Below are 72,089 nucleotides of genomic sequence, written 5' to 3'. Positions count from 1 at the left end.
TTCACACACACTTGTTGTAACAATGATTAAGCCTACACTTATTCAATTATCACTTTTTTATTGTAAAATATTTCTAAATAATTTTGAAAAGAAATTCACTTAACTCTTGCAACATCAGTTAATGAGGGAATCAGATCATCAGTATTGTCTTTTTTGTTTTATTTTTGTTTGCTTGTTTTTGTTTTGACAATGACCAGCACCAAGAGGTTGCTGGCTTTATTTTATTTTTTTAAATTAAAGTATAGTTGATTTACAATGTTGTGTTAATTTCAGCTGTACAGCACAGTGATTTAGTATATATATATTATTTTTCAGACTCCTTCCCATTATTGGTTATTACAAGAGATTGAAAATAGTTCCCTGTGCTATACCTTGTGCGTCTGTTGATCCCAGACTCCTAATTTATCCCTCCACTGCCTTTTCCCCTTTTGTAACCATAGTTTGTTTTCTATGTCTGTAAGTCTGGTTTAGTTTTGTAAATATGTCCATTTGTATCATTTTTAGATTCAGCATGTAAGTAATATGATATTTGATTTTCTCTGACTTCAGATAATATGATAATCTCTAGATCCAAAAATAATTAATAAAAAGCATTCTTAGTTTCTAATCAATTCTCTCATTTGGTGGACTCAACACTTGTAGATTTTAACTTTAAACTTTTAACTCTTCCCAAGGAACCCTACAAGTTCATAGTATGTAATATTTTGTATCTTAGTTATAGTGAAATTTAGATTCACAATTTCTCTTGCTGGGTTGAAGAAAAATGTATTTGAACTATAATAAATTCACATGACCATCTCATATAAGAATATCAGTGCTTTTTCTGGTTCTTAATTCCCTGTCAATGCATAAAACTTGAGAGGAGTGCTATGAATAATATTTCCTAAGGAACAAAAAATATTGTTTTTAAATTTTAAAACATTGAGTGAGAGAGAAAACTTCTGCCAGAAGTGAAAAGTTTTGCTATGTAGATATTTTCCCATGACATATCAAAATATAGTGACTTAAAATCACATCTACCTGTTATTTTTTTGCAAGGTTTTGACTCAGTTTGGAGGTCTTGCTAATCTGAATTGAGTTGGACTGACATTGCTGAAGGTTCTTTCTCCTGTATAATACACTTATGAGTCAGTAGTGAACTGACCAGACTTGGCTGGCTTCAGCTGGGGTGACTTAACCCAGCTTGATGGGGTCTCTTAGCTGCCAGGAAGCTAGTCTCAGCTCATTCTCAGGTTGATGGTGAGGATTCAAGAGAGAGTAGGTCATGTCATGAACAGGACAATCAAAAGTGCACTCTTCTATCTTCAATTAATTTTCAGCTTATATCACAATTGTTAACATTGCTTTGACCAGAGCTTGCAACGTAGAAAAGTCCATTGTCAAAGGGAAGAGCAGAAAATTACAAAGTAAATGACAGGATTTAGAAAAGAATTAATGAGACCATGAATGAAATTAGCCTACCACAAAAGGTGATTCACTTGTTAATAACACTGTTGAAGACCTGTCTTCTAAGACAGGGACTGATTCTCCATTGAAGGGTGAAGACAGTAATAATAATAATTAATAATATTAATAATAATATTAATAATAATATTAATAATAATATTATTAATAATAATAATAATAATAATGAAGAAGAAGAAGAAGAAGAAGAAGAAGAAGAAGAAGAAGAAGAAGAAGAAGAAGAAGAAGAAGAAGAAGAAGAAGAAGAAGAAGAATAGATATAGCAAAGCAGAAACAGACTCACAGATACAGAGAATGGACTGTTGGTTGTCAGGAGAGTGGGGTGTGGGGTGGGGCAAAGCTATTATAGAGGATTATGGAATACAAGCTACTATGCATAAAACAAGATACAAAAAGACCTAATGGATAGCACAAGGAAAATAGTCACTATTTTATAATAGCTTTGTATGCAGTATAATCTATAAAAATATAAAATTTCCATGCTGTACACCAGAACTAATATATTGTAAGTCAAAAATACTTCAGTTTAAAATAAAAGAACTTAGTGAATGAAATGAGGGTCAGTTGGTTTTTTACTATAAAATAATTACCATACAATAATTACTAGCTTACTGATGGCATTTATAATTACTATAACTTTCAGTTAGAGGCAAACTAGGAACCTCTAAGAAGTCAAAGAAAACACATATTTTGCATGATTGACAAGTCTTTCTTTCCAAAATACACTCATACTTCAATTTAAAAAAAAATCTTTATTGAGAGCCTGGAAATACAGTTATGTTCAATTCAGAGTCCTTGCAGTTGAATTGACAATTGAAATATAAAGAAATCCATGTGCCAATAGAGCTAAATACATGAATTCTATGGAGTGCTACATAATCAAAAACTAAACTTTGCCACATATATGCTTTACTCTAAAAGTCTTTATTGAAATATATAAATGATAAGACAAGTGCATAAAACTTAACTTTAAAGCTTGATGAGATTTCACAAATTGAAAACACTGACATAACCAGCTCTGGGATGCTTTTGAATGTTTTCCCTGTGTTGTCTCTTTCTTTCCCCTTATTATTGGCAAATACTTAGAATAGCAAGTGCGTGTAGTGAAAAATTTGTGGCTCAAACTAGACCAGATAGCTGACCATGCTTTTTTTCCAGATGCATTTTTCTTGAGAGACATTAAAATGTAATATATTTGTTATCAGTGCATTGCCTCTCTGCTGCAAACCACCCTTAAATGACTGCTCTGAAATAATATATTTGGACCCTGTAGATGTTTCTCCTGTGGCAGATGGCATGCTTTGTTAGTAGAGAGTACCAGAGAGACACTAGAGTAAGAAAGGGGTTTCTCTTCCAAGTCTGCTGTGTTTTCCTAGGCAGGCTCCTGCACCATGTCAACTTCCAAGCTCAGCAGAGGGCATAACTCCTCCAGTCCCTTGACTCCAGAAGTACCTGACTTATAAGCAGCTCAGGATATTCCTGGGGGGTAGATTTCTCCACCAACTCCACAGTGGCTTCTTAGTGGGGATTTTCCAGCAGGGTACCTCCTATTAAAAATTTCTTCCTGTACTCCCTGGGAGGCTTGTGGCCTCGGTGAACTTCTCCACTCTCTCATGAGCCATAGATATACCCACCCTCTAAAAAGAGGTCTGGGTGTTCTCCACACTTCAGGAAATGAGTCTCTCCCTGTGGTTCATGATCTCATCTCTAGGAGATCTGGTTGTTATTTTATTTGTTATTTCTAGATTTTCTATAGGACCCTTTACATTCTAGTAGATGTTTCCCTGTTATAGTTAATACTTTTAATTAAAATGTCCACATTCAATTTACCACATGGTTCCTGCCTCTGGATTAGTGCTTGACTGATGTGCTTGCTTTCTTCAGGGTCCCAGAGCTCTTCTGATTCAAGACATGATTCACAGTAGTAAAGTTGGGTGCATTTTGCATAGTATTATTTGTCAGTTGAATCTATGAAATTTAAAATATCTGTCAATGAATATTAAGCTCAACTTAGTAGAATATTAAAATCAACCTGAGATATTGGAAAGATAATTATTGAAATTACATTGAAAGAAAGAAGCAAATGTTATTGAAAAGCAAATCAAAAGGGAGTGGGAAGGAATAAATTGGGAGTTTGAGATTTGCTGACACTGCTATGTATAAGATAGATAAACAACAAGCTTATACTGTTTAGCACAGGGAAATATGTTCAGTATTTTTCAGTGACCTGTAATAAAGAATATGAAAAGGGATATATGTATGTATATGTCTGATTGAAATATTATGCTGTACACCAGAAATTGATACATTGTAAACTGACTATACTTACATTAAAAAAAATCATCAGAAATGTATATTATTTGAGTACAAATACTGAGACATATTTTGTTTTATCATTTGAATATATAATAGCATCAGAATATAATTTTAAATTGTCTTTATTAGTTATTTATATAGGTTCATACAGTTAATTAATTGATTCATTGATTGGTACACTATATATGACTGGGTGATCCAACTTCTAGCCAGGAAAAGCATACTTTACACGGGATAACTGACCTTGTTACCTCCCTTCTCTGATTTCTCTTAACCCCTTTGGCGGATCATTCACTCCTCTAAATTATACATCATTTTTTTAGGCACGTTGATAACTTTATTCTAGTTCCACCTGGTCTCAAACACCTGGGAGACACCCCATTTCCTAAAGATGATCATGTAATTTTCTCTGACAGAGTTTAATGCTTCCCTTCATCTTTGGCCTTTAGCAGTATGAATTTATTTCTAGGTTGTTTTTTAATTCATTATTTGTTGAAAATTCTTGACCATTCATTTTGCAATTTTTTTCCCTCATTCTTTTACTTTCATTTTCCTTCTGGGACTTCAATTAAATATATTTCAGATTGATTGGCCTACATCTCTTGGATACTCTGTTCTTTTAAATTTAAATTATTAAAATTTTCCAAGAATTTCCTCTTTTGTTTTCATTTGAGTAATGTCTGTTGACCTATATTCAAGTCCACCAACGCTTTCGTTGAATGTGTCAGGCCTACTGATGAGCCTGTCAAAGACATTCTTCATTCCCTTTGCTGGGCATGTGTTTAAATTTATTCCTAGCCTGCTCTTTGACATTTTCTTATTGTTTCCATTTCTCTGCTGAAATGACCCATCTATTCACGAATGTCTTCAAGTCTTTTCACTGGAGCGTGTGATGTATTAATCATAGTGATTTTATATTCCCTGTCTGATTTTCACTTCTATTATTTGTTTTATCTTTCAACAGTGGATTCTTTTTTCTTTCCATTTCATAGGTCTCATAACTTTTAGTTGAAATCTACATATTCCATGTAGGGGGTCAGAAGCCTAAGTAAATAATGTTTAAGTCTGGAAATAGGCACACCTCTTTTCCTGCTAGGCTTTCATTGAGGAACTGAGCTGTGTTTCTGTTTTGCTGGTAGTTTCAATTACCTGCCATGCATGGCCAACCTCAGGTTCCTTCAGTGTCACCTTGTGGTTAGGGCGGGAGCTAGACAGATAGACTATCTGGGTTTTATTCTGGAATGTGCTTGGTCCACCTTCAGTTGTAGATGTTCCCTGTGACCCTGCATCTTGGTCCCTGTGTGCTCTTATCCCTCTGCTGGGGGTTGGTCTGCTGTTGCTTGTTTCTTGGTCCTGGTTACTCCAGGTGGTGAGGAACAAAGAGGCTTTCCACATTTTCCTCATTTAGCATCAGTCTTAGGTAGCTCACGTGTCTCTGAGTCCTTGGAGCCAAGTTTCCTTGGTGATCCTGCACTGCCCTCCATGGTAAAAAGAAATCTTTAATTTTCTGAAACTAGGAGGATGTCTGCCTATCTCCATTAACCAAACTCTGAGTTTTCAACCCCCTGAAAGTGACAGGATTTACTGCCCTTTATTTTCAGCATCTTAAGACATTATTCCACTGGGGAAAGCATCCAGGTAAGAATTGTTTTCTCCCTCAGCAGTGCCATCCCAGGGCAACAGGAACACACCAACTGTGGGAGGCTTTCTCCACTCTTTCCTGCCCCCAGGCTTTTTCACAAGCAAACAGTGAGGTCCATGGAGAAGGGGCTGCGACCATCTGTGCTCCCAGGACTCCATACTCTCCCAACTGGGAGTGCTCAGCTTTGAGCAGTTCATTAAGGAGTTAGTTGATACTTTTGTATCTGTTTGCATCCCCACCTTGTCTCCTTCTGTTACCCTAAAAGGGGGAAGGAAAAGGCCCCAGTTCTTGACTTACTCAAAAGATAAGAATTCACATGGGAGATGAAAGCATTGTGCAGTGAAAGATTTTATTAGGAAAGGTGAAGTACCCCTCCAAAACAGGAGGCAGGCTGATCCAAGTGCAGACAGCTCCTTCCTCTTGTACCCTCACTTAGAGGTGGTCTTTTGATTGATTGATGGCTCTTGCCCCTGGAGTGCTCAGTCATGTTTGTCCCGTTTTGTGAATGCCCTTATCCATGATGAACACAGAAAAACCCATGGAGGGGCCAGAACCTCAATGCTAATTATATTACAATGAGCACTGTGTCATGTCCGGTTAGGTCCTTGTCACTACCATGAAGTTCCAGCCTTTTAGTTCTAACTGGTTTCTTGCTGGCACTCACTTAGAAGAAGTAAAGCCCCTTTATGCTGGAGGCAGGCATGCCACCATCATCCAGACCATCCTCTCTCTCCTCCACCTGTCTGCCTGGTGCCCCCACTTATCTAACTACCTAACACTTTCAGTGCTCTGGGGTAGGTGAGGGATTGCCAGTGTCTTGTCTGTCTGGATGCTCATGCCAGCGTTCCTCAAATTTTACCCTGATGGTAACCATTCAAAGTCAGCACTCTGATGGGTTCAGCAGCAGTGTGATTTTGCAGATTTCCCAGCTTCTTCTTATGGTTTGATAAGTATGACACTCTTTCCATGTGTTTATCCTTAGATGGAACCAGGTCTCTGTAATACATGTGATTAAATCACTAATTATTCATGGTTACCAAGATTCCAGGTATTTTTGGTTATTATGTTATTAATATTTCATGATGAAACCAAAATAAAGATGTGTTCTCCTTTGAAATATGCCAAAATATAGCTTAAAATCTAAATGTTTTATTTTTATTTCATTAAATTAAAAAATACAGTTCCTGTCTATTTAAAGCAATAAAAAGAGATGTGGGATTTTCTATGTATACTTAGGGGAACCTATGTACTTTGAAATATGTGACAATTTTTATTGAATTTTTTATACATATTGCACACATGAGGGTATCTATAAGCTACATACTACTTAAAGTAAAATAATACTCTGATAACTGTAGAATTAATAATCATTTAAAAATATACAATGGCAAAGACACTTGAAGCCCTTGGAGGCTCCTCCCCACTAAATTCTCCTTTTTCTCTAGAGGTAACTCCTACCATGAGTCCTATGTTAACCAGTTCTTTGCTAGTCTTTGTATTTTTACTGTAAATGTATGTATCTGTAAAACATGCCATTTATTTTTGCCTGTTTGGAATTTTACATAAATTGAGCCATACCTCATATATGTATGACAGAGTCTGGAGTTCCATCTGTGTTAATATCTATGTCTATAAGTGTGGACTTTCAGAACAGGGACTCAAGAGCCAGAAGGCCTTGTTTTGAATATTATATCATTAACTTAACAGCCTTCATATAGAATTTCCTTAATTTTCCTGTCCTGTTTCTTTGTGTGTAAAGCATATTGTCATATTAATTAAACAAATTAATGCAGTCGATTCATATAGCTAAATAATACAGCTCAAGGCTATATGACCCTTTAACTTTTAAAGCCCCTCCATTTTGAAGCGGCTCTATTTAAGAAATAGAAGACAAATTATAAATAACTATCAGTCACAAAATAAAATATTAATTACAATAAGAAAAAAATCACAATTATAAATATATTTCTAAATTTAACAAAGTAACTGACCATATAAACACATTCTAGGACTGTTTTCAGGTCCCTGGAAAGGTTTGTACAAATGAGGTGCTCGGAAACAAATTCCATCAGCTTCATGGCAAGTCTGACTCCGCATATGTAAAACACTGAATAATAGTTCTGTAAAAGTGACTGATATTTTTATGTATTTTTATTATGCATGTTAATAGAAATTTTTTACGGTATTGTTTCCTTAAGTGAAATAAAATTAATCTAACTAATTACATTTACCATCAAATAATATTGTCACATAGAATTTTCATACTTTTGGTTTTAGTTTTCTTTTGTTGTTGTTCTCAAAGTATATTGTTGCAGGGATTAAAAAGAAATTGAAACTAATGCTGTTATTCACTCGTGCAGTTAAATACCTTCAGGCACATATGAGACACGGAGTGAAAATTTGAAGCTTATCTTTCTGCAGTCAGGTGTGGGGGACGAGGGAGGGAAGCACGCTCCAGCTCCGGGGGAGGGGGCTGTTTACGAGTGTATGCGGGTGCGCGGTCCAGATCCGGGGATGCCCGCGGGCAGCGGGGTTCCCGAGGGGCGATCACGTCTCCCAGGTGCCCCCCTGGGGCTCTAGATCCCGCTCGCTTGGCACGAACAGCAGCGCGCCAGCCCCTCCCGCTCCAATTCGGACTCGCGGGTGGGCGGCAGAGGACGCACATCTGTCCCGCTGGAGACATTTTCTCTCTCTGACTTGGACACCAAGCTGGGCCCAGTCAGCCCAAAGCCCCAGCACCGGGAGCCCGGCTTTGACACCGGATACTCGCCAGCCCTGCACTGAGGCCAGCGTGCCAGGACCTGAGCCCCCAATCTGCCTGGAGAGGTTCTACCCGGGGCCGGGGCCGGGGCCGGCCACGTGGGCAGTCCCCTCTTCCACACCAGGCCTTGACGCTGGATGTCCCCGCTCCGCGTGTCCCGCCGCCCCTGCCCAGGTCCGAATCACGGCTGGGCGACTTTCTGGGCGTCGCAGCCACGTTAGGGACAGGGGTGAGCATCGATGAACGGTGGCGCCCGCGCCGGGCTTACGTTGGAGCGGGAGAGGCCGAGCGGTCTCGGGCGCAGCCACGCCGCCTGTGCCCGCGGCGCGAGACGCTCCGGCCTCGTCCTGGAGTTACTTTCTCTCTCGGTCCCAACCCTCCCCGCACCCCTCCCGGCCTGGCCCCAGCTTCGCGCGGCCCCTCCCCTCCCCTTACCGCCTCCTTGCCCTGCTCTCCGGCTGCCCTCCCGCCGCTACCACTCCCTGTCCTCCCTCCCCTCTCTCCAGCGGCCTTCCCCGATGGCCTGCGAGAAAACCAGCCCCCACCCCAGCCGGTAGCTGGCGCCCCACGGCGGCCAGCCCAGGCGCGAAGGGCAGCGGTCCGGCTCCCAGTCACCCAGCGCGGCGCGCTCGAGCGGGAGCGCGCCGCCACTCCTGGCTGGGGGCTCAGCTGCGCCGCCTGGTGGTAGCTTTTCTACCAGATAACGCAGTTGCTTCACTTTTTGTTTGCTACCAATTTGAAATAAGAATTTTAATTCCTGTACATTTCGTCATCTGCTGTGTTTCTTTGAATTGATACATGAAATTTTTTACTTTAGGAAAGAAAGTTGTTAAGAGTAATGTATCTATCAAATTCAATTTATATATTTAATTTATATTTCACTGTGCTATTTATTGATGAAAGATTAAATATCTAAGTAAATAGGCCAGTAAGAAATTGCCATAATTTTTAGAAAATCACATAAATTTTTAGATAATAGTATTTCTGTGACCTTCAATAATTAGAAGCTTGCCTAAATTACTTTTATTGCTATTTTATAAACATATATTGTGTGCACATTAAAAGCTAGGAAAATAGTTTTCACAATATTACAAAGTAAAAAGCATACTGACATAATCAAACTTAGAAAGGAAACGACTTTAATGTCACTGTATATGAAGGCAATGTATGTTACATAGAAAACTGCATTTAAAGTGTACTAATATGTGGAGACCATGTAATTTAGAACCGTGAGTACAAACCTAATATGAAATGGGAAAATAAACTTAAATTTACAATTGACCACATTGTAACAGACAGAATTTATCTTTTACATCGTAACAAACGCCTATGGTTAAATACAGGTCTGAAATTCAGCTGCTGGAGTCCGGTGTAATCACACCTGATGTTCACTGCCTTGTACATTCTGACTGAAAAGTGCTCGTCACCTACAGGTTGTCAAACCTTGTGATTATTATTCTCACACAATATATTACAGTCAATTAGCACTAGCCATACAATTTTCAAAATTTTAGAAATGTACTACAAATTTTCTTTCCCCCCCCACCAGTTCCCTTCTGTGTTGTCTTGAAAATAAAATTAGCAATCAACTCAGTATAATACATTATTTTAGGTATTTCCTATTGACTTTCCAGATATTAGCACCCTGAGGCAACTGTTTAATAGTGTTGAGGCCTATAAAGATTTAATCACTGAGAAAATATTTATGGAGTGTCTATTAGCAGCAAGACTATAGAGACGTACTAAGGGTTCTGAATAAGTCAAGATTTTGTCCCTGAATATAAGAAGTGTCAGTTCTAAGGCCGTAGCTCTCCCTGGTGACTAACCATCACAATCACACATTTGACTTCATCTGTTTAAGATTGGGAGAATGCTGAGAAAATCAAAGAGTAAAAGATCAGAAATGCTGAATCAGGATGGAGGTAAAGAGTAGAACTGATGTATCTGTGTTAAAGAAAAACTCAACAGATGATTTTGATGTTTCGCTAAAGTAGTGGAGAATTAGGAAAGAGGAAGATGGGTTAGTAATTGTAATATCACAAGAGCAGGTCAGTTCTAGAGTCTGACTGGTTGGATGCCAATCTTAGACCATTGTTTTGACGTATGTCTTATTCTGCTGGGCTGCTGTGACAAAATCCTACCACATTAGTGACATAAACAACAAAAATGTCTTTCTCACAGATCTGAGGCTAAGTCCAAGATCAAGGTATGAGCACGTTAATGTCCTGGGTGAGGGCCTCACCTTATGGCTCATAGCCAGTCTTCTCCTGTGTTCTCAAATGATGGAATGGGTGAGAGATCTCTGTGGGGTCTCTTTTCTAAGGGCACTGACCCATTCCTGGGGGCTTCACCCTCACAACCTAATCACCTCCCACAGGCACCAGGATTTCAACGGATGAACTGTGGGGTGGGGCACACATTCAGCCCATAGCGGTCGATGACCCACAAACTTAATTTAACATCATTATATTTCAGTTTTCTTGTATATAACATGGGGCTAATAGTAGTGCATTTTAAAAAGATAGTTTAAAGGATGAAGTTTATTTATTTAAATTCTTAATCACAGTGCCTGACATATTTAAGTGATCAATAAATATTTATCGAGTTTTACTTTAAGTGTAGTGAAAAGATCCATGCTTTATTCAAAGTTGGGAGGCAATATTAAAATATGACTTATTCAGAAATGCTGTCTGGAATGGTGATTGTAAAGTTGAGTCTGGAAGATTCTGCTTCCACTTAGAAGAAAGAGGAAAAAACATGGAAAGATATATAAGTTAGAAGTGATCACACAATATTCTGATTGAGACAATATCTAAATTAAAGGGATTTCCTGTTGCAGAATGACACAGATAGCAAATTAAGATACTTTAATAAACATTCTCAAGGTTATATTCTTGGATAATTTTCACTTTACTGGGTGAAGGGATCTTGATTATAGCAGATAGCGAAGGGCTGTGCTTTCTAGATAGCCATATAGGAAAAAGGTGGAAAACTTGTTTATTTCAGGTTTTAAGGGTTATTTTTAAAAGATTATTTGAAAATAGACTTTAAAAACATGTATGCAGTTTGGGATAAAAGAATATATAAATGTAATTACAAATATCAGGTATACTTTGTGTTTGGATGATCGTTTCCAGTTATTCTCATCCAGCAAAGGGGCTCATCTTTGTTCTGATGTGGTCCCCTGAGCTGTTCTGCTTGTGAAAAAGCTTTCTCATACTTGCATCCCTGTGTGCTTGTCTATCTTACACACACTGGTTATCTTACTGTTACACTTCAGGTCATCGAGAATTCTTTTTGGCTTGTGAGATTTTTCAAAATATTTTTAACTTGAATCATCCTGAATTGGTATCTGCAGAAGTTTGACCTCTTCCTTATGATACCCAGCCATGTGTCCACTACCTGTCTTGGTGTTAACTGGAGGGATGGCTCTGGCCTTTCTGTTTGGAATCTCTGTTCTACTGCCTAAGTGCTCACCCAGGAACCCTGTTTTTCATGATAGCCCACGGTGGTGTTGGGGGTGTTATCACACAGTAGTGTTACACGGCGATGTCTTTGTTAGGGTCTAAGCCCCAGATCTTCTCCCATTGTCCAGGTCATGAGGCTTTTCCTGTAAGTCCACAAAAGCTCCCCCTGGGAGCTGCAGAAACATGATATGCATAATCTTCTCTAATATGACACTGAGAAATTTTATTTTGTTTGATAGTTATTAAGAATGTATTCTTCTTGAGCTAAATAATATGGAAGCCAGAACACACAGGATGTTTCCCTTTCTCTTCAGCCCCTCCTCCTCTTCACCCTCTCTTTGACTTTCTTGATGGACAGAATATTTTCATCATTTGAGACCTAGATTCAACAGCCCCATAATAATTTTTTTCCTTGATTGCCATCAATCTGTGTCTATCAGTTGAAGGGAAGCCATTTTTAACAGAAATGCACATGTTGTGAATACAGGTAAATTCAGAAACACAATAGAGAAGATTTTTGGAGCCATGCTTTGTGGATATTGCTAAGTCCCTGAATACTACAATATTTTAAAGATACAGGGATAAAAAATAACAGATGAGGGAAAGTTTTCTTAAACAAATGATGCTGACACAATTAGTTACAGTTTAGAAAAAGAAGTAAAGATGGATACTTACTTCCTTAAAAAAAATTTGAAAGGAAATGTTAAAGGGTTTGATGGAATTGTTACAACAATAAGGGAATGAGTGAAATGTATTGGGAAATGTATTAAATTAGAATGAAAAAGGGTTTTCTAATCATAAAGTTGACATAAAGAATGAAAAAAATCCCAATCAAAAATGTTCTACACAAAAATTAAAAGATGAGTAATACATTAAAAGTAAAATTGAAGAACAAACATGAAAAATAGTAAACTCAATACTTAAAACCTGGAAAAGATAATAAAGAATTCTTAGAGGGTACATCCTAATCATTAACAAATATATGAACAAAAACCTTTAAATAACACCTATAGTAAGAGATTCTGAAAATGTGCAAATCACAGCTTAAGAAGACAGGTGCATCATCCCCTCCTGGTCATCCTCATTCTCTGCTGCTGAGACAGTGAAGACACCACTTTTGACTCTAGTTTACAGGTTGTTGTTTCCTGACCTCAGGAGATCTGTCAACTTTTCTTCCCTTTACCCATGCATTTCCACTGTATTTCTAGCCTCTCGTCTTCAGCCCTATCAGGATAGTTGACCTCCTTTGATTTGGGCATTTTTCTCTCTGCTTGCTTCTTTGTTCTCCTTTCCTGTCTTTATTCCTATTTCAGTTCATGATTGACAAGGTCAGCAGTGTGTGTAGGGGCTTAAAAGCCCGGCCTCTGGAGGAAACTTACTGGTGTCTGAGCCTAGCTCTGCTAACTAGGGGCCAAGTGAAACTAAGAAGATGACTTGACTTCTCAGTATCCCCCGCTCCAAAATGGGAGGATTGTAGTAGTCTCTTGTCATTGGTTTGTTATAAGATCAAATATGTCAATATGTATGGATTACTTAGATTAAGTATCTGGCATATAATAGCTGCTATGTAAGTAGGATTCAAATGCACTGATGATCTGTTTTTTCATTTTGCATACATAGTTTGGGTTATTATATTTCAAGCTTACAGTGTTTTGTAATTCAGTGTTTCTTCTTTAGAGAAACATATTGATCATTCTTTCTAGATTTCTAATTTTTTAAAATTCATAAAGATTCCAGTAGCCAAAGTGATATATGGCTTTATTTTAATAAACTTAATTTTTCATTTTTATGTACTCCATACATAACTTATTTTTAATAACAACTTTATTGAAATATAATTCTCATATGATAAAATTAACCCCCATAAATGTGCAATTTAGTGTTTCCTAGTATATTCCCAACATTATTCAGTCATGAAAGCTATTAAACTTTAGAATAATAGGATTCCATAGCTATTAGTGGTTATTTCTATCACCCCACCCCCTCAGCTCCTGGTAAGACTAACATATTTTCTGTCTCAATAGATTAGGCCATTCTGGACGTTTTCATATAAACTGACCCCTACAATTGGAGGCTGTTTTCATTATCATAATGTTTTCAAGATTCATTTATATTGTAGTATATATCAGTACTCTATTCCTTTTAATTGGTAAAAAAAAATTCTATTGTATATAGGTATTCAATTTTGCTTTTGCCCATTCATCAACTTGATAGCTTTTTGAGTTGTTTTCACTTTTGGTTACTATAAACATTCGTGTATAGTGTGTGTGTAGACATATGTTTTTATTCTTTTGGATATATGCCTAGGAATGCAATTGTTACACACAGAATAACTCTTTGTTTAAATTTTGAGGAACTGTCAAACTGTTATTTAGAGTGGGTACAACATTTAATATTCACACCAGCAAAGCTGAAGGTTCCAACTTTTCCACATCCTTCCAAAAGTTGTTATTGCCCGTTTTTTTTTTCATTTTAGCCATCCTAGCAGGTGTGAAGTTGCATTTCATAGTGATTTTTATTTTCATTTCCCTAATGACTAATGAGGCTGGACATTTTTTACTGTACTTATTTTTTATGTGCTCTCTGTAAATTTTATTTGAACAATATCTATTAAAATCATCCAAGATGTACTGCAGATAATGGTTATCGTGTCTCTTTTCATGCCAATACTTTTTTTTTTTTTTTTGCCTGGGGGCACTTGCTAGAACTTGGGAGTAGCAGGCCCTTTTGTATTTCTGACTTAAAAAATAATGATTTTAGTGTTTCACTGGTGATTACTATAGGTTTTTGTAGAAATGCTTTTTCAGGTTAATACAGTACCTTTGCATTCCTAGTTTACCAAGAGGTTTTTTTAAAAAAAAATTTATTATGAATAGATGTTGACATTTAAGGCTTTTTGTATATCTGCAAAGATGATTATATAGCTTTTATAATTAAGCTCCTAACATGGTGAATTAAATTGACACATTTTCAAATATTGAACAGTCTTTTATTTCATTCTTGAGGTAAACCCTAATTGGTTATGAAATATCAAGTACATGCTAAATTGTATTTGCATATATTTGGCATTTTTGTATCAATATTCAAAAGTGAGATAATTTTCCTTTCTTGTACTAGTTTATGAAATATCAAGTACATGCTAAATTGTATTTGCATATATTTGGCATTTTTGTATCAATACTCAAAAGTGAGATAATTTTCCTTTCTTGTACTAGTTTAATGCAGTTTGTATATCAGAATTTTACTGGCTTTGTAAAATTAATTTTTTAGCTTTCTTTTTCTATTCTTTGAAACAGTTTATATAAGATAAAAATTATTAATTCTGTAAAGGTTTAGTAAAATATATGACATTCTTTTGGGAAACATATTGGATATTTTTATTTTAAAAATTACTATTGTCAACTGCTGTAGCAGGTGTTCTTAAGATCCAGAATTTATATCTAAATCTTTAGATGAAATCTTCCTTAGATATATGGTCCCTAATAATCTTCTTTAGATTGCCCTCAGATGACTTTTTAGCACTTGGAGAATAGTATGTCTTTTCTGGTTACAAACATTCTATTTTTTTAAAAAAAATCTTCAAAATGTTTACATTGTTATTTATTGAGTTTAATCTCATTAGTTTTGATTCATCATTACAACTAACTGAGGTGTTTTAATTTTTAATTTGTTTAAATCATTTAAAACTATTTTTTGTCTTTAAAATATTTTATTTTGAAACAATTTTAGAGCCACAGGGAGTTGTAAAGGGAGTTTAGAAAGTTCTATTTACTCTTCTTTCTGTTTCCTCCAAAGGTTACATCTTACACAACTATAGTACAACATCATAACCAGAGGTTTGACATTGGTACAATGTAAGTGCAGTTCTCCGTTATTTCATCCCGTGTGTGGATTTCTGTAATCACCACTACAGTCAAGATACAGAACTGTCTCATAATCGCAAAGATCTTTCCTACGCTATTTCTTTATAATTACACACTCCCCCTCCCCTCCACCATTCCTGACCTCTGACAACCACTCATCTGTTTCCATCTCTCTAATTTTGTTATTTTGAGGATTCTTGGTATATACTAGATATGAGTCCTTTGTCAGATGTGTGTAATTTCTCCTATCACATAGCTTGCCTTTTCACCTTCTTCCCAGGGTCATTTGCTGAGTAAAAGTTTTAACTTTTGATGAATTGTCTTCTTGATTCATTGATTTTTCTCTATTTTTTGTTTTGCATTTCATTAATTTCCTCTTTTTATTTCCTTTCATTTACTTGCTTTGAGTTTACTTTTATCTTCTTCTAGGTTATTAAGGTGAGAACATAGATTATTGATTTGAGACTTTTTCTCTCTTCTAAAATTTTTCCTTTTGGCACTGCTTTAGTTATGTTCCACGTATTTTAATATTTTGTATTTTCTATTTTCATCCTGTTCATATAGTTTTTAGTTTCCCTGAGCCTTCCTCTTTGATCCATAGATTATTTAGAACCATGTTGTTAAGTTTCCAAGTGTTTGGGGGTATTTTCTCGTTACCCATCTCTTGCTGATTTCTGGGTTAATTCCATTGTAGTCAGAAAGCATTGTCTGTATGGTTTCAGTTCTTTTAAAGTTTTGAGGTTTGTATTATGATCAGTATTAAGTTTACTTTGGTCCCCTGTGCACTTGAAAACAATGTGCGTTCTGCTCCTGCTGGGTGGAGTACTCTCTTCGTGTTGGTTAGACCCTGCAGGTTGAGAGTATTGTTGAGTCCTGTATCCTTGCTGAATTCCCCTCTACTTGTGCCATCAGTTGCTGAGAGAAGGGATTGAAGTCTGCAGCTGTAACTGTGCACTCTTCTACTTCTCCTTTCGGTTTTTGCTTCATGTATCGTGCAGCACTCTTCTTTGGTACATGCACATTTAGAATTGCTATGTCTTCTTGATGGATTGACTTTTGATCATTATTTAGTATCCCTCTCTGTTAGTGGTAATTTTCTTTGCTATAAATTTTACTTTTTCTGATAGCAATGTGTCCACTCATACTTTCTTTGATTAATGTTTATGTGGAATATCTTTTTTCATCTGTCTAGTTTTAACCTACATATAGGCATACCTTGGAGATGTGGTGGTTTTGGTTCCAGACCACTGTAATAAAGCAAATATCACAAGAAAGCCAGTCATATGAAATTTTGGTTTCCCAGTCCATTTAAAAGTTATGTGTATACTGTGCTGTAGTCTGTTAAGTGTGCAATAGCATTATGTCTAAAACAACAATGTATGTACCTTAGTTTAAAAATATTTTATTGCTAAAAAATGCTAACCATCACCTGAGCCTTCAGTGAGTCGTGGTAGTTACATCAAAGATCTCTGATCACAGATCTCCATAAACAAATTAATAATAATAAAGCAGTTTGAAGTGGTGTGAGAATTACCAAATGGTGACCCAGAGACACAAAGTGAGCAAATGCTGTTGGAAAAGTGATGCTGATAGACTTGCTTGATTCTGAATTGCCACAAACCTTCAATTTGTAAAACTCAATAAACTGAAGTGTAGTAAAACAAGTATGTTTCTATACTGTTAAATTGAAGTGTTTCTTATAGACAACATAGAGCTCATTTTTTTTAAATTGACTGTTATTTAACTGGTGTGTTTAGACCACTTAGATTTATTGTGGTTATTGATTGGTCCTTTTTCTGTTTGTTCTGCTTTTCACTTCTCTGTTTTGCTTTACGTGACTTCTTGTGGATTACCTGAAAATGTTTTAGAACTTAATTTTGACTTATCTGTGGTGTTTTTGAGTGCTTCTCTTTGTGTATCATTTTTTTTTAAATTGAAGTTGAGTCAGATTACAATGTTGTGTCAGTTTCTGGTGAACAGCATAGTAGTTCAGTCATACAGATTTATTCATTTTCATATCCTTTTCATTATAGGCTACTACAAGATATTGAATACAGTTCCCTGTGCTACAGCTATTTGTGTATCTTTTTAAGTGGTTACTGTAACCATTACATCATATACACATAACTTTTCTTAGTCTGCTGGTGTCAACACTTACCAGTTTGTTATGATAGTCTTGTATGTTTCCTCTTCACACACTGAGAAGTGCATCAGCATTATAATTTTTGCTTCAACTACCAAACAAAATTTAGCAAACACAAAGGAGTAAGAAAGTGTAATTGTCCATATTTGTACTATTTTTATTGTTCTTCCTTCCTTCCTGATGTTCCAGGATTCCTTCTTTTTTCATTTTCTCTTTGTTTTGTTCATTCTTTTAGAGTAGATATGTTGGTTGACAAATTCTGTTAGTTTTGTTCATCTGAGAATGCCTTATTTTGCTATTTAAAAAGTGTTTTTTTAATTGACACAACATTGTAAGCTGACTATACTTCAGTTAAAAATACATACTTAAAGTAAAAACATTTTCTTTTGTTGAAGTACAGTCCATCTACAATGTTGTTACTTTCTGGTGTACCACAGAGTGATTCAACTTTATATATATAGGCCATTATGAGGTACTGAATTCCCATGCTGTACAGGAGGACCTTGTTGTTTATCTATTTTATAGATAATAGTTAGTTGATTTGCTCTTCATTTTTGAAGGTTATTTTTGCAGAATACAGAATTCTGAGTGGGCAGTTCTCTCAACACTTGAAAAATATGTAACTTCCTTTTGGGCTCCCTGATTTCTGATGAGAAATTTGCTGGAGGCATTCAGAATTTTTTCTTTGGTCTTTAGTTTTTAGGTGTTTAGCTATAATATGTCAGAGTGGATTTCTTTGGGTTAAGATCCTGTTTGGAATTTGTTCAGTCTTAAATATTTAGGTTTGTTTATTTATTTATATTTATTTATTTATTCATTCATTCATTCATAACAAATTTGGCAAAATTTTAGCCATTATTTCTTTGAATACTTTTCTAGCCCTACTGCTTTATCCTCTCTGGGACTCAGAATGCATAAATGTCATATTCATTGATATTGCGCCCATCTGTCCCTGAGGCCCTGTTCATTTTTCAGTCTATTTTCTCTTTGTTTTTCAGTTTGGGTAATTTCTATTGTCGTGTCTTCAAGTTCAGTGATTCATCTGTTCTTTTCTGCTGTTGAGTCCATGTATTGAGATTTTTATTTCAGGTATTAGGTTATTTGGTTTTAAATTTCCATGTGGCCTTTTACCTTTGCTGTGATTTTGTGTTTCTTTGCTGACTTTTTTGTTTGTTTGTTTGTCTTTCATTTGTTTCAGGTGTGTTTGTAGTTGCTCACTGAAGCATTCTGTGATGGCTTTTAAAGTCTTGTTTGGTAACTGTTACCTGTGTCATACCAGTGTTCTTATCTATTGATTATCTTTTCTCCTTTCACTTGAGATGTTCGTGGTTCTTGCTATGTTGAGAGAATTTTTGTTATTCAGTGCTGGACATTTTGGGTATTATATTACGAGGTTCCAGATCTTATTTAAATATTATGTTTTAGTAAGTCATTTCTGTTAATGCTCCAGCAGGGAGAAGGGGATAATGCCAGTTAGGATTTGAAGCTCAGATTTTAATCTTGGCCTTTGCTGACACTCATCTGGGGAGGGGCTCCATGTTACTGCTGATTGTGGACCAGAGTTCGGGCTTCCCCCCAAGGCCTCTGCAGGTACCTTCTTTCTGGGATGGCAAGTGGTGCCCTAATGTCATTGGTGGAATTCCTGATGTTCCACTGGGCCTCCTGTCATAACCCCAACATGGAGGCAGTGAGGGGGATGGAGGTCCTCGTTCCTCATGTGGTGTCTACATTGCAGGTGGGGGCTTGTCTTCCTGTAATGTTTGGCTGGAGTCAGGCAGTAACTGTGCAAGTTTTCTGTGTTTCCACTGTCCCTTCATCTCCTTTGGCTGGAGAGAGCAGGCTTTCTGGGGACATTTTTTATTTGCTCCCATTGGTGTTTCTGGGTTGTTGGCTTCCCTGGCACCTAGTGTGGGATGCATGAGACAAAAAGAAAACTCAGGAAGTCACCACTGTGTAGTTCCTCAGGTCCTGATCCCTGGCCAGACTGCCACATTCTCTTCACCTCTCAGCATGTTTTTGTTTCTTTCAAATATAAAGCCTAGGGAGTCTAGCCATGCTTAGTGGGAAGAGCAGGGAAAAGTATGTTTATCCATCTTTCCAGAAGCAGAAGTCCAAATTTAATTAACTTTGAATGGGTAATACATTCATGTGACATACAAGTTGAGTGATATAAAAAGAAGTTACAGTGAAATTAACTTTCTCCCACCCACTTCCCCTCTTAGTTGGCAACAGTGCTTCTGGTTACTGTGCTTCCTTCTGAGGTAACTTTACAGATACCAGCAGACATACACAGATGCGTTGTTACCCAGGTGGTGGCATACTGCATACACTTTATCCTGTTTTTTTTCTCATAACACTGCAATTTAGTGAACCTTCTGGATTCATACAAGAAGAACTTCTTTATCATTTTTCATGGCCTCATGCTGTTCCAGTGCATGGAGATGCCATGTGTATGTAACCACTTGCACTGTTTAGGTGTTGGTCCTGTTACCTGATATATTTATTTTCCCTTCCATCTTAGTGTCTTCTGCACATTTCTTGTGTTTTCTGTGTACACCTGAGTCAGGGTCCTGTGTAAGCTGAAGTGTGTTGGAGACAGCTGCTGGTGACTGAAGTCTTCATTTTATGATAAGTCATATGTATACTCCATAAGTATTTGGAGATACTTATTACAGCTGCTTTCCTAGACTTGGTTCTCCATCATGTTCACAAGGGCTCTTTGGTCCACAGCTTGCTTTTCATAGGTGTCAACAAAAGATTTTGGGTATAAGCTCTATATACCCTTATTCACTTTCATGGGTTTAGGTGCTTCCACATAACAGTTAACAGAATGTATGCACTTTGTTGTTATTTCTAAGGGGCATGAAAACACAGGTCTACTATGATTTGGGGTCAGAGTACTTGTATCTACCTTTTGGGAAAGATGAGATTGATTTTGTTATCATTTAAATTTTTGAGCATGGTAGTTTCATTCTCACTAAATTAGCACTTTTTCTTTAGGGTGGTGATTTTTTTCTTTTGAGTAGAAATATTACCCTCAAATTCTTGGTGAACTTGAGTAAAGTCATGAATTGAAGAACCTTTTTGCCTTTGTCTCTTGATAGTCTTTCATGTTCTCTTGGCAGTTTAATGCTAAATCCATGCATAATTAAGTTTGATCTTGCACAGAGGATGGAGTCTGGAACTTGCACTGATAGACTGGAACTTGCACTGACAGACTGTGTGAGGATTTTTTTTTTTTAATTTCAATTTTTTAATTTGATATTTCCAAATATATAAAACATCAAGATTCTTACACCAGTTATCTCAAATGAGACCATACAAAGCAATTTTAAAGTGTATACAACAATCATTCCCCCCTTCAGTTTTGCTACTTTATACACCTATGGGATATACAGAAAATTGAATGGCATGTGCCTAGTTGGAAAATTTCACCTGTTTACAAAAAAAAAAAAAAAAAGGAAGAAATTAAGAAAACTCAAAATCAAACATGTAGGATACTTGCTACTTTGTGTCTGCAAGTCAATTTACAAACTTTTTTTTTAATTTAGTAGGCACTTGGGACTGAAAATTTTAGCTGCCCAGTTTTATCCAACTACCCAACAGAAAGCAGCACAAATGAAAGTCCCAACACTCTGTAAACTTTGAGGGACTGAGAGAGTAGACACTATTTTTTATCTGTAGTAGATTCAATTGTTGAGCCTGCAAATGTAGGCTTTTTTCTCTTAACAGAAATAAATATCCTCAGGGCCTTTCCTCTAGCTTCAGTGAGCTGAGTTCAAGAATAGTGAAGAACCCCTCATGTGAAATTTAAAGTGTGACAACTCTGAAGTATTCTGATGCATTATACAAAATTTTGCTAGTTGCACAGACCAAAGACAGATGTTTTGCTAAATGGCACTGAAGAAAATCCTGACCCAAGTGGCACTACTTGGTCCAAATGTTACTGACCAAAGAAAATGATACAACAATATTTATAGGCTCACCTTTAAGAAATGGTTGACATTAATACTGTACATATTTTACACATCAAATACATAGTCCAAGAGTTTATAAAAGAAATTCATGCATTATTACCTTTAAGAATATCAATGTACAACATACCCAGGCCCCCCAGTAATTGTGACATTTCAGGTGGACACAGTGTTATGTACAAAAACAATCAATTTATCTTCTGTGTTAAGTATATAATTTAAAGAAACTTCAGAGATTACTGAGGAAAAAAGTCCACTGAAGATTGATAACAAGTGTCAATCTGTGGGATTTTTAAGTATTTCCTTAAAAAAAAAACACCCAGAAAACATAACCTCTGTACAAAGAAAAATATAAAAATTCTGGAAGATCATGTCTGATCACACTGCATAATTTAGAATGAAATGTCAGTGGTTTAAAGTTTTTCTGTCTTATTCCTTTGGCAGCCTTAATTTGTGAACTAATACTCGTATTTAGCTCAGCTGCTTTTATGGCACAAGAGCCCAGTTTCAAAATGGTGGCACTGATTTTCCTTATAACAGCACTATTTTCAGCAGCAATTATATTTTTAAAGGTTAACAATTTGTACAACAAATGTCTAACTATGCTTATTCCTACTTTTTACTTAACAGTTATGATCTTTACGAAAAGCTAATATCTACATAGAGAACCATCTTTTACTTGCCCCATCTCATCTCTGACTTGGTTGAGGAAGTACAGGCATTTCAGATTAGGTATTTATGTGTTTTAGATGGGATTCCTGGATTTATGTGAATATAAAAATAAGACAAAATAATTCTTAGGTACATTCCAGTGTCCCAGTAATTAGTTACATGATAAATAGTACCTACCTGCTGACCACCTATAAAAGATGAGACATTCCGAGGCACCCTAAAAACCTAGGTCTGTAACAGGTGAACAAGAAGGCCATTTTACTCAATTCTGATGCAGTCACCACTGACTGCTATTTAAGGTGTTTACTGGTAACCAGCAAGTTTAACTGAAGAGATGTCACTAAATTCAAACTGAAAATATATATTTAAAACAGCAATTTACATTGAGGGAAATATGGTTCTTGTGTGTTCTGTGTAAAGAGAGATTATGAATAAAGGGAACTGGCAACTGAGCACCCTAATTCAATTCCATGAATACAGGTTCCATGCTAAGATATCTACTACATGCATTTTGCTTACAGTAACTGCCTAAAACTCACCAGCTATATAGAGTTAAACTCTGTATTAAAGGACTATTGAGTTACAGGGGAATTGGCCATATCAGGTAGCTAGTGACATAGTACCAGTTGTGAAAATTTAGATAAATGAGTTGACAAATGGATTCATTGAATATGTTAATATTTTGAATGAGAAGACAATTCACCAGGATAATATACCCACATGTATGTTGATCTGACAAAAACCACAGACTGACATCAAATGGATAAAAAAATACTGGGGAAAAAGTGAAAATGCCAACCACAATAACAAGGTGGGTGGGCTGGGTGGGAGAGCACATTTAAGGCATCTAAAAAAAAAAATTCCACATGGCTTTGGCTTATTAAAATATTTTACACTATCTTTTTTCTTTTTAAAGAAGATTTGAAAGCACCTAAAAATCAAGCAGATTGTTAAAAAAATCCCGCATGGCAAATTCAGTTTGTAAGCGTCATTCAGATATTTGTCAAGGAAAATAAAGAAGCCTCTGCCCATGAGATTGCACATGGTGGAAGAGGTCCTTCCAACCCTGTCTATCTTATGCTGGATGGCAGCCCAGAGGTTCGCTGTGCAGCAGATACAATCAAGGTGTTACTCTCTGGAAGGGAAGGGACTGTGGAATTTCCACTGGTTGGCGAGCAACCCAGCTTTAATTTTTCCAGATACTCTGCATGTACAGGCTTATGACACTGGAGAACTTTGATGGCATCCTTTATTTTGAACCACTCTGTCTTCCTTCCTGTATTAACAGAATCTTCCCAGTCTTCTAATATTTCAGTGACATTAAGGACATAGACATATACCCTGTGCTTTCTGTCTTGGTTCTCAAATATGCCCAGGAATCTGCCTGACTTTCCTTTGACTCCAGCCTCTTGGTAAGCCTCCCTCACGGCAGCACCGGCAGGCTCCTCCTGGGGCTCCAGTCCTCCTCCTGGGCCAGTCCACTGGTCCGGGACCGAAGCCTTCCCACCTGCAGCACCTCGTCCTCCTGCTCGCTCCGGAAGCACAGGGACGCCGCCCGCTTCTTGAAGCCCTCGCGGTCCTAGGTCCGCGGCCTAGGGGGGCTTGGACCTCATCGCAGAGGCGGGCTCTCGCTGCCGCGGCCCCTGCGGAGGCCGCCACCCCGCCGGGGCGCGGGGGCGAGGGCGAGTCGGGGCCCAGGGCGACGCGGCCGGCCAGTCCCGGAGCCGGCGGCCGCTCCGACGCGGGGCGGGGCGCGAGGGCTGGTCCCTGCAGCCCGGGCGCCTCGGAGGGAGCGCGGCCTCCGCCCGGGCGTCTGTGGCTTTCCCCGGAGCCCGCCGCCCGCTCGCCCCGGTTCCCACAGCTGCCGCCGCCTCCCAGGGCTGAGCGGGGCGCGAGGTGCGGGGAGTCGGCTGCAGGGGCTCCCGCCGGCCCGGCAGCAGTGCCGCGGCAGCGCGAGGCGTTTGGTGTCGGCTGCGGGCCGTCCCGTCAGGGCCCTCTGACGTGCTGCGTGTGCACAGGTGGCTGCGCGGTGCCCGTCAGTGCGCCGCCCGTGGCGGGGTCTGTGTTCGGGAACGGGTGTGTTTGTGGCTGCAGTTGCCGCAGTTCGTCCCTGCCCTCCAGACCTCCCCAGCCCCACTCTCGGCCTCGTGGTCCTGGCATGCCCGCTGCTTCGGCCCCGGATGCTTCCTCTGGGCTCCGCCCCCAGCACGTCCACGTCACGCCTGCTGCCTTAGTCCTGCAGAAATCCTGCGCTTTGGGTTTGTGCCACCTTCTGTAAGTTGAAAGCTTCTGGACCAAGTGCGACAGTGAGATGGAGTCAGAAGAGGAGTTGAGCAAAGTGATTTCTGTCCTGTACCTCTTTTTTTTTTCCTACCTTTTCAAGCTATTATTTCAAGATGCCTTTCTGAGGGCAAGGTTTAAAATTCACTCCCTTAGCTTTGCTGTTATTCTTCATTTCTAATAAATTGGGAACTACAAATACTCTACTTTTAAAAATGGTTGTATACGTTTACTCATTTGTTTTGGAATAAATTTGATGAAGATGAGTTTATGGGAAAGCAAAGTGTGACCAGGGGTTAGGAATTTAAGTGGAAAATTGAATCTTCCTGAAGCTTTCCACATTTCATTAGATGTTAAATTCTACAGTGAAGTTTCATATGATTATTAACTATAAGTATATTCCTAAATATCGTGGTTAAACTGTTATTAAATCATATATCATAAAGCCATTAATATTTTTACATAATACAGTTGTTTGATTATTGAATTTTTCTTGTGAGATATTAGTCAGCAACCTCAGTTTTTTCTTTTAGTGATTTTGTAACAAGAATAAAAATATATTTTAAATCTGTGTGACACAGTTTTATTAAAATGACTTGAGAGTGTATGAGCATTTTTCAGTTTATTTTCTTCTTTCACATTATATTTTTAATTTTGTGTCCTTCTACATTGTATTCTAAAATTTGGAACCGATTGATATGTGCTTTTCACTTCACTATCATGAGGGATGTTTTTTCAAATGAAACTGAAAAATTTAGTAATTCATCTTTTGTCAGTATTAAAAGCAGACCAGCTAGGCTCCTTTGTGCCGCAGTAAAAATAATACCAGAACATAAGAAAGGTTTCTGTATTACTTTATGTGCTCTGTGATAGCGTCTTTTCTGTGAACACTCTCAATTCCAAATAAGACCCTGACATTGAAAATTTACTTGTACATACACAGGGGTTATATTATGCTTCCTTGACCCTTGAAATGAGTATGGATGCAGACAGAAATCTTTGCGTTGTTCTCCCTAAGGTATTGCCATCAGAGAGTCAGCAAAAGTGGTTGACCAAGCCCAAAGGAGGGTGCTGAGGGGAGTTGATGACCTGGGCTTTTTCATAGGGCATGAAGCCATAGATAAACCCACGTATGCCACAAAGGTAAACTCCCCACTGGGATTTGCTTCTGTAAGTGTATCACCAAGAACAGAGAGTAGGATGAATCATGCAAAATGGTAGATTTCATAGCAATTGTACTTGTGAGCTGTGTATTTTATTCTTGTGTTGGAAAAGAGGTTTTGTTGTTGTTGGTTTTGAATGGGGTATTTTTCAAAATTGAAGTATAGTTGATTTACAGTGTTGTGTTAGTTGAACAAGGTATTTTTCATGTGGGGAATCAAGTGAATTTAAGAAACCCCAGAATGCAGGATTGACTCTGGGAATGCTGGGCTTCATGTGAGAGCAAGATCTGCTTCTGTGGAAAATTGCAGGTTGACTCACTGACCTGTCAGATGTAGAAGAGCTGTAGACTGATTAATTAAAAAGAAGCACTAAAATTGTTTAACTAGGTATTTGTTCTCAAAACCTCCAAACTCCAAATGGAATGGTATGGCGGATTAGCTGTACTTTTGCATCTATTACTCCACTGTTAAGATGATACTTAGTACTTAGAGATGTGAAGTAGAATATAAATGATAATATAACAATATTTCTGGTAAAGTGCCTGTTATTTCTTTACATAAATTAACATTCACCCAGTGCAAAGGACCTGTTTTCTCTAATAACTCAGTCTCTTCTGGGCCAGTGTTTTTAAAACTGTTGCTCTTACTGACATGGACTGAAGCTTGACATAGTTTGATTTCTCTTCCTTTAGTGGCCAATAAGACATGGAATAATTGAAGACTGAGATCTAATGGAGAGGTTCATGGAACAAGTTATTTTTAATTTTCCCTGAGCTGAACCTTAGGGCCATCACTTTTTGATGGTGAGTAAATGGGACTGAGAGAAGAGCCCTGTGGATTCTTGGTTGCTTAGATTTTAAACCCAGGATATTCTTCCCTGGGGAGTTTTTAATTCCCACTAAAGCTCTTTGTATGAGTTGGAGTGCTTTTTGGGCAAATAACAGAAGGCTCAACCAAAATGTCCAAAACCAAAGAGGACTTATTATCCCACAAAACAGGATGCCAGTGTCAGGCCACTCAGGACTGGTTACTTGAGCAGCTCAGAGATGGAGGTGAGAACCCAGCCTAATTCACTTGTTGGCCTCTTGTGCTGGTTCCCCTCAGGCCCCAGGGTGGCTGCCCGAGTTCCTGTACTGACTTTTGGTGTATTTACTTTCAGAGTTTTAGAATTAAGACTCTCATCCTCAGAAACCTTCCTAGCAGATTTGCCCTGTCTGTCCGTGTCCAGTGTGGGCCCTAGAGGGGAACAAAATTACTTTGGTACATTTTGATGAGTCAAGATTCTCTCCTGTTGCTGGTGAGGGGACCACATCTCATCACCTGGCCCCAAGAGGTAAGTACCTAAACCGGCCTCCAGCAGCAAGGAATGAGGAGGGAGGAATGGGTTTGGGTAGGAAACCACCTGTGTAGTTAGGTGTCCTCCTGAAATAACTGTTTGGCTCTGACCTTTGCTTCTTACAGCAGAGGGAGCTGAGTCAAGGTGCTGTTTTGCCAAGGTTAAATCTCACACTAACACTGAGCTGAGTTACAGGCCCTGATATTGTGGATGTAATTGATCTTGTTCAGATGAAATAAAACAATACAGAGAAATGAAGAGAAGTGTCTCTTGGTTGTGGAGCCTGTTTTCATTGTTTTATGTTCTTTTTAAGTTAAAATTAATTACATGTATAAAACACTTACTTTAAGGAGAGCAATTGCATGTAACATAAGCTGCACATTAAAACCTACATAATTTAGCTTTGCATTTTTTCCATGCTAGTGCATTGTCAAATGGTCCCTGATCCAATTATATAATTCTTCCTAATGTTAAATATGGAATATTCTTTAGAATTATCTGGCTTAAAATATGTTAAGTACAAGGCTGTTATGGTAGTTAGTGGAATCTATATATTTTGTGTCTATTAAATCAAGTCCTTGAAAGTGCTCTAAGCTTTTTCCTGGCTGTATCTTCACAACTAGGAATTGCCACGTCCAAGTACTGTGTTTTACAGGCCACTGTGTATTTTCTCTCCTGTGTATCTACGATGGTTTATTTAAAATACATGGAGCCAGGAAACTGACAGTATGTCTGAGTGGCTTTGTCTTTACAGCCAAAACAAATTACAGACTCCCACCTGCCATGCTTGGCATGTTCCCTTCTCTCATACGTCACATAACTACCTGTTGATAGGACTCCAGGCATGGGCCTGGGGCCCAGCTTCTTCTCCCTGCCTGCCCCATCCCGCTCTGCTCAGAGGGAGTCTGAGTCTTAGGCCCGTGGAGCAAATGCAATCACCAGGACACAGCCCACAGGAAATTTTTCCTACCAGGAATTTTTCTGCTCTAGCTGGCATATACACCGCAGTACAATAAAACCAATTGCTGGGAACGAACTGGAGGTGTTTGGTATGAATATGGAAAAGCTTAAGTCCTTTGCCAAAAATGAGTATCTGAAGAGAATTTTCAAAAATAATTGTTTATTACATTAAACATAAGAAAATATTGTGTTACATTTATTGTACTTTGAAGTTAGGAGGTGTGTTTGCTGCATGATGTGACAGAGGAAGTTATGAGAAGGGTGGTTTTATCTCAGGCTTATGTCCTTCCTCATCAGTTAATGGAATAATTGAAGGGGAGTGAAGCAGGTACAGGGATTTGTGGCCATGTCCAGAAATTCATTGAAGACATTTACTGAACCACTACATCAGCTAATGGCTTCTTGGTGTAAAAGAGTCTAAAAGTTTTAAATTAAAGTTCCCTCAGTAGCCTATGAAATTGTCCCTTCTGACTGCTATGACAGACATCTGCAAATCCATGGTGGGAATGAGCTCAGTAGGGCTCATGTTTTTCAAGAAGTTTCAGAGACTCAACTCACGTTGGTCACGTGGACTAAACAGATAGCAAATGGGAACCACACTCTTTTCTCTAATACTGAATTGCCCAGAGTTCAAGACAGAATCATATATTCTAAAGAACTGCAGTGCTCTTGAAGGGAAATTGAATTGTAACTGTAGAGGAGATTTGCAAACCTTTTTGTATATGAATCAGGGGAGGAAGAGCAAGCAGAAGTGCTGCCCAAGGATGCTGGGAACCAGGAGCTCTGCCATCCACCTGAGAGCAGGAAAGATGTGTGTCCCAGCTCAGGGATGGAGGGTCACCCTTCCTTCATCCTTTTGTTCCAATCAAGTCCTCAGTAGCCTGTGTGCTGCCCACCCACATTGGCAAGGGCAGGTCTCCTTACTCAGTCTGCTGCATGCTAAGCTCTTCCAGAGACACCCTCTCAGACACATCCCAGAAAGAATGGTTTACCAGCTCTCGGGGTACCCCTTAGCCCAGTCAAGCTGACACATAATAATCACCATGACATGTGGCTTGTCCTGGCTTACCGCAGTAACTCCCTTCCTGGTTCATGAGGGTGGCTCAGACCTGCTCTGTCCTGTACACTAGTACTGGCCGGTGTGGAGCTGGACATCCTTGGCGCTACTGAGTCTGTTACTGCTGGCCCGTGTTCTTCCCATTTTCAGTATATTGTCATCTCCATTGCTACTTGCCCTTCCTTGAGGATTTATGCTTTTAAAAATGTTTCTTTACTGCAGTTATGGAGAGGTTTGGGACTGGAGCAATATTAGTTGCATGTGTTCAGCTTGCTTTCTTTATCCAGAAATATGGATTGATTTTTATAGTACTGACTAATTATTCATTTTTGAATTAATGCTTGATGATATTTTACCATTATTATGAATACAATGCTTATGTAACTTGCATTCATGTGAAGTTTTAATCATATACTTCAGTATTTAAAAAATAAGAAAAACTTGATATCTCCAATTTAGATCTCGTTATATATAAATAATGGTTTTTGGAAAGTTTTATTTAAATTAGTCCTCTAAAGGAACAATTACTTGTGGTAAACATAGGAGAAATGGAGGATTGAGGAAAACATAGATTTATGATTATGGTTCTGAGAACCCAGAAGAATGTGTCTTTAATAATGCTGAATTTGAATCAGGAGCCAGGAGAACCTAATTTTATTGTAAACATTCTCTTAATGGAAGTGTATAGATTTTAATGTTAGTTCTTCACAGATGGTGAATTGTTTGGCAGCAAGTACTAAAGTGTAAAAATCAGTGATTTAAGCAAGTTAAAGGTTTTATTTTTCTTAAAGTCATTTGTAGCAGGGAGGGCAGTGCTGGTATGTCAGGTTTCTGGTGTCATTAGGGATCTGTGTGATCTAGTATATTTAGCATATGGCTTCCATTCTAAGATTGCCTTAGATCACAAGTTAGCTGCTGCAGCTCCAGTCATCACCTCCATATTCCAGGAAAGAAGGGGTTAAGAGCAGAAGTGGGCCTACTACATGAGTCTACCTCCAACCTTGTAAGGAGCTTTCCCAGAAGACACATCCAATAACTTTTGCTTCTTATTGGCCAGAACTTACTTAGCCATCCCTGTACACCAGGAAGTCTGGGAAATGCTGTTTTCTGGGCCTGTGATTGATCAGTGGTCTGTCATTAAGGCAGAAGGCAGAATAGATACTGGGTAGGGAAATTGCAGTGCCTGCCATAATGATGTGACTACAGGTATGAAGACAGTGGCAGATCAAGAATTCAGCTGTCTTCACAACTGTGGTTGGATATGGAAAGTGTTTTCCACGTTACAGAGCCAACAGGCTAGGGAAAAGCCACACCAGGATGTGCTGTGGCTTCTGCCCTGGGGTGAAGTCTTTCTTCTGTTAGCTTCTCCGCCTGTGGAGAAATAAACCAGGAAGTTGTATTGGGAGTTTCTGTGGCCTTCGCACACAGGCTGTAACTCAGGGTTTCACAATTCTTGTAATGAATTTTTTTTTTCTTATTATAGAACTATAAGTGCGATTTAGAAAATTTGGAAGATTCTTGTGGGGCTTTTCACACTCCTATCCCATTATCATAAATATTATCATTTAGTATAGCTATACTTAATCTTTTCACTCATGTTTTTATATGATTTTGCATTCAATATTGTTTCCTCCATCCCTCTCCCCCATTTTCTTGCACGGTTTTCATAATCCTCGCTTTAATGGTCATGCAATCATGTATCCAGTGGTTGTTTCCTGTCTGTTTAGCAGCCCCACTATTTTTAGATGTTTACTTTTGTTTCCAGTTTCTTGGTTTTGTAAGACATAACATAAATTAATATTTGCACATTTTTTTCTATATTTAGAGCATTTTTATATTAAGAATATAAAAATTATATATATATATATAATTTGGAGGTCCAGATGTGTTAATAATTTTGAATCTCTGGTATACCATTTCACACTGAAATCTTCAATGTACAAGAAGCCACATTATTTGAACTCTTAGGATTGATTAATATCATTTTTGATTATTTGACTTTTTAATTTGCAGTTTGAATACCTTTGATCTTAAACAGTTTTTCATGTATTTATTAGTTGTATTTTCTCCTTTGTGAATTGCCTATTCATGTCCTGGGTTTTGTACATATCAGTGTTTTATTGCTTTTATTGTTGCTATGATTTCTTTGAACTTTATTCTACTTAAATTTTTCTTTTGTGATAAAATGCACATACCATAAAATTTATCATTTTAACCATTTCTGAATGTACAGTTTGGTGAGTTGCGTACATTGACATTGTTGTGCAACCATCACCACCATCCATCTCAGGAACTTCTTCATCTTCCAAACTGAAACTCTGTCCACATTAAAGAATAACTCTCTTTCCCCCTCTCCCAGCCCTAGCCCCCACCATCCCCCCTATGTCTCTATGACTGTAACTATTCTGGGTCCTCATATAAGTGGAATCATCCAGTATTAGTCCTTTCATGACTGGCTTATTTCACTTGGTATAAGGTCTTCAGGGTTCAGCCACATTGTAGCATGTGTCAGAATTTCCTTCCTTTTTTAGGGCTGAATAATATTCTGTTGTATGTATGGCCACAATCTGTTTATGGTGTGAAATCTTTCATATAACAGATAAGAATTTTTTGTCATAAGCAGATACTTTTTCTCACTTGATTTTTTGTAGGTTATGTTTTTGAACATCTATAATTGTAAATTTTTATGTATGTAAACCTACTTTCCTTTGATGTTTATATATATTTTTCATTCATCTGGGATTTATTTGGAACATCACTTGACACTGAAATTAAACCCAGGAAGAATCCAGAGCCAGGGTTAATCTACTACTTGTTGGAATGCCTTCTATAGGCTCACATTTTTTTTTAAACCAGGCAGGAAGGAAACATTGCATGACTATGCTCCCACTTTGCATACCTTTCTAGCCTTCCTCTCTTCATCCTATTCCCCCCTCTAATCAGTTTAAATGTTATGTTTATAAAATTACCTTATTAAGGTGCTTGGATTCCTCCTCAAGGTAAGAGAAGACTCTAGGTCTCTGGAGTTAATACATTCAATTTCTTCTGGCCTGAGATATATTCTTGATATTACAGTTGATTGTTGATATATTCAGCACTTGCTAAAGGCCCAGCCCTCTCCCCACCAAGCATTTGCATGAATTATCTCACTTATTTAATCCCACAGACAATTGTGGGGTAGGTAGTTATTAGGCCTGTTTTTCAGGTTGATAGGAGGTGCCATAAGGAGATATATTGTAACCTAAATATTGGAATCCACAGCTATTCTTCATGTGCTTTAAATGAAAGAAAACTAAAAAAAAAAATCTGATATAGTAATCACTAACACAGTGCTAAATGTGTACTGGGAACATTAAGGTATTAACTAATTTGATCTCAGCCGCTTGAGGTAGGCACATTAAAATAAGTAATGTGTTGTTGAATAACGTTTAGATCATTTACTTACAATCTGCTTTTGATGACTTTATTATTTCTTGTCTATGTCTTAAGATTGCTTTCTCTCTCCCATTCAGGGAGTGTATTGATTCTAATCAGAGTAATTAAAACTTACTTGGGGCATGATGTTTGAGCTTTGTATCAGACAGGAGTATAAACTAAAGCCCCCAGCTAGTTGATAGCCAGATTTGATTATTTGCTTGAAGAGTTAGCATACACACAGCACAGAATTCAAAAGGTGCAGTACGATTTCCAGTGCAAGAGTGTCTCTTTCCCACTTCTGTGTTGCCTTCCAGATCCCCTTCCTGGAGGAAACCAACTTTACTGGTGCTTAACCAGCAATAATTATGTGCAGGCACATGGATTATACATAAACTTGATTCATAAAATGGTAACAAAATTGACATACTATGGTACATTTTGATTTTTACTTTAAAAATTTTAGAAATTATAATTTGAAATATATGAAATTTACCCACTTAACACAGTTTTAAATGTATCATTTGGTAACATTACCTACATTGATATTGTGATGTAACAGAACTCTAGAACTTTTCCATCTTGCAAGATCAAAACTTTGTGCCCATAAACAGCTCCTCATTTCTCTCCTCATACACCTTGCTTTTTAAAAAAAATGTTGTAGATACAGAAGTATATTTAAGAATGTGTATGTATGGAGAGGCCTCTTTTCATGTAGCAAATTTATAGTAGATATTTTTTCATATCTGCAGACACACTGCCCATCCTTTTTAATTGCTTCAAAGTGTTACATTTTATGGATGTGACCTAATCTGTGTAATCAGTTCCTTGTTATGTGCAGTTATGTTTTTTTCTGATATTGGAAGCTGTGACAACTGTGCACCTCTCTGAGGCACCTTGTTTTAGATGTCCCTTGGCTTGACAATGGAATTTGATTTTGTCTCATAGTCTTTGTTCAGAGACTTTCTCTTCAGTAGGTGAGTTTCTCACTGGTACATGCTGATGATTTTAGTGATAATAATGCACTTTCACTGAGTACATTCCCCATGCCAGGTGCTGCCATGAGCACTTTGTTTAGACTCCTGTGAAGTCAGTGCTAATTATGCATGGAGAGAGGAAATCACTTTCCAAACTTGGTAAAATCGAAGGTGGGGTGTAGCTGGGCTGATTGGAGTTGGAGCTCTCCCGTTGCCCGTGCTGAAATGGCCTGGGCTGTGTGGCAGGTGTGTGTGGTCACAGCTGCTTTTCTGGTGCTGTGCTTTCTGGTTTTAGTGTGTTTTATTTATGTATGGATATTTTAAAACTCAGGCTTGGCTTTCTCTTTGATTTCTATTGGGTGCATATTCGTTCTGATAATTGGTAAAACATATTTTAACATAACTGTACTTTTGTATAAGATATTTACCTGTATTTGTTTAGGGATGATTACTTCCTACTGTGCTTAGTGACCACGTTGGTACATGGCCACATTTCTTACCTCCTCCTCCTTTCTTCTATCACCTGCTTTTGATTGTTTATGTTAGTGTACTTACTCTGATATTTATGTTTGTGACTTTATGTTTACTGGTGTCTCTGCTGCTCTACCAAGAAAACAATATCTTTTGATTCCATGACACAAGGGCATCAGTGTCTTTATATTTTCCTCCTTTCCATCTGTGCCTGTCAACTTGATACTACTCCTGTTGTTTTAATTTATAATATTTACATTCTGTTCTATAGCTATAGATTCTCCCAGAAAAGAAAAGCATTTATCCCTACATCTTAAATGGACTACTTGCTCACTGTAAGTCTTTGGCTGTACTTTATGCATTCTTATTATTTGGCTAAAGCTTATTGTCTGATGGTTAATTCATGAAGGGTTCATAGAAACCAAATTCTCTCAAGTTGTTCTATGTTTAAAGATATTTTGTTTTTGCAACAGACTTGATTGGCAGTGTGGCCAGATATAGAATTCTGGGGTCATATTTTCCTGCCAGAAAAGTCTGTAAATGTGGCCCTGTGTGTCCCAGTGTCCTGCATGCAGCTGTGCCAATGGCCAAGACAGGCTGCCCTTTTCCTGCTTTAAGAGTATGTTGCTCTGCTCAATAAGCCTAACAAAACACCATAGGCTGAGTGGCTTCAACAACAGACAGTTGTTTTCTCACAGCTCTGGGGGCTTTAGGTCTGAGATCAAGGTGCCATCATGGTTGGTTTATGATCAGATCTCTCTTCCTGGCTTGCAGATGGCCTCCTTGTCACCAGGTCCTTGTGTGGCTCTTCCTCTGTGTGTGAGTGAGAGAGAGCTCCCTGATCCCTCTGCCTTATCCTGCAGAGATGTTAGTGCTGTCCTGTGACCTCACTGATCCTGGATTACCCCTCTAGGGGCTTCATCTCCAAACACAGTCACCTGAGGGTTGCAGCTTCAGCATAAGAGTTTTGGGACACACAGCTCAGTATATAACAAAGGGTAATGTGGATTTTTATTTATTTATTTTTTTTGCCAAAAGGTGTAGATTTTTTTTTCCTTTCTTTGTTTTTTTTTTCTCCTTTTCTCTCTCTTTTTTTCCCTAGCTTAAATATGTGATGTAAATCCATATTTATTAACATGGAAAAATGTTCAACATATTGCTGAATGACAAAAAGCAGTTTTATTTATTTTTATCTTTCTGTAATCCTGTTAATTTCCTCCTATTAGATAATAGTTTTTATTTTAAATAGACATTTTAAAAAACTCGGATATCTATGTCATGATATTCATCTGCTTTATTTTTATATTTTTCTGGGTACATGTTTTTTATCTGCCATTTGTTTTTTCCTATTTTCTCTCTCCACTCTCTTTTTCTATGAGTGTTTTTATTTGATGTTTGGCTAGTCTTTTTGTGTTCTTTCCTCATCTTTGAGTGAGGGGAGCTCTTTCTGAACTGGCTGTGTGTCTGGTTTAGGCTGGGTGGTGGGCAGTGTCTGGCTGAAGCAGCTTCTGTCCCAGGCTTGTCTTTCTCACAGCAGATGGTGGAGGTGTAACTTCTCACCTTGCTGCCTGTGCTCTGAGGGGAGGGGCCTGGGGAGCGAGGCTCCTGCAGCTGTGCTGCTCAGACTGCTCTGACTCCAAGAAAGGGCTCTCTGCTTTTGCTCTTCTCTGGAGAACTGGATATTGCCTGGTATCTGAAGTCACTGGTGTTCTCTTTCCATGTCCTCACTCATCTGGTCTCAGTGGGGCTGTTATTGCCCTTGGCAGCTCAGTGCATGTCTCTTCAGATTCACGGTGTTTGGGTGTTCTGTTATCCGAGGTGGAGTTTCCTTTTCTGTAGCTTGTTCTTGTTTTGGGGTGGATTAGTAAGAGCAGAAGTGTTTAGAGAGGCTTTACTCTCTCAAAGATTTTAAACCTCACAGCCAAAATATGTTTAATCAATCACTCTGTGTGTACTCTGTCTGCCAAATTAAGGAGTTGTACAGCATCTTAATGAACATGCTTTTAGATTAACATTTTGCTGTTCTGATGTAATTACATGAAATTTGGGTGAACACTAAATATAGTGAATATTTCCTTACAGACAGAACCTCCTCTGAATACACCAGAAAATAAAGAATATCTTGCAGAAATTATGTTCAAATTATTTAATGTACCGGGACTCTACATTGCAGTTCAGGTAAGGACAAGTGACTTTCATGATTCCCAAGTGACCTTAGTTGTCTAATGTGGAAGAAATGGTGATTCTAGAGGCCTCTGTAAGATTGTGTGATGTGGTTTCCTTTCCCATGCACTCAAGTGCACATGAACTCATCCCATTCAGGTCTGAGCTCAAACACTGTACAGAGCAATTTCTGTGATTTATGTTTTTACTGCTGGTGTAGAGTTTGTCCAGCTTTTGTCTGTTTACATTCATTAAAATCTAAGGTATCCTCAGGAAGACAAGATCAAGATGTAGGTGTGGTTCTTTGGCTATTTTTACTTGTGATCATAAAAAAGAAAATATACTATAGAATCTGTTAAAACAAAACAAAATGAAACAAAATAAATGTCTTTCAAGGGTTTCCCTTTGTGGATCTGAGCTCCTGTGGTTCCATGAGTTTACAGAACTTCCCCTGGAGCTGCTTGTTCTTCGTGGGGGGGTTTGTTGTTTTTAGGTGTAATGTATCTGCCTCTATATAAGGGAATTGACTGAAATTTGGGGGAATAAATGATAAAATTGTTTTCCAAAATGCTTCCTGCATATTCTATTCCCTTACTTGTAGGAAAAAAGAGGAGGAGTTGCATAGATGTTTAACTTGGAAGATTCCACATGCTGTGTCCTCTGTGTGGTGATTCTCAGTAGACAGTGATGTCTTAAAGGCTCTGAAAATGCCTACATTAGGAAACTCTGTTTATTCCACCACTTCCAAATTTAACCAGAAATATTCCCCCACCCCTAAGCTGTTTCTGTTCCATGGAGTAGGAGACACTTCAGGAAACACTGGCCCAGTGGTTCTCAAAGTGATCTATGCAGCAAGGTCTCCTCAAAAGTGTTTTTTTCAAAATACACATTCTCAGAATTTATATCAGACCACGGGTTTCCAGCCTCAAAATTTTGGATCGGGCAGTCCTCAGGGGAGGGGAGGGTACTGAGCTGTGTGTTGGATGTCTAGCAGCATCTCTGGTCTTGACCCACCAGGGGAAGCACCACCACCAGCCTCCCCTCCATCAAGTGTGACAGCGAGAAATGGCACCAGGTATTGCCAGGTGCTCCTTGGGGGCAAAATTGCCCCTGGTTGAGAACCACTATCCTGGTTCTGCCAGATGAGAATTTCTGGGTGCCAGGCCCAGTATTTTGTCTTTCTAAAGTCCCCACAAGTAGTCTTATTGCAATCCATCTGTGGACCCACACTGGGAACCAGTGGATTAGAAATTAAAACCTCCTGATTCCACAATAAAATTCCTTTCTCTCTGGCTTTTCTTTGCAAAGCTTTGATTTATCTTACTGAGAAGTTGACTCCTCCAGATTAAGTGCACAGAATTTACATGTTAGTTGTCCACTTTGGAATTTGGATTTGGGAGGAAGATGGAAGGTAGGGAAAGGGAAAGGTCATTCAGTCTCAGTAAGAAAGAAAGGGCTTATTGCTCCAACCTGAAGATAGGCTTGTGGAACACTTGAGAAAGTCCCCATGCTGATGGTCTCTGTTGTATTTGTGAAGGCAGTGCTGGCCTTAGCTGTGTAGTGGACATCATGACAAGTTGGTGAACACACATTAACAGGAATCATCATTGACAGCAGGGATGGGGTCACTCACACTATCCCAATGGTCAGCAGGGCACCGAGTTCTGCTCTGTCTGTGGGCCTAACCTGATTTGAGGTGAAGGAAGCAGTGAAAGGAAAAACCCTTCTGTTAATTAAAGCACCACTTTTGAAGACATACCTGTACTTAGCAAAGGTAACAAGAGCCTTTAAACACAGTTGTGTGAGAAAGTGGAAGATGCCTAGTGTCTGTGGCACTGGCAGTTGGAAATTTGCAGTAGCAGATTTGTGCAGTCTGGTGTCAGCAGTCGTCTGATGTCCCGGGGCTCTGCTTGGCCCCGGTGTCACTTTGCCAGAGGGCTTTCCTGACTTTCATTCTGAACTGTAATCTGGATATCAGTGGGTGCGGCACATGAACATTTGGAGGATGATTTTGTGTTCTGTGACAATCCTCTGGAGAGGATTTGTTTCTTGCTTTTTAAAAATTTTTTAAGAGCCAAGAAGGAGAGATTGTTCACCTTGACTTGTAGGATGCTCTGCAATGTCACTTTTTGGTTTTAATTTTCAAAATATAACAGAAGTGGTTTCTAATTCAGGCTTCAAGAGACTATATATATAAATATATATATATATATATTTATATATATATATATATACATTTGGTACAATGGACTAGTTAAATGAATTATTTAAAGTTTTTTTTTTTAATAAATTGAAGCTATCTGGAGGGGGTTACATTGGGAATTCAGACCTGCCTTTCCTTCTCCACGTCCCTTCTTGGAGGCAACCCATGATACTAATGTTTGTTATTTTGTGTATTACAAGTATCTTTTGTGCAAATATAGGTTTGTGTGTTTATGTGCTAAGCTCCTTTTAAAAATGCAATAAATGAATCACTATGCTATACACTGGAAACTAACAGAATTTTGTAAATCAACTAAGACAAATTTAAAAAATGCAAACTAGTTTTTTTTAAAAAAACAATTCATTTATTTCATTTAAAAATAGTCACTGTTTTATTTCAGGACATTGCAGAGATGATGTACTAATATGCTGGTGCTTTAATACCTCAAAGATCAGAAATCACTGCAGGGGGAGGCTGATGTGTCTACAGTCAGGAGGAAAAAGCCAAATCTTTCCCCTCTGTCATTGCACCCTGCCAGTGTCCCCTTTGCCCGGGGGTGAGGAGAGGCAGGAGGCCTGCAGAGCATGCTCTGTGCTCGCAGCCCCTTCATCCAGTCTCGGAACACTGCCCCCTCCTGGGTGTGAGGTGTTTAGGTGCCACTTGCTGTGTGGTCCTGCCTGGCTCCTCTCTGAGGTCACGTCCTCAGAGGTCAGTGCAGGCCAAGGTCAGGGCCTGTGCCTGTGGGTCTGCTTCCTGGCCTCCCCTGTGCATCTGAAACAAGTTTCACACTACGTGCAGGCCCACAGAGAAAGTTGTTGTTCAAATTTTTCTCTGTTTCTTAATGCAGTTTTTTCCCCCTATTTATAAAAATTACATTTACTGTACAAAATTTAGGTAAAATGGAGAAATGTAAAGAAGAAAATAGAATGACCCACAAACCTGCCCAGAGGACTGTGCCACACTTTTTTGGTATAGTCTACTGAGCTCTTTTTCTTAGACAAACAACACACATTTTAAGCACAGTTGGGATACCATCCATCTGATTTCATGTGCTAATTGTACAATGTGCTCCTGAGGTTGTATTTTGCATATTGACTTATCCCTGATGTATCTTTATGGTTAAATACTCTGTGGAAAGATATTTAGTAACTACCTGACAGCCCATCATGTGGGTGTAGCACAACTCACTTACTTGTTTTCCTACCATTGGCTGTGGTTTGTTTTAATATATTTAATCTGTGATGAAGCTGATACTCAACATGGGTTGAATTAATTTTAGAAAATGTTATATGTAATGTATTGAGTATAGAAATTGTGAATAGTTTCTGTTTGTGAGAGCTACTGTTCTTATGATTTTTTTATTTTAATAATGTGTACATATCTTTTATCTTGATCTTAAATATTTTACAATTGGCTTGGGCTCCTGAGAAAGGCTACACACTCTCTCACTTCTAGAAGTTGGGCACCTCAGAAGACATAAGAGGAATTCAGTCACCTGTTCTTGCAACTTCAGTGGTAACTGTTTTGTACATAGTGGAACTGATCCATCTGTCAGATGGATGAGGATTTGCTCCAGCCTTCTGTCTCCATGAGTGTGTGACAAGCAGCCAGTGACATCAGGGAGCTCAGAGTGCCTCCTCTACCTGGTGCAGGTGGGGACATTGTCCACTCTGCACAGCTACTCCCACCAGCATGAGCTGGACCTTCCCAGCCTGTGGCCTGCATGTTGAGTGGCACCCCAGGGGGCTGGTGAGGACCTGGGACCACATAGCAGCTCCTGGCCCTCTCCTGCTGGTGATGGCTGACAGCCTGGTCACTGGTCCGGGAGGGCAGCTGGGTGAGTGGATCCAAACTCCCCCCAGCATGGATCTCACATAGCATAGGGTTGAGGGGTACCTGCCAGACTGTTCCTTCCTACCAAGTGCAGCTCTTACTAGAGTGAGCAGATCGGTTATTGAGTCTTTAATGCATGCCTAAACCATGCTGTGTACTTGACCCGCTGTCTGTCACTGGGTCTCTTCTGTGCACCCACTCACCGCATATGATGGGTGAAGGTGCCAAGGCTGAAACATATGTGTTAACAGATGTTGCCATGGTTACTCTGCCCACAGATGTGGAACCAGGATCTGAGTCCAGGTTGTCACACTCTAAGTCCTGCATGCTAACCAGGTGGTTGACTTTTAAGTGCAAGCCAATTTGTAGTTGGTTTAAAAATTAATAGTTAAACAGCAAAAAAAAAGTGACAATGAATATATATATGTTCATGTATAACTGAAAAATTGTGCTCTACACTGGAATTTGACAAAACATTTTAAAATGCCTATAACTCAATAAAAATGTTTATAAAATTAATAGTTAAAACTTTTTCCTTTTTGTTAGAGGAACAATAAAATGACCCATTGTTCGGACAGACAGCAGCATTTTGGAAATTAACTGCCTTCTGTGGTTTTCTCTTCACATTCCTAATGGAAAGGCCACTTTGCTTACAGAGCATCTCAGGTTCTCCTAATGGAATTGCATGCATGGTCATTTTATTCCCCCTCCCCCAGTCCTGAGCTTTGCACAGAGTGGAGATTCAGTAAATGCTTGCATTGCCAGGGCAGGTGGGGGCAGGAGTCTAACTTACAGTCCAGGGAGGGCTTTCCTCCTGGAGTTACTCACATGGTGTTTTGCCTCTCTGTCTCCCCAGATGGAAGGTTAGGTAATTGGAAGCTGCATCAAACACATCCCTATTGCAGATAGAGATATGTATTTCATTCAACAGCTGCCAAGGGAGAGGGAGGTGGGAATCCCTCCTGAGCAACCACTGGAGACCACAAAGGCCATTAAAGTAAAAACAGATGGGAAATGGGCCAGTTTGGTGGTGAGAGAGAAATAGTGTTTGCACACTTCCCCTTGTGGCCACCACCCCTGCTCCCACTGTGCCTTCCCTCCCCTCCCCATGAATGTGGGTCTCCATCTGTTTACCACTTGAATTAAGGGGCTGAAAACTTAGCCTCTTCTCTGAACATGGATGCTTGTGGAGTTCTCCAGCTGTAAATGAGAGCAGCTTGATAACTGGTATTGAGCATCCTGCCTAGTACGATGTCATTTAATTGGAGCCTGATTAGACAGAACCTTCAATTAGCCAATGTGTCTTGCACCTCTCCCTCCAGGCTTCATTTCCCGAGTAAGGAGCAGACAGCAGCAGCAGTGACTGTGAGGAATCCTGTGCAGTCAGCCAGAATTCAAACTCATTTCCAGCTCTTGCTGTGTGTGGTTCTGTACCCTGAGAATTACCATTCAGAGTGATGCTGTTCTAGGGTGAATCATTGAACAGAGTCCACCTGTGTTTTCTAGACTCTGTTACCATGCTGGAGGAGTTACAGGAAGCTCTAAAATTAAATCAGTAAGATTCGGAGGAAAATGGCTCATTGGTCCTTATTTAAAATGCCCACTTGACTGATCCATCGGTTTGGTCTTTGTGTCACTCTGTAGGTAGCAGTTGACAGACCCCTTTCAAAGCAATTTTCTCTTCAGGTTGCAAAATCAGGACAAATTACTGTTTTGTTTTTGTTTTGTTTTAGTCAAAATGAAGAGATTCTTAGTAATACAAGGATAATTATTATATAAAGAGCAAAGATTTTGTTTTTGGAGAAAAATTTAAGCATGGAAGTGACATGTGACCTTGAACACACAGTTTCTGAGCTGCAGGGGAGTTTAAGGGAGGTTAGCCTCCTCCCTTCCCTCCCACTTTTGCACCCAGTAACAAGCTGGTTGAAGGAAAGTTAGTGCCTGGGGGAGTCCCACATTTTGCATGACACTCTTGGTGGACGGAGAGGTATTTTTAGGACAGGGTGCACAGGTGCGAGTCAGAGCCCGTGTGAGTAGGGTGGCTGGGTGCCCGGGTGTGCCCAGGACTAGAGTTTCCAGGGATGGGTCACTTCACAGCTTGGGTGTGTGGTCCTGGGCAGCCCATGGGAGTCAATCCTTTCCCCCTGGAGGAAGGTTTACAGAAGTAGCATGACTTTCTTTTTATGTTAAAATATTTCCTAGAACTTCCCCTAGTCCTTTCCTTGTGTTTCTTCAAGGAAATAAATTTGGATAGTTGACCCAAGTTCCCTCACCTCCCCATTCCTGTTACCAATATGTCTCACAGCCTCTGGCTCCTGACTGTCGGGGTGGCCATGCAGGTGAGAAGGGCCCTGAGTATGCTGACTGTGACAGAGGCTGCTCTCCTAGTCCTCGTGGTGGGCTTTACCTTCCTCACTGGCTCTCTGGGGTCCATCTCTGACCCTGAACCAGGTTTGGCCCATTTGGGCAGTGACAATCTATCACTCAGCCATGAAGGTAGGCAGTGGAAGAGCTCCTTGTGTTCCCTGCAGGTCAGCCACCCCATCCCTGCTGTCAGTTAGTTCTTGCCCCACTTCCCTCTGTGGGAGTGGGTCAGAGTTACCCTGTGTCTTGTTGCCCCTGTGGGCAGGAGTGGGCCTGTGGATGCGTGGATTCTGTTGGTGGGGACAGTGGTGGTCCAGGACTTGGGGCTGACACACTGCACACCATCAACACTGTGGAGGCACTTCCTGCCTTCAGTTAAGCCTCTGAGTTGCTGCGAGACATTGACCTGGTATCTTAGGACAACTTACTGTTTCTGCCCTCAGCCTGGTAGATTTGAAGTTGTATGGGGTGACCCACTCACTCAGTTATCAGTGAGAACAGGGGTGTGTAGCAAGTCTGGCCCATCAGTCTTACAGTTGTGCAGAGTATACCAAGGATGGTATTAGGTTTCATTTCAGGGATTCTAAGAAATTTTGAACTTAGTATCATGAAAATGCCTTCAGAGGTCCTCCTGAGCACCAGCTTTGGGCCTGACAAAGTGCAGGCATTGAACAAAGCCCACCTGGCCCACAGGAAGCTGACTTTCAGAATCCGGTACCCAGGGGCCAACTGCTGTTCTTGTGAGGCTAGCTCTAAGGACAGATGATCAACCCAGAGACCCCCAGTCAGGCATCACCAGCTGAGGAAACACTTTGCACAGCACAGGCTGGGGCTGGCACTGAGCGGGTTCTCATGCCCCAATGTGTGGCAGCTCCATCCTGTCAAAGTCGGGCTTTCCTTTGGTTCATGGTCCCAGCACCTTATAAAGTGCTCTGCCATTTACTTATTTATCACTGTCACTTGTTACTCTGACTCTCAGCCAGTGTATGGGCCAGTGGGCAGGGGTCTGTGTGTGTTTTATTCACTTGTGCATCCCACGTGCCTAGGCACTCACTAACTCTCTGTCATGGAGCCACTGAGTGTGCTGTGTCAGACCGCAGAGCAGGTTAACCACCTGCCAATCGGATGTGGTGACCACAGGGCCAGATCTGCTGCCTTCAGATCTGGGTTGGGCTGCGATGCGGGTCTGCTTGTCCCAGTAGGTGGCAGCGAGTGCCTGGGCAGGTGCCACGTGGGGGCATACAAGGAGTAAGAAGAGAGGAGATGGAGACTAGGGACTTGATAGGCACCGTCAGACATCATCTCAGATAGTAGGCAGCAACATGTGACACAGTGAGGCTGGGACTAATAGCAGAGCTGGAAAGAAAGCAGAGTACGTGGCCAGAGCATAGCTGTTAGACATCACTGAGCCCAGTAAATGTCCCTTGGAGCTGTGGCATTGGGCAGGACTGATGTCGGGGGTTTGTGGTGCTGGAGTTACTGGGTATTTGCCGGAGGGCAGACTGGGTGGCCGCTAATGCCTGGTGACATCTCTGTGTGTGTGTCTGCAGGAGAAGTACTGTCACATTTGCCCCAATATAGTCAAGAAGTTTGCCAAGTATGACGTGGATCAGCGGAAGTGGATCAAACAGCAAACAGGGAACAATGCCATAAGCCAGAAGAAATTCATTATCGATGTTGGCTAGGAAAGTTTCCCAGGCCCTGAAATTTTCTTTCACCCAGAGGTAAGACGTTTGCTTTCTGAGTGTGCAGAGAATGACGTGTGTGGAGCAATGCTGTCACCTCGTGTGTGCAAGAGTGGCTCCCCGTTGGGCTCCCAAGTGAGGTGGCCACCTTTCAGGGAGAACCTTGGGAGTGTAGGCTGCAGCTTCAGTGGCTGCTCTGGCTCCTGCATGGTCCACGCACTTGACTGTGTGTTTCATCATGCTCCTCTTTGGGTCTGGCTATCTGTTAAACAGTTAATGGTTGGTTAAACCAATAGTGGTTAGGAAGAAGCTTTAAGAGCAATAGAAGAGAATGGATTTGAAATTCATCTCCTACTGATATGAAAACTAGTAAATCTCGAGGATTGATTGGAATTTGCCTCTGTATAAGAGTACGATAGCGTACATATAACCTTCCCATCACACATGACGATCCATCCCCAGTCCAACATTTAACCCAGTACAGCTGGTCCTGCTGTGTTCCCTGCTGCAAGTTAGATAAAGCTTCTGTCTGAGGACAGCCTTGGAAAGAAGAATTAAAGATATCATCAGTTTAGCAAGTAGTCACAAAGAATTATTACTGCTTTTGTAAAAGCAGTAACTAAGAGGCAATATTTTAAGGTTTAAGTAAAATGGACTTTATTTGTATTTTGGTATATTTTTCTGCCTCATTCAGTTTACATTTAATAGGTAAATACAAACCACTGCCTGTTCTTCGATGTGTATGACTGTTCAGGGAAATGGCACACAATGTATGTCTGACAGTACCTGATATCACGGCACTCATTCGCTCGTGTTAGTCTTCAGTTAAAATAGACATAAACCAGCAAAGTCCAGTGAACAGCTGCATGGCGCCTTCTTCTTCCCTCGAGCACATTGACACTTTTCATGATTTTTAAAGCATTTTTAAGAATTTTGTAATTGAATTACTTATACTTTAGCTTATTTCACTTATGGAATTGAATGTAAGACTTTTTAGTTAATAACATGGTTATTACCATATTGATTGTTTCACCTAGAAGCCACCACCATCCCCCATTCCCAGTCTTCTAGCTCAGATTTACAGTGTGAGTCACTGACTAGGTTTTTTCTTATATCCTGGCTAACTTTTTCATGACATTAGTGTCTATACATCACATGCTCATTATCTACAATATTTTTCATTACATGCCACATACACTGAGCACTTGCTTTTTACAATCTCATATAAAGTTTGAGTCACTGTGTATCCTAACGCAGGGCTGGTCTGTCTTTGTTACTGTTTGATTTCTTTTCCCTCTCTAAACCCACACATTTCATCTCTTGAAGGGACATGTCACCATCACTCCATGCACAGAGTCACTTGGATTAATTTGACACATTCATTCCAATGTGATGGTTTAAAAGGCATAGTGAATTCTGTATTTGTTAAAGTTACATTTTAAAAAAGTTGTTGAGAGAAATGTGTATTGTTTCTTTTATATCTGTACAAAATTCTGTTCACCAACCTGGATTTTATGCAATCCATCTCAGATGTTGTTGACAAAGTAACACAGAACTGTCCCATTGATGTCCACCATCTGCTATATAAGGTATAAGCTGCTTGGGTAACATGCTTGGATTTCATTCTGAAATTAAAGGCCCAGCATTCTGAGAATAATAGACCCTTACCATCAGTCTGCAGATAGTCCTATTTGACTTCTGTTTTATAGGATTTGTTAAGGGCCTGATTCCTGGTAAAATATTTTTCTTGGAGTGAGGGTGACTTAAATGCTTGGCAATATAACTCAGTTAGCCAGAAGTATTTGATTTAAATATTCTAGTATCTCTTATTCTTATCTGCCCAGCTGTATTTTTAAATTGGACAATTTTAACCCTCCATGTTGACTGAAAGATCAAGGGGGTCCTTCCCCTCTTGCTTTCTGTGAGTTTGCTGGTCTTGCTTCATGAGTATTTAGATTAGTGCCAGATGTGTTATTGTCAGAGAGAAGGAGGAATCTGAAATGAACAATCAGAAAATGTTCATGTAATATTTCTCCAAAATTCTTTGAGTGCAGGGAATTTTGAAACTTGAAAGGAGAAAAAGGCAGTTCATGTAACTGTAGGATGAAGGAAGTGTTGCTGAAAGCCAGAGGGGAGGGGCAGAAAGTGGCAGTCAGCTGGCCCTGCTTCCCTGCCTGCTCACCTCTGTCTGCACATCCTGCTCTTCCCCCAAGACCACGTCTCCCCTTCACAGATGCAGGGGCCTGCACCTTAGGGGGGAGAGGACCAGGCTCAGTAGGGAGGGCTTAATACAGTTTATTTCATCTGGACAGTAGAATACTATTCAGCCTTTAAAAAGAATGAGGTAAAGCAATGTAAATTCAAATGAAAAGATGTCTACAGTATATATTGTCAAATGAAAAAGCAAGTTGTAAAATTTACACATAGTATTAATACATTTTATTTAAAATATACTTTATGTATATATATATATAAGAAAAGGTATTGAATGATATGAGTTAAACTCCTTAAAGGAAATAAAATATATCTGGGCAAGAGATGGATAACTCTTACTTTCTACTCTTTGTGTTTTAAAATTATTTGAAATTTTATGGTTAATAAATGTTATTTTTATTATTTGAAAACATTTTCTATATAGACAAATTTGATGGGTAAAAGCAAATAATAATTTGGTTTTTATTGGTATATAACCTTAAACACATCTCACCTCCAGTAAGTGTGCAAGGAAGGGAAAGCAAAGGCAGATGAGAGTATTAAGTATAGTGCAGTATGTGGCTTGTTCTCCCTACTTCTTAAATCTCACATAACATCAGCTGTGTCTTCCTGCCTATGAAAGCAAGGAACAAGTGTGCACTATCTAGTCCTCATTTCATCATGTTGGAGATGGAACTTCTGCCAGCAGTAAGGATTGCTCATGCTGGGATTGAGTTTTCTCATTTGATCATTTAGTTTGCTTTCAATAGATTTACAGGATTCTTGAAGTAGAGCTGGCCTTCTAGCCTGAGTACCTTATTTAACAGATGATGACACTGAGCCCTACAGATAGGAAAAGGAGGCAAAACTGGAGGGACCTCGGTCACATGGGGCAAACTGGTCTTCGACGTTTTTCTAATTGAGGTAGGGTTGATGTACAATATTATATAAGTTCCAGGTTGCAGTTTTTAAAGGTTATACTCCATTTATAGTTATTATAAGATATCAGCTATATTCCCTGTGCTGTATAACATATCCTTGTAGCTTATTTATTGTATAAGTAGTAGTTTGTACCTCTTAATTCCCTATCCCAGTCTTGCCCTCCCCTCTTCCCTGTCTCCATGGATACCCATTAGTTTGTTCTCCATACCTGTGAGTCTGTTTTTTGTTGTTGTTGTTGTTGTTGTTATGTTCACTAGTTTTCTTTTTCAGAGTTCATATATAAGTGATATTCTACAGTATTTGTTTTTTCTGTCTGACTTATTTCACTCAGCATAATACTCCCCAAGTCCATCTATATTGTTGCAGATGGCAACATTTCATTCTTTTTTATGGCTCAGTAATATTCCATTTTATATATACCACAACTTCTTTATCCAGTCATCTGTTGATGGACACTTAGTTTGCTTCCATATCTTGGCAATTGTAAATAAGGTTACCATGAACATTGGGGTTCATATATATTTTTAGGTTAATGTTTTCATTTTCGTTGGATGAATACCCAGAAGTGGAATTGCTAGATCATATATTAGTTCTATTTTTAGTTTTTTGAGAAGCCACCATCCTGTTTTCCATTGTGGTTGTAATAGTTTGCATTTCTATTGTTCCTTCTTTTCCTAGTTTGGGTGTATAAATTATACTGACTAAACCCAGAGTGAACTAGTTGCTCACAGTGTCTCTCAATGTGACTACACATTGAATCAAGTGGGAAGCTTTTCAAATCAGGATGCCTGGGCCAATTATATCAGAATCTCTGGGTGGGAGTTTGTGATTTTGGGGGACTCAGCTCCTGAGGAGACTGATGTGCATGGACAGCCAGGGCTGAAAGCTGGCTTCAAGCAGCACATGCTGCCTGCAATGACTTGACCTCCTGGATAAATCACAGGCCTCCAGGACTCAGCTCTCACAAACTAGTCTCTGTATAAACTATACACCTACAGTGTATATGGGTTCAATTTTCTCCACATTGTTGCTGAATGTTTGTGGTTTTGTGGTCTTTTTGATGATAGCCATCCTGGTAGACACGAGGTAATATCTCACTGTGGTTTTAATTTGCATTTCTCTGATGATTAACAACACTGAATGTCTTTTCACTGCCTGTTTTCCTGGCTCAGTGGCAGGAACTATAGGTCGATTTTCTTTTGATGAAGCAAGTAGAAGGAGGCTTGCTTTAGGTCCTGCTGACAACACCTGAGATCTTCTTGGTCACTGAGTGAACACCTTACTCAGGCTCATTGACAAGAAAAAGGTGGTGGAGAATATAAAATGTGGCTTTGAAAATTCAGACATTTTAGAAAACTAAAACTTTTTTTTAAGAAGTAGTCATAATCTAATTTTTATTTCAGTCTGTTCTGTAGATAAGGATGTTCACATGCTGCCTTTTTTTAATTTATTTTTTGTTCAGTTTCCAAGTGTGTTGGAGGTTGGGTCTGGGAATGGTTCTTCTTTTTCATTTTATTATAGCTCTCTATCTTTATGGGTTAAAGATTGTCAGTTATCTGTTGTAGACTTGAAGGGCTTTTTTTAAGTGGAAGATTTCCTATGTTGGCTGTGCACATTTCCATGATATTGCTGTGAGATCTGTTTTTGGTATGGTGTGGTGCCATGTCATTCTTGTGAGTGCATTGCCTGTTATTTCTATGATTGTCAATGTGGTTTTTGTTGTGGTGAACACAATGTACTTTTGTTGTTTAACAGAGCCTCATTTTGATTAGGTGTTTATCACAGATTGGAGAGTGGCTAGGGTTTCTCCTTTTATTGGAATTGAGACTTCCAAACCATTTCTGGGGTGCAGGCTGTGGTATGTGGTGTTGGAATGTTTCCAATACACACTCATAACAGTTCCTTTGCCCTTTCTATTGCCATGGGAATGTCCAAATTCTACACAGAAACACCAGTGGAAACAAATCTAAAGATGTCATGCACTAGGGCCTCCTGTAATGATCCTTCAGTCCCCCAGCTGGGTCCTCAGTGCAGTATCAGGTCACTGCCATCCCTATTGTCACATTTTCATGTAGTAGACAAGGCTGATGGAAAGGCTTCAACTTCCCCTTCTGTGCACCCAGATCTCTGCTCTTGGCTCTCTCTTCCTTGTGGCATGGGACCACCAAGACAACCACAGAGCATATCCACACCCTCTGCCTTGGACCCAATAAAAATCACAGTTGTGCCAATGAAATATGCAGGTTCTTTGGCCATGGATTCTGATTTCAACCCGAACTTCCCCTGGGTCTCTCAGACCAAAATTATGATGATTCTGATAGAACCGTGCTTCTCTTCTATTGCAAAAATGCCAAATTGGGCCCTGGACCTGCAGAGATAGTGAATATGTCCATGAGATAACTAGATAATCCACACCATGTGCATCAGCAATGTTGCTTTTTGAATTCAGGTCCCAGGCAGTTCTGTTCCATAGACACTACCAATTACAGAAAACAACACACTCCAACCCCATGAGACTCAGTCTGTGCCATCAGCCTCAGCTCTCTCCCTCAGCTTCAGCAGACATTCCTAGCTCAGCATCAACAGCTCAAGTCAAGGTCTGGGGATTGATTACAGGGATATTTTGTGCTGGTTTCTTTCAGTTCTGTCAGCCAGGCATCTGCTGTGCACTCCTCTCACCCTCATTGGATCTCCTTCAATCCCAACTGATCTCTCTGTGTGTGTCCCAGTAAAAGAGTGTTTTCCCCTTTTTGGCTCCCTCACCAAAAGTCAGGTCCTGCACTGATTTCCTTTTCTACTTTTCTTTTTCCTCCTTCCCAATTTTGTGAGGATCTTTTCTGTCTCTTGAAGTAAGAGACAGAAAAGTTGAAATTGATGTTCAACCAATGTCCAGCAGGTGTCCTGAGCCAAGGGGTGGGTGTACATGGATGAGAGTGAGCTAAGAATGCACTTGTAATCAAGAAAATATATCAAACACAAGAATGTTATATGGGGATTAAGTTTTATAGGAGAAGAGGAATGAAATGAGTTCTGCAAGGGAAACAACTATGTAAAATTCCTGGCTTTTCTAGAACAGTTTGTTTATAATGTGTGTTTTTTTTTTTATATGGATGACATGGTAGATACAAAATCACTTTGGTATTTAATTTAGCTTCCATTGTGTACATTAAAAAGAGTGGTTTTTGTAAATCAATATTTATAATGTAAGAAGCACCATCTTTTATAATGATTTAAAGTCAAGATAAAATTTTTACATATTATCTTTTTAAATGGATGAGGAAAGGACACAGTGTTTCAAAATCCTTTAAGAGGGTAGTGGATGAAAAAACATTCAGGCACTATGTTCTAAACTGCCTGGAATCTGAGAACCTGTGCTGACCATTTAACATTTTGACCCAGTGAAATGATAAAGCCAGAGTCATTTCAGAAATGTCCAAAAGCTATTTCAAGCATCCCCTGCAATTGGCCACATCCAGAACTCTGAACACAGTAAATGTTCAGTTAACACTAGCTCATTGACAAAATATTTTGGCCATTCAACTGATATCTATTAACAGCATAAATACAATATCCCTTCTTCCTAACTCTAACCTTCAAGGAGATCTTTCAATTTTTCAAATATCAGTCAAAAGTATGTTATTGAATGAAGCCCTCTACTAGATAATAAGTACACTGAATTTGGTTGTTTTGTTCTTTTCCAGATACTGATTAACATGCCAAGTATAATGCCTGGCCCAGGAAGCTCAGGAGATGAATCAAATAACTTGACCATGAAGGAGCACTGAGGAGGAGGCAGAGATGATCTCTGGCATGGGTATTCTTATAGGCATACTACAAGGCTCAGAGGCAGTGCAGAGGAAGAAATGAGGAGCTCTTGGAAGTGGTGGGCAGAGGGCAAGTGTTTGGAATGTTCTTTAAGAATAGGTACACTTGAACTGACTCTTAAAAGATGAGCAGGTGTTTGACAAGGCAATGTGAACACCACAGATAGAGGGGAGTGAAGCCACCTGGAATCCTTCCTCTCTGCACTGCAAACAGTTTGGATGGTTAGTGCATATGGCACGTGACTGTGCACATTCTGTCCATGTTGTGTGCACTGATGATTTAGAAATGACAGAAGGGCAAGTGGTGAAGCTGGAGAGTTGCAGAAGCACACAGAGGAAGACTGCCTTACATGGTTCTTCAAGGTATTTGGACATGATCCTGTGGCAAAGCAAGTCATTACATGATTATTAAACTAAGCAGTATTGGTGTGGAATTTGCCTTCCACAACAATTATTTTCCTGCAGTGTGGATGACAAATTTGGGAGGTGGAAGAGGGGAAAGAATACAAACTGAACTGCTGGTTGGAAGACAATTATCAGTGGTCCTGGAAAGACTCAAGGCAATCAAGAAGCTGTGAAGGAAGGGTGCTGAAGGGAGGGACCTTAAGGATATGGCCTCTGGACAAACTGATTACTATTGTTTAAGGAGTAGTTTAGTGGGGAGCAAAGCAAAGACAAGCACAAAATGTGTTCTAAGACTTTTGGGGTTATGTAATTGGGTAAATGGTATTGATATTTGCAATATATATATATATATATATATATATATATATATATATATATATATATATGGAATCAAAAAATTAGTCACAAGTTTCTGGGAGAGAAAGTATCTTCGGGACCCTAACTCCAGGTCCTCAGTTTTTCTATGAGACAGGAAGCACAGGTGATGTTATCAATATTTTATGTCCAAAGGGGTAAACTTTTTGCCTACTATCAAATGCAGCAGGTTGGGAAGTTTACTCTCTACCAGGCTTAAGAACAGGTAAACAAGGGAGACAAGAACCATGCTTTCACAGAACTTATATTCTTGTGTTTGTGTTGGGGGGAACAGAATATGAACAAGTCAGCAAGCAATGAACCCAGGTCTGAAGGACTATGATGGTAGCAGGCAGTGGTACTTTATCTAGATATTAGGGAAAGTATCCCTGAGGTCACTCTGGAGCTGACCTTCCATTGAGAAGGAAGCAGTCATTCAGATTCTTAGGGGAAGAATTTTCTAGGCAGAGAACAGCAATTGAGAAGTCCCTGAGGTCGAAACAAGTTTGCTGCACCCTGAGGGAGGAATTCCAATTACAGAGCAATTGAAGAGCTGGGGAAAGTCCTAGTTCCAATGGCATTCCTGGGAAGGTGAAAGTGAAAGGCTTGTGACGCCTTAGGGTAAATACCTAGCACAAATACTCTTGGGGAGGGATGGGAACCTGCCCACCGTGCACAACACTATGCCTCTAGAAACTGCATCATGACTCACAAATGCTTTTGGAAGACAAGCCCTTGCTCAGTTGCCTATTTTGATACCTCATTTAACTAAAACTCATTTAGGTTTGCCTACAGAGATGAACTTAAAAATCTTTAGATGAATGGAATTCATCTTAAATTTATCAGCTCAGAACAAGAAACCACCTACAGTCTGATGGCAGGCAGCTCTACCCCCGAGGATCAGTCATGCCCTAACATGTTACATGGGAACAGAGCCTCCCAGCCAACTTCCAAACCCCTAAAAGAGACCAGAGAGGCAACATTTTCCCCAAAGGATGCCCCGTTAGCTCAGCTGGACAGGACAAGGAGAAATGGTACCCCACTGCCAAGGTGCCAAGCTGGGTTCTTGTCTATGTGAACCTGGAATGCCTTGGAGAGATGGGACATTGGGGCTGCCTGCTGGCTCTGAGATGGGCCATCACAAGCACAGTCCTGCCTGCTCTCTGGAACACACTGTTCACACCTCTCATCCTGTGGTCATCCTCCACTGCTACTTTGTGGGCTACCTATTCTTCTGCCAACAGTGTTTCTTATGCCACCTCATTCAGCCAAATGGCTTCAAATTCAAATTCTCACTACAGGTAATGCAGATCAACACTCTGACCCTCTCTGAAAAGATCCTACTTTACAGCCAATTTTCTCAGATATCTCTGCTTGGTGTATCAAAAAAAAAGTATGTGAATTTAATATTTATCAATATAGCATGAATACATTATGAAATAATTAGATTATTCCTAAGTTATGTAGCCCCTTTCAGAGTATCACATTGAGAAGTTATATATCACGGGCACTTATTTTAAATACAGCCCCAAACCATGAAATGCATTCTTTGGAGTGGTGCTGGAGACTGTGGCATGTTTTGGTCCATGCCAAGGGCAGGCTCACCTTGTGTCTGAGCTCATTTCAAACCATATGCTCATAACATCTCTTTACTTCAACTGACTGGTCAATTTTTTGTTCCTAAAATCACCATTCAACCTTGGATCATAAGATGTTCACACATACTTTCACAGCACCGGTATGTCTCCTTCCTAACAACTTTAATAATGGCAATTTTTCATTTATTTTCAGTGATTGATTCACCTGTCTCCCTCAGTAACTGCGACTTCCACAGCAGCAGGGACCATGTGCATTTCTGCTTACCAATATGTCCCCAGAAACTAGCACAGCTTCTGGGATACAGTAGGGGCTTAACAACTAGCCACTGGGGGAAAGATGCTATGAAATATACTCATTGGTGGAAATGTTTCTGCGTCTAAGAGTGGATCTGCCAAAAATCATTCAAATCAAGGCTAAATAAGGTTAAGGCTCAGCTATGCTGTTTTTTTCTTTAAAAAAAAATACAAGAAAGACTTTGCTGCTATTTGGGTTTAAACTGATTTTGGAGACAATTATCAAAAGGTTTGACTAACAATTTAACAACACTCATTTGTATATGTATGGAGATGACCAATTTTAAAACTTTTTTTTTAATGGAATAAGAGTTCATTATCAAAAAGTTTCACCCAGATTAGGCCAAATTTAAAAAGATAAGAAAAACTACCACTTACTTTGTCAGACGCTCTCTCTCTATTATTTTCATTTAATCCTCATATCTGAATCTTACCCCAGGTCACAGATGAGGAAATGGAGGGAGCAAGAGGCTGGGGTTAGACAGTGACTAAGTGGCAGAACCAGGATTCACATCTAGGTCTATTTGATTCCAAGAGCTTTGTCTTAAATCTAAGCCAAACTTTAAGCTAAAAAATTAATGCTGACATTGAATAATAATGTATTTGTTGCTCCCTCTTATGAAAAGGTACAAGACTACAGCTTAGTACCATCAACTGGGGCAAGTATTTAAAATAGAATTTGGATGCCAATGATGGGGTATCAGGGAAATGAGAAAATTCACAAAAAAGGAATAAGGAGGGATATTAACTAACATTAACCGAAAGCTTGTTTTATGCTAGATACTGTATTAGATGCTTTCATAGTAACATTTATTTTAATCCTAAGACTCCTGTGAGATGGGTAATAACAGTCAAGAAAAAAGTGGTATAGAGTAACTGGTATTTGGCTACTCCAATGCTCCTTTCCCCCTTTCTTTCTAACGATGTGAACCACCCACATTTCAGCTGAGTATTGTCTGGAATAAGGACAACATTCCCCAGTCTCTATTCCAGCTTAGTGAGGTCACAATACTAAATTCTGGTCAATGAAATGTAACAGGAAGTGTATGACAGCCTCTGGGAAATTTCCTTAAGAGATCATAGATGCTTGCCTTCCTCTGTCTCCTTCCCTTCCTTCCTTCCTCCTTTCTACATTGCATGTGATGGATAAAGCTCCATCTAAGGCTATGAGATTGAGGACCTCATCTGATGTTTAGCAAACCTAAAAAGTGGAACCAGCCTAAGCCTCAGGAGATTTGTGAAATCATAATACCAGTTCTGGATTGTCTCTCTAGAAATTTTTTTAATGTGAAAGAGAAACAAACATCACTTTGTTTATGCCACTGTTCTTTGCAGTCTCTGTAACTGGCAGCTAATTTTAACTAATCCAGAAACTTATCCAAAGTGATCATGTAAGGTTCAAACCCAGGCCCACCAGTCTGCAAAGTCCACCCTCTTAGGCAGAAGCCTGAAGAACTCCTGAATATAATCTGCAAAAGATTGGTGGTGGGGGAAGAGTGTGTGTGTGTGTAAAACTGCTGACAAGAATTTGACAGAAGGAAAGAAGGAAAGTTCGAATATGCTCGCAATTCTGCATACCTAAGAGACAATCAAAGGGAATATGCTACTGGACAGTAAAGAATATAGTCTCCATCAGAGGTGGACAGAGAAAGATCTGTCAGCTCCATGGATCTGGAAAGAGAAAGGAAAGAGAAGCTGTGTCTCTGAAAGATGCTGCTGTATTTTATTTCCCATCTATATTTTATAAATTTCCTATATACATTTATTATTCTGTTCATAGAAAATTCTAAAAGACTCAGTCACTATTTCCACAGCCAAATTTGTCAAAGTGTAAAATTGTGTTTAGAAGTCTCATCATAATTATTAAGCACTCATTCTGTGCCCATCAGTATGCTAGATATCAAGAACAATATCAAAAAGCATCAATATTGGTTTCTGACCTCAAGCAGCTGAGAACTTAGGTGAACACATAGAAAACAACCAAGTACTACTTACATGAAGAGATGGATCAGTGCAGGTGTTAATAATCAGAAAGAGACTCATGAAAGAGAAGTAAAATTTAGAAAGACCTAAATTCTATATGTTTGCCTTATCTGCCCCAAATATTGTCTTAAAATGACCAATCCACCCTCAGGGCTCAGTCAATCTCTTTCTGGTAACCTGAGAAAATCCAGAAGAAAAAGACATAGAAATACTCTGTTTTCTACAGCATCCCATTGGTTTGGGGAAATATCTAGTGGTAGGCTCCTCACATTCATATGATAAAGGAGATGACTGTGAGCAGCAATGTGGCCGTTTCCTCTGCCCAATGGCACAAGCAGAGTCACAAATAACAGAAATGAAAGGATCACTACAAATTGTGTTATTGAACTGCATGACCTACATGGAGCAATCAACTCACTCCTAGGTTTGGCAGGGCCTTTCTGAGTTGATTCCCTGAAAAACAAAACAAAACAATAAAACCCAAACCAAACCAAAAAATAAAAAAAAAAAATTAAAAAAAGAGAGACTCTGAGTGTCATCATCTCTGCTGCATGTGGCTGCCTTGATAAGAGTTCAGATTTCTCTGTGTCATGAGAAAATTTTTATGATTAATGGAAGACAGAATATTATCCAGTATTAACAGTTATTTTCCAATTCTGTATTATAAAATTATTTCTGATAATGGAAAATTCTCTATTTCTTTCAATTAATTAAAACATTGAAATTCTACAGTGTATAAAAGAAAGCACTGGAGTTCTGGAGAGGTGAGGCAGAATACGAAGGTAAACAGGAATCATTATTCCTTTTCTGAGAGGTATGTAATCTACAGGGGAAGCATGCAGCACCTGAAAGGGGAGGAGAGGTTGGTGGGCCACGCAGGGTTGAAGGAGGAGCATAGGAACATGGGTCTGGGAAAGTTTGGCTAGCTTTACAGTGCTCAATTGAAATACTACTTTGCAATATTTTCTCAACACCAGGGTTCAAGTTTGTTAGTCCTACTGAGACATCAAGTCAGAAGAAAAGAACAAAAGTGAGAAGGCATTCATGGCTTTGCATTCTCAGAAAGTCTTCCTGCTGGTTCAACTCTGTATGATTGAGCATATTGTCATTGATGAAGAATTTTTATTTATTTTTGATCAAAGACTTCACCATATTTTCCTGACCTTTTCAATCTCCTGGTTGCAGAGTTTTAACGTGAGCTCTCCTCGGGCCTGGGAGAAATTCTGAGAATGACTCCTGAGAATGAGCTCAGTGGTGAGAAGTCCAAGGACAGGATGAGGTCGACATTGCAAGTGTTTTTGGAATAAGGTAGGTTGACTAGAAACTGTAATTGTGCAAGGCCAGCTGTGCACTACTGTGTGAACTGATCCCTTATCATGGTCCCAGTCTTAAATATTCACGACCAATTACTCTGTGTTCTCAGCCCACTATGCTGATTGACCCTCTGCCTTAACTATATGGCATCCCTTCCTTTTATGACAAGTGTTAGGAAGGTGATCTTCCAGGCTCTCCTTCAAGGGAAAAACACGATTTCCTGCAGCAGGATGCTCGCCATCTCCAGCTAATCTGTCTTCTTGGAAGATGTCCAAATATTTCTTTGAAAGTTTCCCATGCATCCCATTTAAAGAATATGTACTGTCATCTGGGTCCCATATTGGAATCTGCCACACAGGAGCCAGCCAGTTATTGACTATTGTCTCTTTCCCATCCATAAAATGAAGACTTCTAAGAAAATATTTGCAAGTGAAGCCAGGCTGAAAGCTTAGAATTAAAGCAGAGTTAGTGCTCCTTAGCTCCTGTGAAGTGATATAAAAAAAGCCCTGATGGGTTCTGCTAGTGACTGAGACAGTGCTTGCTGGGATCCCTGTAAGAATTCAATCTGTGTTCCCTGGACCATGTTGAAATCTGGGCAAAAGTTTTCCTGATACTGTGAAAACAGCTGGTTTCTGAGGTTCCTCATAGTCAACTTTTTCATTTCTTTGATTTGAAATAACCCAGGTCTAATACCAGCTAGGCCTTGATTCCATGCCCCTCCCATCTTTTTTTCCTCAATGACTGTGTGTGTATGTATTTGTGCATATGTGTTTCTTGGCCTAATATTAGGCTATCTGTTAATTGTAATACACATTTAATACTGAACTTCAATTCTAATCTTAACTGATTCTCTAAGACTAGGACATAATATGTATGCATATGTATGTGTATGTGTGTGTGTATGTATGTATATATACACACATATATATAGTTTGTTAAGAATTTTTAAGAATCAATATAAATTGTAAAAGAACAAGATTCAGAACATTTTAGAAATAGAGGAAAAGAGATATGAGTCAGAAAGTGTATGAGAATTGGTATCTTGGCTTCTGCTGGTGGCTCTTCTGGCAGTGAGATCTGGCGTAAGCCACTAACAGTCCAGGCAGGAGTTTCTGTTTTCTATGTGTTTAATGTAACTATCCTGGACTATATCAGAAAAGAAGATAGGAATATTTCATGTTCCAGATATCTCAGACTACGTTTCATCTTACCACTCATTTATCATCCAACAAATGTTTATTCTATGCCTACTGTGTGCAAAACACTGGACTGGTTTCTGAGGATACATTGGTCCATTTGATGGATCTGGCCTTTGCCCTCCTGGGGTCCACAAGTCTCCAAGCATTCCTCCAGGGACCGTTAGGCTGGACATGATAAATCAGTGGGGACTAACTAACCAAACCCCAGTGTGTCCCCACACCAGAGTTCTCTTTGTCTTTGTCTCCTGAATCCTATGTATCCAAATGCAGGAACACCTTCCAATTATCCACTTATTCTACTAATTTATCTCTGCTAACTTCTTTATCTCCAATTCAGTCTCTCCACCAAATTGTTTTTGGAGGATTTAAAAACAAATAAACATGTGCCCTCAAGAAACTTATAGTTTTAAAAAAAAATTGAGGCAAATATGTAGCTGGATGTATGAGCAAATTCAGGGCTGAGTAAAATCTCCTAGTAAAGGATATTGACATGGTTCAGAGCCTATGACTCAAATATGCTTTATAATAGCTGAATATAACCAGGTCACCTTATGAAAAAGAGCAGTATGATAATAAATCAGGCGTCATTTATCTCATTACAAAATTGAAGGGCAAAAGTAGTTGGGTCTTACAATGGTAGATGAAAGAGTGGGCTAAAGTGGAGAGGACTTCCCAGATTCCTCAGAGAAATTGAGACCTAAAGGGCAAATTAAAAAAAAAAAACTTAAGGCTTAAGGAAGCCTGTTGTTTTTGTGAGCAGAATAGATTTTTGTGTCTGGTAAAGGCCTCTGTGTAACTGGGGGAGTTACAGACAGATTGATTACAAGTAAAAATGAGGGGAGAAGCATACTAAAGGATGAAACAAATATGTAAGTGGGTGTAAATTTTATAATTTTACCTTCATCTTTGAGTGAACTTGATTATCAAATAAAATGCCTGGATTTGCTTAATTTACTTAACCAATTCAATAATCAGATACAAAATTTTGTTCTTCAGGGTCCTCAAGGACACAAACACACAAAAAATATGTGTGCATTCTGACAAAACATAATCATAATGCAAATAATTTCTATTTATAAACTATTTTATAGTTCATGCATATCACTCAAACAGTGTATTACTGTCATTTCAAAATAACATGCTCTCTCCTCTGTAGTCTGCACACCTGAGAGTGACAGCATCTCTTAGCAGTCCCCAGTCTTGCTGAGTCATTCGGTTCATCCTCCTGTAGCTCAGGCATCATTCAGAGGCCCAACAGGTTGAGAATTGACAAGTGCTTAACTATGGATCCCTAACTTACTCTGGAGGAATGCTGTAAGACTGTGGACCTCAGGAGGGTAAAGGTCACATCCATCACATAGACTAGCACATCCCCAGAACCCAGTGCATTGTTGTGCATATGACAGGCACCAAATAAATATTTGTTAGATAATAAATGAATGGGTGAAGTGAAGTCTGAGGCTTCTGAAATGCACATTTTCTCTATCTTGTATAGTGCAGGGTCCTCTCAAGATTTAATCCCTAGCTCTGTCTACATTAACATGTTCTTATTTGATTGAAGAATCAACACACTTAAAGACTGGGATTTGGAAGTGAGAAGGAGTACATGGAAGTGATTCAGGAAGACAAGGAAATGAGACACAAGTGGCAACATTTGTCAAAGTAAGATAAAAGAATACTTATTACAAGATTACTTATTATATTTCTCATGTCTGTTCATGTCTTCATCTTCACCTTCTGGTAACATATACATCCACGTTGAATTGAGCCATTTTCCCCAAATCGAGGATCTTGTGACTTTGAAGTACCATAATATCTTGAGATTTCTTTGATAATTTTTGACCAATGGGTTCTAGAGATGCTGGAAACCCTGACAGTATAAAATAACAAGACAGTGTAAAAACATGAGTCAGAAAATCATGACTGCCTTTAGACATAGCTACTTAAATATAGCATGGTGACTAAAAGTATGGATTCTGGAGCAAGACTACTTAGATTCAAATCCTGACTTTGCCCTTGTGAGCTGTTTGATTTTTGTTGTTAATTAATTTCTCTGTGCCTTAGGTTTGTATTTCAAAAATGAGTTGTGGTGAGGATTAAATAAACAATACTGTTAGAGCAGTTCTAGGCATATAGGAAGTGCCATATTAATCTTAGCTCTTGTCGTGATCATAGGTAAGTCACTTATCCAATCTGGGTTTAAAGTTTCCAGGTATAAAATGAGAGATTTTGACTAGATTTTCTCTAAGGCCCTCCTGAACCTACTGTTTGCAAATGCTTATAGTCCATGTGCTTTTCTACATATATGTATGTAGTTTGTGATAGGAAAGTGCATGATTAGTAAATGCTTTCCTTGATTGATGCAAGGAGATGTTATTAGGGGATTGAGACTGTCTTCTTCACTAGGCCAAATTCCTTGAGGGTAAGAGTGTATCTTTTCCTCCTCAGGATCCCAAGGCCTAATGTGGTGCCTGGGGACAGTGGGTGCTCTGTAAACTGTTAATAGATATGGAATAAATGCCTATGTCTTGTGTACCCAGATATATGGGAATGGGAAATGGTTGTAACTCCTTCCTAGGCCTTATCTCAATTAAAGCTACTTACACCGAATATTCAAAAAACATTAGTGCTCTCTACTGGAGACATTCCTAGTACAGGAATTCAAGTTTGAGTTTTTGATGGCAAATTCTGATTTGAGTTCATAAGTCCTGGATTTGAGAAGTAGGGTATAGCAGATACACATAGTTTACTGTGTTGCAAGCACAGATTTGGTGTTATGGCAATGAGGATGGCATGATCAGCATTAAAATGCCAAGTCTCATTTCTTTGCCATGTATTTATGCATTTTTTCCAGAGCAGCTTTATCTATAGATTTGTACACATGTTGTGTTTGCTCTGATTCATTTTAAGGAAAAAAAATAAAAGAGAGAGAGACATAGCATTAATTGAAAAAGTAATGTTAAGAAAATGAAAAGACAACCCACAAAATGGTAGAAAATATTCACAAATAATATATCTGATAAGGGACTTGTATCCAGAGTTCATAAAAACAAAACTAAGCAAAACAATAGGATTTACATTTCTCATTTAAGTTATTATTTTCTCTACACCTCAAGTCTTTATTTTTGTCATTACTGTTTTCTTTTTCATTAATTGAATATTTTCTAATATTACTTTTTAACTTCTTTAATGAATTTCTTGCTATATATTTTTAGTTATTTACTTAGTGATTGCTTTAGGCCTTACCATATATGTCTTATCAAAAACAGTTTCACAATTACACCAGCAATTTCAGAGAATTTAGAAACAGCATTCCCATATAGCTCTACTCTCTTTTCTTTCTTACTGTGGTATTCTTGTCATAGGTATTATCTCTATGCATGTTATAAGCCCAAAAGTACATCATTATAATTATTATTCCTTTATGTAATTTTATGTCTTTTAAAGAAGCTGAGAGGAGAAAAGAGAGCAAGTTTATACGTATAACTTTTTTCTTTTTTTTTAATTGAGTTATAGTCAGTTTCCAGTGTTGTGTCAGTTTCCAGTGTAGAATACAATTTTTATGTTATATGTATAATTTTTCTCATATTAGCCTTCTTTCCATTTCAGGTTCTATGCATTGTTTCCTTTGGATTCAAGTGAAACATCTGGAGTCAATTCTTAACCCAATGTTGGTTTGTTCTCACCAACCTCTTTGCCATGCTATTGGAAAATATATTACATTTCTGTATGTTATATGCCCACAAATACAATTAAATGTATACTGCTTTATGATTTTTAAACAAGATAAGAAAGGATAAGAAATAGGCAATTATACTCCTTTATAATTGCATAATTACCTTTATCAGTGTTCTTTGTTTTGTGTGTGTGTGTATTCAAATTACTGTCTTGGGTCACTTGCTTTCAGCCTGAAGAACTAACTTTAGTATGTCTTGTAAGGTAGGTCTACTGGCAGCAGATTCCTTCAGATTTTGTTTTCCAAATGTCTTTTTATTTCATCTTAATTTTAAATGATAATTTTGCTGGATATACGATTCTTGATTAAGAACTTTTAAAATTTGAGGGCTGAGAATAGGTTATCCTATTGCCTTCAGCCCTCTACTGTTTCTGATGATAAGTCAACTGTTAATCTTATAGGAGTTTCCTTAAGCAAGATGTCATTTTCCTCTTGCTGCCTTCAAGATATTCTTTGGCATTTTTACTATGTGTCTATTCATGGGTCTTTCTGAGTTTATCCTACTTGCAGTTTGTTGAACTTCCTGGATATGTAGATTTAAATTTTTTAGGAAATGGGAATTTTTTAGCCACTAATTTTTCAAATATTTTTCTGCTCCTTTCCTTCTCTGTTCTTCTGGTGCTGCTTTTAGATGTCTGTTGGTATACATTAGTGTCCCACATTTCTCTGAGACTTTGCTCATTTTTTCTTCATTCATTTTTCACTCTGTTCTTGGATTGCATAATTTCTATTGATCTATTCTTAAGTACTTTTACTTTCTGCCCGTTTAAGTGTATTATTGATTCCATCTAGTGAATTTTTAAATTTCAGTTTTTGCTCCTTTCAGTTCCAAAATTTCCATTTGGTTATTTTTAATAATTTCTGTCTCTTTATTAATGTTCTCTATGTGATGTGACACTGTCATCATGCTTTACTTCTAAAATCATGGTTTTCTTTGTTTCTTTGAACATATTTATAATGGCTTCTTTTCTCACATCTGTTCTCTCCTGCAGGTGGCTTTATTGCCTGCTATTCTTCTGGTATCTAGGCCATAATTTCCTGCTTATTTTGCATGTCTCATATTTTTTGGAAAATGAACATTTTAGATATTGCAGCAACTTTGGGTACTGGCTTCATCTCTCCCCTCTTTCAGTGCTTGTCATTGTTGTTAGCTTGTTTACTTGTTTAAAGACTAACTGGATTATTTTAGTGTTGTCCATTCCCTTCTCTTCCTCCTCTATCCCCTAAACAGACACAGGGTAAAGCCTCTGATGTTTTTCCTCAGGGATTCATCCTTGGACATGCCCAGCCACTTTGGGATAACAAGGTTTTAGCAGGACTTAGGCAGTGTTTGTCTAGTTACCTGACCACACTAACCTATGAAACGCCACTAAGTGCTGGTTAAAAGCTCTACTGTTCATAACAATGCCCTGGAGAATAAATTATTTACACCCTAATCCAGTCAAATTCAGGCTGCTATGAAGGGACAGTTCCTGATGGTCAAAGTTTGAAATTTATTCAGACTCTAGTTCTTGCAGCTGGTTTCTTATTTTTCTCCAGGAACTAGTTGGCTTATCATTTAGCCTGTATCTTCAATGAATTTATCAGTCTCCTCCCCATTGCCTCTCACCAACACTTCTACTCTTTTTGAAAGCACACTTAGATTTGAACTTCATATGCTGTTGCAAATAAAGTTGGCTCCTTTGGGGAGATAATTTGAACTCTCTTTTCTATGGTCTGCCTTTCCTCCGAGGGAAAATCTCTGAGCCACAACTCTGGTGCTGGAGTAAGGAACAATAGGTCAATTCTAAGTGACAGCCCAGTTTGAAGAAGTAAATGCTCAGTGGATATATGGGCAAGAGCCCCAGGTGTCCTTGGCTTGTCTCCCTTGGCACAAGCCCATGTCCTATGAGCTGAGTCAATAGCAATTGGGACCTCAATGTCCTACCATGCCCAAGGTAGAACCTTTGTCTCATGAGAGGAAACGTGGTGGAAGAATGGGGCCCCCACCTGTTGGCTGCAGTAGTACAGAACTTTGCCTCAGCAACAAGTATCTAGGGGCAGTATGAGAATTGCTAATGTCATGTCTTTCCCAGGAAGACAACCCTCCAACCAGGACCTGGGGGGAGTCAAAAAATTGTGTTCTTGGTTGTACAAGTCTGGGTGGAGTTCCCAGCTCAATGAGTCGAGAGGGGAAAAGTGCGGATCTTCAAATACTAAAGACTCATCATTTTATGGAGCTTTAGTAAATATTCTTGAGTAAATGTGTCCTCATTTGCTGTATATGTGTAGCGGCATTTCCATTTGTGTATGCTCATAAGGCCAACTATTTTTAAATGTGTTTTAAAAATAGTTTTCATCAGTTTTTTTGAGGAGTGATTCTGAGTTGCACACCATCGTGCCAGAAGTGGAGCCAGGAAGGGGAAACTGATACAGTATAGATTAGCATTCTCTTTAACTGAGGGCTTGCTGTATCTTTGGTTGATAGTGGAAGGCCTAAGATATATTTGTAGTATTAAAAATAAAAATTAAAAAATAATTTTCTAATGTTAGTATGTTAGAAGCAAAGCCTAAGATGGCAATTCCTGTAGATGATTTGTTGCTTGAATCCTCTGAGAAGAAATCTTTAGAGAAGTGGAGACATAGGAGGATGCAAGTTCCCAGGCATTTCTCAAGGGAGATCATGTAAGCATTTCTAGAAGCCAGCACTCAAAGCATCTTGGGATGGATACTCTGCTGTAAAGAGACTAAGAGAGTTCAATATCAGCTATCAAAATCAACCTCATAAAAATAATCATATTAAAGATTATGTAGAGTAAAGAAACTCAGTGTAGAGTTTACTAACAGCTGCTCCATGAACCCAAATCAACCACATAAACAAAATTGTAGCAACAGTAATAAAAATAATATAACAGCCACTCTTATTGGACACTTTCTACCTTTAAGGAAGTACACTTACTATCTCTAATCCTCATGATCACACAGTAAATTAGATATTATTCCTACATTTATGCAAGTGAAGAGATTAGACTTAACATCTTCTAGGTCACTTAGCTTGGTTCTAGAGCTTAGTCTCAGATGCAAGCTCTCTGACTCCAAGGCCTGTCCTCTGTCCATTACTTACACAAAACTGTCCAAAAAGGGGTGAAGAAATGAGAAAAGAAAGAAAAACAAAGGGTAAAAATAGATAAGAGAATAAAGTGGTAAGGAAAAATGTATGAAAGTATAGTCATGCATGGGAGTGCCAGGGCAGGATCAACAGGTTCCCCTGTAGCTCTTCATTAGCACAAATACCCTCCAATTTGGTCTAAGCCTTCTGAGGTGAGCTTCATCAAGGCTCAACAATGCTGAACCCACAAATCCTTTCAATGTAGCCCTATTTCTACGTTGGGTTTTTGCTGAGAAGTCTGAGGAAAAACTCCCTTAAACTTTCCAGAAGCCCAATTGTTTGAGAGCATCTATGATACATACTGTATCTCCTCAGAGAGTCTTTTTCTGATTATGTCATACTCCAAGGATGCAACTGTAATGATTCTGAGGTTTAAGGAAAATAATCTTCAGTCATGTCCTTCATTTCATATTTGACCCCTCCATCTTTTTTCTTTTCTTTTCTGGCAACACCCTGGATTTGTTCTTTGCTTGGAAACCATTTATGAATTTAATTTTAGGATCATTTCCCTTCCTGGGAACTGCTGCTTTGTGTCTTCCTATTCCCCTTCCCAAAATTGAGTTTATGGTCTCCATAAGATTATATATCATGACAAAAGTATCTTACAAGTCTCCTTCAACTTTCACTGCATTTTGCAAATTTTGATGAGTTGTATTTTTATTTTTATTTCATTGAATACATTTTAAAATCCCTCTTGAGACTTATTTGACCTATGTATAATGTAGAAGTGTGTTGTTTACTATCCAGGTATTTTAGGACTTTCCAGCTATCTTTCCATTGTTGATTTCTAGTTTAATTTCACTCTAGTCTGAGACATACATTATAACATTTCTGTTCCTTTCAATTTTTAAGGTGTGTTTAATGATACATAATGAGGTCTAGCTTGGTGAATGTTTCATGTTAGCTTGAGGAAAGTATGTATTCTGATGTTTTTGGTATTCTATAAATGTTGATTACATCCTGTAGATTCCAAATAGAAAAATCAATCAATATAATATACCACATTAAGAGAGCAAAGAAAAAAAATGGTCATCCAATTGATTCACAAAAATCCTTTGATCAAATTTAATAATTTTTCTGTTAAAAAAATACTAAAAAATTAGGAATAGAAGAAAACTTCCTCAACATGATAAAAATCATGCATGAAAAATACACAGCTACATCCTACTCAATGATGAAAGACTGAAATCTTCTCCCCTAAGATAACAAAAAAGACAGTAATGCCCATTTTTCCCTCCTCTATTTAACATAGTATTAGAGGTACTAGCCAGTGTAATAAAACAAGGGAAAGAAATAAAGGGATTTAAAATTGGAAATGAAGAAATAAATTCTCTCAACACACGACAAGATATTAAATATAGAAATATCAAAGATTTCACCAAAAAATAGAAAAAATAAACGAATTCAGCAAATTTGGAGGATACAAAATCAACAATTAAAAATCAGTTGCATTTCTATACACTAACATGACAATTCAAAAAATTAAGAAAGCAATCCCATTTAAAATAGGATCAAAGTGATTAATTAAAAATAAATTTAGCCTAGAAGAAGAAAGATTTGCATACTGAAAACATTGCCAAAAGACATTAAAGAAGACATAAAGAAATAGACATCCATGTTCATAGGTGGGAAGTTTTAATATTGTTAAACTGTCAGTACTACTCAACAGATTCTACAGATCTCATGCAATTCTTATCAACATTCCAATATTTTTTCCAGAAAATAAAAAGTTCTAAAATTCATAGGGAATTTCAAGAGATCCCAAATAAACAAATAAAAAATCTTGAAACAGAAGAACAAAGTGGGAGATATCATACTTCCTGATTTCAAAACTTAGTACAAACTATTGTAATCCAAATAGACATATAGACGAATACAGTAAATAAATCTTCTCATATGCGGTCAAATGATTTGGTAAAGGTGTCAAGACCATTCAGTGGGAAAAGCACAATATTTTCAACAAGTGATACAGAGGAAATTCGATATTCACATGCAAAAGAATGAAGTTATACCCTTACCTTCCTCCATATTCAAAAATTTACTCAAAATAGAACAAAGATCTAAATGTAAAAGCTAAACAAAATCTCTTAGAAGAAAACGTAGAGGAAACTCTTCATTCTATTGGGTTTGGCAATGATTTCTTGGATATACACCAAAGGTGTTTGTAGATAACAAATGAAAAAATAGATAAATTGGTTTTTACAAAAATTTAAAACTTTTGTGCATATCAAAGTACAATATCAAAAGAATAAAGGGTAACTCACAGGATGGGAGAAAATGTTTACAAATCATACATTTGATAAGAAATTAATATACAGAATATATAAAGAACCCTTTAACTCAGCAACAACAAAAACAAAAACAAAGAGCTCATTTCACATATAGTCAAGGACTTGAAGACACCTTCCCCAAATAACAAAGATAAATGGCCAATAAGTACCTGAAAAGGTGCTCATCATCATTATTCATTAAGGAAATGAGATACATTTCACACACATTAATATGGTTGCCATTTCTTTAGAAACAGAAAACAAATTTTGGTAAGGATGTAGAGAAATTGAGAATCCTGTACATCATTGGTAGGAACAAATTGAACAGCTAATGTAGGAAACAGTATAACTATTCCTCAGAAAATTAAACATAAAATTACCATTTGATTCAACAGTTCAACTTCTAGTTATATATCTCAAAAGAACTGAAAGTAAGAACTCAAATATATAGTTGTACACCAATGTTTATAATAGCATTATTCAAAACAATACAAAAAAATGGAAACAATCTAGTTATCCACTAACATATGAATGGGTAAATAAATTGTAGTGTATTTGCTGGTCAGAATGGCTGTCATCAAAAGAACACAAGCAACAAATATTGGCAATGATGTGGAGAGAAGAAACCCTTGGTGGGCTCTTGGTGGGAAAGTAAATTCATGCAGCCACTGTGGAAAATAGTATGGAGATTTCTCCAAAAATCTCAAAATATAATTACTATATGACCCAGATTCCACCCCTGGGTATATAAAAGCAAAACCAAAACCAAAACCAAAAACACTAATTTGAAAAGATACATGCATGTCAATGTTCATAGCATCATTATCTACAATTGCCAAGGTATGGAAGCAACCTAAGTGTCCATGAACAGGTGAATGGATAAAGAAGATATGATATACACACACAGAGAGATAGATAGATATAGATAGATATAGTATGTATAGATATTTATTGTATACTACACACACACACACACACACACACACACACACACAATGGAATACTATTCAGCCATAAAAAATGAAATTTTGCCATTAACAGAAACATGGATGGACTTGGATGGCATTATGCTAAGTGAAATAAGTCAGACAGAGAAAGACAAATACTATATGATATCACTTTTATGTAGAATGTATAAAATACAACAAACTATTGAATATAACAAAAACAACAACAAAAAAGGAAGCAGGCTCACAGATATAGAGAACAAACCAGTGGTTACCAGTGGGAAGTGGGGCGGGAAATTAAGGTATGGAGGAGTGGGAGGAGTGGGAATAACACACTATTGAGTATAAGACAGGCTACAAAGATGTACTGCACAACAAAGGGAACATAGCCAGTGTTTTGTAATAATTGCAAATTAAGTGGAAATGTGAAAGTTCTATAATAATTAAAAATTAAAAAAATAAAATAGAGTGTAGTACATTCTTACCATGGAATGTTATTCAGCCTTAAAAAGAAGGATATTCTAACACAATTTACAGTCTAAATAAACCTGAGGACATTATGCTAACTGAAATAAGACAGTCACAAAAAGAAAAATACTATATGATGTCATTATTATGAGGTATCCAGGGTAGTTAAATTCATAGAAACAGAAAGTTTACTCACACTTACCAGGAGCTTGGGGAGAGGGAAATGGAGACTTGTTTATTGAATACAGAGTTTCAGCTGAGCATGATGCAATGGGTTGGAGGTAGATAGTGATGATGATTGTAACATCTATGTGAATATACTTAATTCCACCATATTGTACACTTTAAATAGTTAAAATAGTAAATAGTTGTGCATATTTCATCAAAATAAAATAATTAGGTACTTTAAGTGGGAGGGAAATAGAACTTGATTGTCTGCATTGTCTATATTAGTGGACAGTCAGCAGGGGCAGAGAGAGATTGGGGCCTTAGACCAAATATATCAGGGGAGGAATTCATTACTCATGTTTTATCAGGGACTGTTTCCTGGGCTAAGAGTGAGCACCATATTCAATGCAGCCTGGGACCACTGTCCACAAAATAGTGGTCAGGAAATAAGATCACATTATCTGAAGTAAAAGGAATTCCATCCAAATAACACTGTTGAGTGGCACAACCACACTTCCATGGAAAAAGAGACACAAGGAAGAATATTCCAGAGTTGTCATATCAGTCCTAGTACAGTCATAGAAACAGAATCCACTTTAGTTTGTTTAAACACAATAAATTTGTACAGGTGATAAAGGAATAGAGATCAAAGAACACAAAATTCTTCATCAAAGCCTTTACTTTTTGGCCTATAGGTAATGAGGGATATTTATTACCCTTTGAAATAATAAACAAATGTCACACTTATTCATACATCCAACCATTAATCTATTTATTCATTGTTTCAATCACCATGCACTCTAGGTTTTACCTTACTTTAAAGTTACCATATTTGGTCCTTAGGGCTCTATAATACACAATTATATCTCCAGGCAAGATGCACTAACTTGAAACCAAACTTAAAAAATGACTATTTGGTTGCTACTTAGATTCTTGATCACTACACATAAAATATTTATATATATACACACACACATACACATACATACACATACACATATCTATATACACACACACATCTATATACACACACATAAATATATATACATGTATATAATTACAATATATATTTCTGCCTAAATAAAATTATGTAAGGCCCATACACAGTGTAAGCTGCATGAGGACAAGATCTTTGCTTTTCTCTATTTACATAATCCAGAACAATGGCAGGGAGGACATAAGAATTTAACAATGTAAATAATTAGAACCAAGCATTCCTTAATGAGGATTAGAATAGATGTGTGAATAAATTGTTAACTACTTTTTAAAGCCTTTTTATTTTTCTAAGTGACCATAGTCAGTTTTATTATTTTTTATTGAAAGAAAATAGAAACAGTATTTCAAAGAGATATCTGCACTCATGTTTATTGCAGCATTAACCACAGTAGCCAAGAAATGAAAGCAACCTAAATGCCAACACATGAATGGATACAAAAGATGTGGCACATATACATATACACAAGGGAATATTATTCAGTCACAAGGAAGGAGGATATCCTGCCATTTGCAACATCAATGGACCTTGAGCACATTATGCTAAGTGAGATAGGTCAGAGAAAGAAAGTACAGTGTGATATCACTTGCATGTCGAATCTAAAAAAGACAAGGCTTCTCTTTGCTCTTCAATGCAGGGTGTGTCTAGTCCAAGGGATTAGAACATCTGCTTAAGTCAAGCTCTCAGTGGGAACAGATATACAGATATTTCTGTAGAATTGTTTACTTTTCCATTAAACCCCATGATACATTGGTCACATATTCATTACTATATGGTTTCTTCTTTAAAAGGCAAAGCCATTCATTCTTCCTTCTGAACACCTGAAGCCACGACTAGATGGAGTCATTTAAATTCTCCAGTGGAGATGAGTTAACATCCTCGCAGAGATACTGAGACTGGTGAATAAGGTCACAGAGGGGGAAACTGTACCGAAAGAGTTTCTTCTGCTCCTCTGGTCCCTAAGTCAAATTAGAGACCTTAATCTAATATCTAAAATCCAAACAATCTATTATCTCAGAGGTTTGGGGTGATCATGGAATTCTGGCAATCGAAAACAATCACACATGTGTCAGCTTTTTGTTTTTACAGAAGTTTCTTACTAAGTACCCTCTGTGCCTAAACATACACTATGAAGATGTAAAGAAAATACATATATATATATATAAAATGGTGTCTGTCTTCAGACGAACTATACTTTTATTTGAAAAAAATACTAGACCAAGTTAGTTGCACCTGGGCCAAGACTGTGTTCATACCAGGATGTCATGTACCTCTAACAGGGAGACTGTGATGTCTTTTCAGGATCTGAGCATCACTCCTAGCTTGGATCCTGATTCTGAGAGTCCTTGAAGTGTTTGGGCATTCTCATTTCCCAGCATATGGATCCAAGTACATTTCCAGAGGTCCCTTGGAGAGGCACTGTGAAAATCATTATCATTTATCCTCATCCCAGAGTTGCAAGGTCCTCTCTCCTGGGATCCTGCCCTCCCCTCCAGGTGATAGTTCCATCATCTGAAATTGGTTTAGACCAAGGCTACGGATTATAACCTTTTATCAATGTTACCTCTCAGCTTCCTATAAATATCCTTGATTCCAATGGTTTCCTCCCCATTCTTTTTTCTCTACAGACACCTTGTTTTATTTGCCATCTTCAGAATTTTCTCTGGTCATGTCTGCTGGCTGCCACTCAAACCAAATTATAGACTGAATGTTTGAATGTGTTCTCCAAAATCTATTTGAGGAAACCCCAACTACCAATGTCCCAATGTGCTTGGAAATGGGGTTTGGGAGGGATTAGATAATGAGTGTGGGGCCTTCATGAATCTAATTAGTGCCTGTATAACAAAGAATCATGAGATTCATTCTCTCTGTCTCTCTCTCTGTCTCTCTCTCTTCACCATGCTAGGACACAGTAAGAACCTTGTCATCTGTAAAGCTGTAAGAGGACCCTTACCAAGAAAATAACAATGCTGGCACAGTGTTTTTGGACTTACAGACTCCAGGACTGGGAGAAATAAATGTTTGTTTTGTAAGCCACACAGTC

The 72,089-nt window shown here is 38.5% G+C and overlaps 2 pseudogenes; one reads left to right on the top strand and one right to left on the bottom strand.

Annotated features, from left to right (window-relative positions):
- Nucleotides 1–23,121: 23,121 nt before the first annotated feature.
- Nucleotides 23,122–24,462, bottom strand: LOC141579686 (diphosphoinositol polyphosphate phosphohydrolase 2 pseudogene; annotated as a pseudogene).
- LOC141579685 (actin-related protein 3B-like) lies at nucleotides 24,461–45,803 on the top strand (annotated as a pseudogene).
- Nucleotides 45,804–72,089: the final 26,286 nt, after the last annotated feature.

The sequence above is a fragment of the Camelus bactrianus genome, chromosome 13 (assembly GCF_048773025.1).
Source record: "Camelus bactrianus isolate YW-2024 breed Bactrian camel chromosome 13, ASM4877302v1, whole genome shotgun sequence".
NCBI lineage: Eukaryota > Metazoa > Chordata > Mammalia > Artiodactyla > Camelidae > Camelus > Camelus bactrianus.
This window is presented reverse-complemented; position numbering and strand designations above follow the sequence as displayed.